Here is a 72,089-nt window from a genome sequence, read left to right as displayed (position 1 = left end):
ATTTATGTACGCATGCATGGGCAAAGCTAATGAAATGCAGAGACAACTTGGTTTATTGTATGACCAATAACAGTATATGCAAAAGAAACAGATTTTTAAAAGACCGTTAATTCAATCCTCTGAGAACCTGTTCCTTCCTGGCACCAAAAGACATACCAGCTACCCAGAGATAGCGGTCCAGTAAAAAATTCAAGCCTATGCTTAATTTCAGGCTTATGCCAATGTGCTGCAAGTCCAGTTACAATCAGAAGCTAAAAATTCAGAAGGTGCTTAAGAATGTTTTCCTTACTTAGGGTCTCAGTTTGTCAAACACGTTTCCATTGTCTCTTGCTGAGGTCAAATATCAGTATAAAAATGCTACAAAGGTGGATTTGGGTTTTTTTCTGGAGAAGAAAAACAAACATTTTTTCTTTCTTCTTGAAAAATTGCTAAACTTCCAGAGAGAAAGAAAAAAACCTTGTTGATGTACCAAGAACAAGTGGGACAAGTATGAGCCAAAGAAGGAAATGCTGGATTAGACTATCTGAAGAGCATGAAATGATGCTTAGCAACCAGCTGAGGACTTGCATCCTCCCAGATGCCAAAACAAACTGGCCCAGAGCAGAATATTCACTTCCCGCATTTCAGCAAATAACACTTTTACCATTCCTAGTTTTCAAATGGAAACTCTACATTCCCCCCCCCCCCGCATATTTTTAAACAAATAAGTAATAGCAAAGAGCAAAACCATTGCAAATAATCTGTGTTAAACCCAGAGAAAATGTAATTTAACATACACTGCATAGGACTAAGGACCTAGAGGAATTTGATCTTGTAGTATAGTTCTAGCACTCTGCAGCACTTAAGTACTGGGCAGGTCTGCAAGTCAGAAAGAGCTCTGTAGAGAAGCAGAAGACTTGCATATTTTGAGGACATGCTTGTCACTTCAGAGGCTGGAATTTAATATTGTGTGCCTCAGTTTTTACCGCTAAGTTCTAAACCAACTTTCTTTCCAGAAAACCTATTACCTGGAGCGGGATCCCCAAACTGTGCTATGTGTAGTACTAAAGGGACACAAGCCCCTTCAAAGTGGCAAACAGTCCGACAGTAGAGGCACCATCGCTGTTCTGCTAACACTGATGGTGTATTTACACCCGTACCTCCCCTGGTAGCTGCTTGCTGTTTACTCCGGAATTGTTTCTTACCCAGACAGGTTGTTACAGGTTCAGCACAAATAAGCAAAAAGGGCCTGTCGGGAAATGAAGCCCCAAATACTCAAAACTACCTTATGTTGCACCCCCTTGCAACTGTACTTAAAACATCAACATGGGCAGGAAATTAAGCTGAGAGAGAACAGGAGCAAAGCTGCAGCAGCTCCTAATCTTTTTGGGTCCCTCCAGGCTTTGCTATCTGTAGAGGCAAGTGTGTCTCACTCCCAAAAGCTTTGGATCAGAAAGCCTGAGCTTGAAACTCAACTACTTTAAATCCCACTGTTCCGGGGTGATAAGTCATACTGCATTTCAGGTCAGGAATTAAACTGGTTGCTGCATGCTACTTAAAAATTCTTTTTAAGATCAGGAGAAGATGCAGTGAAGTGCTATTCATATAACTTTCTATTTCAGTTAACCAAAAGCGAGAGTTGGGAAAACCGAAGACAGTTAAGACCAGATTGCTGTTGCCCTATGCTGCAGAGTCTTCTCCTGCACTGTTTTGCCTTGGTAGAACACTACCTGCTTACAGGATGACAGATGCAGGTCAGCAAGGTCTCAGAGTTGCATCTACCCCAGCTTTCTGTCCATCACCGTACTTTTCCCAGTGCATCAGCACCAGAGCAAATGCCTCATATATATGTGGTGGGAAAATTGGTCTACTCTGATGCAGCCTATCCTGCTGCCATGACCTGATGATGTCGAAGCTTGGCATTCTGCTTCACTGACTTTGAGGACAGAGTTTGGAAGCAGGGCTGCCAGAGTGACTGTAAACACCAAGGATTATAGTTTTGCTAATGCGAACTTACAAAAGCTAACAAGAACTTCCAAGATATGCCTTCCATTTGGCCTGCACAACCACAGTGGATGCTCTCAAACTACTGCAGCTGGTTAGGTGAGTTATGGTGTGCCGGGAATAGCCCTCCAAGGAGAAACTCAGAAGAGCAATTATAATGAGGTTACTGAACATTATGAATGAACCATCAGGGGCCTTTCAGAGAGGTGGCTGTATCATGTCTGCCGCCAGCTTGCATTATCCATTTCTTAGGCTAATGAGAATGACAGAGTTCCTCCAACCAGAGTAATTCAGGACTACATCATACCTCTTAAGAAAGTATGCACTTCCAAATGCTGCAAGAATAGCTCAAACATCTGGACAAATCTACCTTGAAAGTCAGTAAACTGGAGTGGCCTCCTGAACTTTCTTTAGGGGTCCTTTCCATTTCCAGGTGAGCCGGTCAGGTTTTTTCATCATGTCAGATCAGCACAAGCTCTGGCAGTTCTTTTTAAAAAACTTTTCCTGCTACTAGTTTTAAATCCTGTATCTTCTTTTGCTTGATGCAGTAAAATTTCTCATCTTCTCATCCTCACATAAAACTCCCCTCTCCATTCCAGGTAGCTAGTTATTCCTGCTCTGTACTTCACATTTTCAGAGTGAACCTGTTTTTAAGTCCCTCCATCAGTAAGAAGGGAGGGAGTAAGTTTGGTGATAAGAGGACTTACTAGGCTGCCAGCTGGAAATCAGATTTTAGAGACTCAATAAAGAGATCTGCAACTTGTATAGTTATTTGAATTACTAAAACTCACTTGGATATCAAAACACCCCTCTCCTTAGGAGGGTTAAGTTCCCAAGCTCATTCCCCCATAAATCAGTGCTATCTGGGGGCAAGGGGCTGGTTGGTTGGTTTTTCATGTCAGGAAGGAAGCAAATTCAACATTGTACATTTAGACATTTTCAGTTGTCTATAAGTAAACTGTGAATTAAAGCCATATTTGTGATGCAGGCCAAATCACATAATAGCTATCAAAACTAAATTCTGTTTGCCAGGCCTTAGTAAATGTAGCATGACAACCACATTGACCCACTGGTAAGATTCAGGTGAAGGTCTGGAGCTTTCCAATACTAAAGCCCTTTCCTCAATAAGTGTATAAAGTTGTAATATTTTCTACAAAGCCCATCTGACGTAATCAGAATTTGTCTTTTTAAAGTGTAAATATGTCCCTCACTCTCTGGAATTGTGCTTGTTCATCTCCTGTGATAGGCATGCAAAACAGTTCAGTGGTGCTAATCTGATCAGCAGTACCACAGATGCCAAACCATAGTGGATGCTCCATACCAAACTATTTCAAAATCACTTTCCATTGGCTCTCACAAGAGACACTGTAACAGCAAATAGAAGACTTGAAGGGTAAGACCAGAATTCATTCCCCCAAAAGGCTGTCTCCTTAAGAGATGCACAGTAGAAATTCTAGAAAAGATTCTTTTTAAAAGATAGCAGAGATGACAGTTTTGGAACAGTGAGAGGAGCTCATAATCTTGCTACCGCTTATCTTAAATGTTATTAGGTGGTGTGCTTTCCTATGAAATATTTGGACATGCAGAGGATGATCTGTTGGAGTTCATCTGGAAAAAGTTCACTTTTCTTCTCTGCTTTTACTGGATGTTATTGGAGAATGCTCACCACATCGCGAGATCAGGCCCTGTGATCATTTACTGTATTACACTAACTGCTGAGCCTCATTTTCCATTCTTTTGCATTCATGTCATTAAAAATGGGTTTAAGTGTCCCAGATGTGTTGCAGAGCAACAGAGCCTCAAGGTTTCTGCATTTGCCTACCAGAACCAGCTGTTCCACCCCAGCTCTTCCCAGTAGTGTTGACTGCAGCAGTTTTTCTGGTGGTACTTTGCTTCACTAGTTCTCATCCCCATTTCAGATCACACATACAGAAACTTCTTTCTCTTACCCTTTGGCTCTAGAGGTTTTTTCCTTCTCTTCTGATATTATTCTCTCCAATATCTTAATTTGGCAACATATTCAGGGAGATGCCTTAAGAAGTCAGTGTGAAGGGGCAGAATTAATAAAACTTGCCCATGCAATAAGAGATATTAAAAATTCAAAGGTTGCTTTATTACATGTTTCAGTAGAAGCCTGTTTCAAATTCTACTAGTAAATAGCTACAGGCATCAGATACATGCCCTAGCTGAATAGTAAGAATCATTACGAGCCATCTAATAAGGATTTATGCTGCATTGACTGGAATGTAACAAATCCCAGACACATGGAATCCATACTTGGAGGGGAGGGATGTGAATCCTTCCAGGCACACATAAACCAGAGATTAATGCAAGTGCTAGTGTACACATAAGAAGAAATTTGTCCCACTTTCCCCATTCTGCCATTGTTATCAGTACCTAGATTGTCCAAAACCACAACAAATTACAGAGCAGAAGAGTTGTAACTAAGAATCTCTGTGCTGGAAGCATTACTGCAAATCATGTTGCTAAAATAAAGCAAATAGCTAGAAGTTAGATTTTCTTTTTTTCCTCTAAGAGAGCAGCTTGCTTATTTAATATTATTATTAGCCCTGTTTATTATTCATTTCTGGAACCCTATTTATTTTTAACTAGGCAAAAGATCACCAGTGCTTTTTCCAGACCAGGAGAAAGGCTTCATAAATAAGGAAGGGGAGGTAGAAAAGCACCTTGTTAGATGTGAAGCATCTGCTGTTCCTAGGGAGGTACATGGTTTTGGGACTGGAGTCACAGATGGGCTCCAAAAACACTGGGAGTTAGGTTGCAGGGTAAACATCTATATCCAGATGAGATGCTGTATTGCTTCTCCTTCCATGACTCAAAACCAAGGACCGTGTTATGCTTTTAAATCCCTGAAAAACATTTCTACTTCCCTTGGTATTATACATCATGTATTTTAGTAACTCTTGACAACAATCACCACAGAAAAAAACTCCCAGAAACCTACTAGTTTATGAGTAAAACACATTTTTTTCTTCCATGTTGTGCTTGCAAGGGGGCATTGTAATTACTGCTTCACAAATGCCATGACACACAGGCTGGTTTTGGCAGCTTTAACCTGTCTTCCACAGTTTGCTGAAAAAACTCAGATACCCCATTTGCCTAAAGCCTGCTAATTATTAACTGCTGTGATTAAGGCAGGTCTTAAAAGATATGTATCTGATCTATACTAATAGGACCTTTTGCTGGAGTAACTATTTTGGCATATGCAGCCAGCAGAGCATCCCTAACCTGGATATAACTTAACAGCAGCAGAACCACTGTATTTGGCAACCCTTCTGAAAGCCACCCTATAACTATATAATAGTTACATTGGTGTAGCTGCATTTGTATTAGATTTTCCTAGCCTGGCTCCACTAGCCAGAGATCACACCTTTCCATATCCCTGGCTGATATTGCTGTGCCAACAGAAGTCTGCAACACAGATCTGGCTACAGATCTCCCTGCTGGAGAGGGAGGGATTTATAAATAACCATCCTAACCTGACACCATCCGTTATTAGAGAGGGAATCATGATTCTGTAGAAGAGGCCCAGACACTCCAGTGGAGACCATCAGTCTCTTCACTTACACCAGTGCAGAAACAGTGCAACCCCACTAATTTCTTTGGATATGCCCCAAATTTACACCAGTGCAAGAGCAGAAGACAACTTGGCTTTAAATCCAATGCTGCTGCAGTGGTTGGTGCTAGTGATGTTGAATTCTGACTACTTTCTGTTAAGGTGATGGGGTTGGGTGGTTTGCACCTGGACCCAGATTATATCTTCATCTGAAGATGCATTGGGTTTTTTTACTGAAATTATCCAAGTGTTTAGGGTTTTTGCCTCATGCTAATGAAGACAAATTGCTTTGCAGTTGCCATATGATTTAGAAGAATGAATTAAAGATTACGAGGGAAATTTGCATCAACATTTCTTTTCACTGTCATGATTTATACCAGCTGCAGACCCGACCTCAAAAACCCATACTGATGTACACAGTGCAAGTCAAACTTCACAACACAATGCCATTTCTCGCAGTCCCAAGCCTCCTTCTAGCAGCACTGTAATTCTCATACTCTCTGGGGACACTCATCAGTGACAAAGTTTGTGGTGTAAGTTAGTTTCTTCTGATTCTGTGGGCTTCCTACTACTTCTGCTGCGCACACACACAGTGCTAGAAAGAAACTGGTCCCTTACATTTGCTGTCAGTACTGAGGAAACCACTAAGCCACAAGCCCCTCACGCTTCCCAGACTCGCTTAGTAGTTCCCAATTTTTTTCAATTGTGACTGCATGGAGAGGTGTTTAAATTGTTCTCTCCTTTCCTGGATGGCAGCCAGCACAACACACAATTTCAGGCAGGGTTGATGCAGAGCCAACTCTCTGCCTAACAGTGTGAAAGCATTTCATGAAAAGAAAATTAAAAAAAGAAGGAAATGACTTACTGCTAATGGCTTAATCCCTTCTGCTTTTTAGCAAATGACATCATAACCAAACCCAGGAGTGCATGTCAGAAGGCAAAGCCAAAGCAAACCTGTGAGATTTACCTTCTATCTGACATGCACATGCACTTCATTCTGCTACCCAGTATGCAGAGCACAGCACCAGAGTTAATAGTATCATGACCTGAAACAAGCAGAGAAAGATCCCTAGGGTGAAAGACGGAGTGTGGGGATAGAGGGGTGGGGGCGGGTGATGAAGGGTGTAGAGCTACACTTCTCACAGTCTGAGCAATTTGCTTCAGCAGATGACTGCGTTGTCATTGTCTCACCCACGCCTGAGGCACAGCAGGGCTTATTTGTTTTTATCCCTGTTCTGATTTAGAGTGCCACATGAAAGACAGTGGGATTTGTGAAAAGGGTGAGATTATACAACTATCCTCCTATGGAGATTTACCAATTCAGGTGTGTACAGTTATTTGTTAAGGTCATGGAAATTGTAAAGCTGGAATGATATGCCTCTAAAAGATTTGGAGGCTTTTTCTTGATGAGGAGAAAAACCAGCCTTGCAGCAAATCTACCCGAGGATGATTTGGCTCACTCACCACTTTGCACGCTGGAATAACTGCTGTTTCTACCACACACCTCTAGAGCATCACCAGCTAGGTCTTCAACCAGCACTTTTACTCAAACTCCACTCATCATCTCAAACTCCTCTCCCAGCCCCAAAGCAACTGGGTATTTCTCTCAAAAATCTCAAATGCTGTTAATGGCACCCCCAAGTAGCCAACAGTGAAGTACAGAAATGAAGCTCTCAGATGAGAGCAAGACATTTGCTATTCACTGAGGACTTCTCTACAGTAAGAAGAAATGTTGAAGAAATATCAGCCTTAGTCAACACGCTGAAGAATCCCTTGCCTAGAGAAGATATAGGGAACATGTTTTTCACCTTGATTTCTGCCAGTGCACATTACCTCACCTCACCCTCCTTACGCCATCTAGACAAGACCTGAGATACTCATACCCCAGGTCGAACACATAATTGTGGAATTAGATTTTAAGTGACTTAAATTGGAAAAAAGAGTAAAATGCAGTTTTAAGGGTAGGCTAAAATTAAGCTCCTGTTAGTTTCAATATTAACATTCAAGCAAAACAACAGGAGCCGGTTTCCACCTTCTAGAGCAAGTTTTCAATGTCCAGCAACACAGTCAGACAGTGTTTCACCTGGGCACAGTCTGGGACACAGACAACACACCTTACAGCCAGAATTTCCTCAATAAATTACACTGCACTGAAACAGCTGACTCAACAGTTATATTCATATTTCTGACACTGCATCCCTATCCCTTTACTACCAGCAATGTTTTAGCACAGACTTTATAAAAGTGACAAATCAGCTGCCACTTCCTGACATCTAAACTTACATAGGGTTACAAGTAGCTGTCTTAGGCCTGGTGCCTGTGTTTTTACTCAGCCAAGAGTCCCACAAAAGCCCACAGGCTGTCACAATATGTCCTCAGTGATGAATCTGTCATTTCTTCTTCGCTGAAGATCTGTTGCAGATCCACAACTTTTGACTTGACCATTCTCATTATTATTTTCCCTCACCATTACAGTGATAATCTAAAAAAATACTTTGAGAACCCTAGAGGGAAACCACATGGTTCCAATCCAGAGTAATGTGTTTAAAGTTAATGTAAACATGTTCTTAAGACCGAGCTTTTCTTGAACTTACCATCATTTTTAAGGTGTTAAGCACAGTTCATAAAGGAAGTCTCGCCCAAAACACTGGTTTGTCAGACATCAGAGAAGTGTTCCTCTTGCTTCTGGTTGCTTACAAGCTCTGCAGAAGAGAGCACACTCCCTAGAAAAGCATTTTCAAAAGAAGCACCAGGGAGAGAAATAAGAGTTCTCAGAGCAAATGTAAACAGACATCAAAATATAGAAAATAGGTCTAGAATTTTTTGTAAGAATTTGAAAATTACTTTAAGATAGGAGAGAATCGGAGCTCTGGAGCGGCTTTCCAATAGGGCAGGAAAACAACAACCCTCAAAATGGAATTTGATAAAATAATCAGAATTCATTTAATTCTTAGGAGAAGAGGGATGAGACTCAATGACCTAAGAGATCCTTTGCAGTCCTGTATTTCAGGAGTGATAGTTTTGTGGTGATTTTAGCTGACCATTTTAGAACTTAGATGCATATATACTTGAAATATACTAATGCTGTCTGCTCCTTTACATCAGGCATGTTTTCCTAGTACATCTTGCTCTAGCATGAGGCAGGCAGGAACAGACACTGGCTTCACTCCTAAATGACTTTTAAAGGCTAGAGGAAGAGTACGTTTCTTCTGTGTAGGACTCCTGCCAGCAGCTCTGCAAGCTGGAGCAGTTGTCCTTATGCTTAGCAATACAGATACACAACACCACTTCATTTTACCGTAAGGAACATATGGTCTGTCTAGCATGCACTTGAACCACTGCCATTTCATTCTAGCCTGGCTGTTTTCTAACAACAAAAGAATCTGATTTTCAACCCATCCATTTTGTCAGTAGCGTCGTCTTAAACCCATACAACTCATCACCCAGCTAGAGGCACAGTTGCAGCCAGCTAAGTTTAACTTTGCTCTGCAGCAGCACAGGAAAAAATGACCTGCCAGCACTTAATCACTGAATGTATAAGGTTAAAATGTCTCTAAAAGAAGGACACTAGTACCCCCTGCATAATTAATGTTTAGCCATAAGGTGAAATGGTTAACTTGAATCTATTGATCATCCTCACAGGCTAAGGATTAAGCATACCACTGTGTCTGCGTGGAACAGCTGCTGTTCCCATGAGCAAGAGGGTTCAGCAGGCAATGAGATGACGCTCTCATATATCAGACGGGCAAGCAAAACTAGTGAAAGTATTTACCCAAGAAAAACACAACAGGATGACCATTCTGGATGAAACTGAGACAAACTGTAAACTTAACAACATTTGTTTATTATTGTAATTAAAAAATAAATAAATTACTTCTTCAGAGGGCATTTTGTAAAGAGCAAAATCTGGTCAAACACATGCTCTTTCTGCTTACAGTTTTAAGTCTTTTGTGATGCTAGTTTGCCAGACAAGTTAAGATAACGGAACAGCCCTGATGTTTTCCCTGTGCAGGGCAAGGAGTTGAATCAATCAGGATTGCTAAACACATGAGAAAAAATACGCAACAGAAAGAAACAGCTGGCAATATTAAATTTAAATTGATCTTCATAGAGAGAAAAATGGAAACGTTATGATAGGCCAACATCTTCATGAATGCATACCCTGCTTGGCTTTGAGCAGGGCATTTGAGGATCTTAAAGGAACAGCATGGTTCAACAAATGCCTGCTAATGAATGCAAGAGTTGTAAAAGGAAAACTAAATATAAATATTATAAAAATGCGACTTCATAAATTAGCTGGTTTTACAGCTTGTACTGAACTAGCATTCACAACTGCATTGGAAAAGAAGAAAAAAACCAAAACCCAGTTGATGTTGCTACCCTTACGTTATCACGTTTTTATTGTGCAAAGCAGAATCTGACAAGTAATTTCTAAACTGCTTTATGACCACACTGATTGCAATTACAGAGTGAAGAGAAAAGCCAGAGTAATATGAAGGCTAGAGAAAATGCCCTACCATAGGGACCTAAAGCGTTCAATATGCTTCATTTATCAAAAACAAAATCAAGCACAATCCAATTACGGCACACACACACACACCTTCATGGTGAAAAATAGCTGGTCTCAGAGGGTTGTCTGACCTAGCAGAGAAATGCATTGCAAGAATCAATAGTAAAAAATAAAAGCTAAAAATAACAACACAAATTTAGAAATAAAATAAGCAACATTTTAACTGTGACACATTGCTGAGATAGATTATGGACAGAACCAGTACATTTCTTTTTCGGTTTTAAATGGTATAGTATTTTCCTAAAACACAAGCCACCTCTTGTCTAGCAGGAGCTGGCACACACAAGTTCTGTGGAATGGACTACAGAGAACAGCAGAGGTAAGAGATCTGGCAGAGGCACTTTTCTGTGCTTTTTTGGGCCAACCACACTTTGAAATCAGTCATTTCTCAATACTCTTAACACATCACCACAGCCCTCACTCTAAATTTGTTGCCAAGTTTCCTATGAAAATAAGACACGTGTCTTTGTGCTCTACATAGACATGGGTCTGTCCACTGCCTCTTAGTCATTCTGGAATGGTAAATGTTAACCAGTGGTAAATGTTAACCAACTTTAACAGAAAGGTAGGGGGTTTCTAAAATACTAAATCCTTAAATAATTTGTGAAAATAGACAAAAGAGAGAGGATCTCATATTCCCCACAGGGGAACTGACCACAGCATTAGACACCAGAGAATCCACATGGGAGAAGGCAAGACATGCATATACACACTTCAGACACAAGGCTTCGTTAGTTTTGCTGTTCACGGTATTGCTTAAGTGAGAATACTACAAAAGCAATTTTGTGCTGTGGCTACTCATAGTTTACCTTGAGATAAACATGGTCTGTATGGTAGCTGGGAGATGTTGATCTGATGATCTCTTTTGGCCTTAAAATCTATACTAGTGTGTTACTTTTTCTTCAAATCTGTCATATAGTAGGGGTCTTCCATCAGTCTTAGTCTGAGGAGCTCTCTAAAACACAGTAGAGAAAAACATGATGGACAACACTGCTTTTCTTACTCATCTGAATTCTACATTCAGCACAAGACTGCAGGGACTGGTTTTGTTTTGTTTTTGGTTTTTTTTTTAAATACATTGCAATTTTCAGACATATCCCCAGAAGGAGTTTTAATAACCAGTTTGACAATTGACAGCGTTTCATTTTACTGAAAATCTAACTAGAAAAAGATCCCTTAGCAAATCCTGTCTCAATGTCAGGTTTGCAGAGAGCAGAGGTGCTGGCTGTTAGAACGCTTCCTGCTGTAGATACATCTAGGAAACAACCACCTTGCTACTCCACCACCCCCAATCAGGGTGGGATTAATTCCTCCCAGGAAATAAATACATTGGCTCTAGAAAGAATCCAAGTGCCTAATTTTAGATGGAATGCATGACTTCTTAGGCTACTGAAGTTTGAAAAGATCAATCACACATCTGGCTGCAGAAGAGTTCGACGTTAATACAAGATGAGATTGGGAAGATTCAGTAGCAGCCAGCGTGACCCCTTTTAGCAGGGTGGGGAGTAAAGACATTGCCTGCAGACATGGCACATGAAATCCTGGCTTCACTCTCAATAACATGACCGGTACCAGCATTTAACCATATGTCTCATCTACAGGAAGGAAAGTACAATAGAAGGAAGGCCATGCAAAGTCCATCCTTAGGAAACATTTCCCCAAATCTTTAACAGGACATGTTTGTCTCAGTTTTATTAGAGACAGTTTCTATTAAATTACCTGTTTCTGCCTGTTCCTCCAGCAGTGACTAAGGCAGGTTTAATTGCATCCTGTGAAAGGTATGCTGCATTGCTCACTTTCTGTTAAGGAAACAGAAATTAAAGCTGCCACACGAGAATGGAACTGCTGCACCTCCACGCAGCAGCTGGCAAGTGAAGAAAAGGCATTCCAGTCACCAAGACATCATTTCCGAAATTCAGACAACAATCAAACGCCTTGAGCCAGTCACACCAACTAATGCTGTGGAAATGATGCTTTCGTAGTACGTAAAAAGATTCTATTAGTTTGTTGTTCCCTTCTATTTGCGTATGAACAAAGAATAACAACAATAAACATAATGTGGTTATTTACCATTGCATGGCATTTTCTGATCCTGTAACACTAACACACCCACCCCTAAAAACCAGGTGCCAAAGACAGCTGCTGTCTCACAGCAAGCATGTCAGTAGCAAAAATCTGGGAACAACCCCCTGAGCAATCTCATTCTAGACGAGAGCTGCTAGTGCACGTAACCCCAATGGCAGGGCCAATGGAGAGACAGACAGGACAAGGAGCCATGATTTCTTGCCAACCCGTACTGGCAAGAAGAATAAAATTCTGGCCAAAGTATTCCTCATGACACAAAAGAGGAGTGCTACAGATTCCTTTCCCCAGGGATAAGAATTACTAATAATTATAGCAGCACACTGTTCTCCAGCAAGACTTGAATCGACAAGGCTCTGAGCCCCACCTATAAAGAGGAAAATTCCTCTGCGCCTGCTAACAGCTATTAATCAGTACAATTCAGACCAGAATAAATTAACACCAATTAAATGCAGTCAGCACAGCTTATGGGCATTCCTTTGAATATGCCTAGTTAGGAACACAAAAAGAGCTTCCTTCTCCCTGGGCTACAGCAGCTTGTCACTGCCACTGACCGTATTACTCACTGGGTGTGGAGTTATCAAGGCAATGACCCAAAGAACGCTGAATATCAGTTTACAGCATGGAACTTTCACCTACCCCATGTCTGTTGGTTCATATTCACATGCCATCTCTTGGCACATGTTTTCTGTATCCAAGAGTCCACAGGCAGCTGCTTATTGTGAAAATAATCAATACACTGTAGATGAGGAAACATAATCCATAAATGCTTTTGAGATATTTTCTGCCGACACTGCTGCTGTGTTTGTAGCCAATTTATTTCTGTTGGCCTTTTACATTTCCTGTTATATGCGGAATGACCTTTGAAGAGAGGAATGTCAAGTTAAAAACATTGATTTAGATTTTCAATGAACTTGAAAAATTATTTAAGATCTTTCAAGCAATGCAATCCAAGAATGTACATCATGCATATCACCAAGTCCTGTTTAGTTATGATCAAGAGTAATGTACTAATACAATGCACTACCTTTCCAAACATAAAGTTAATGCTTTAACTATTGGTCCTCCAACAAAAATCAGGTTTAGAACAATTCCACCCAAGTCAGACTTCTCCTTCCTACCCTTTTAGTTTTATTAGCTATCCTGAATTTGTTTTCAAGAAGAATCTTTAAGGGGAAGAAGGGAGGGAAGTTACCTTTCTTCTCTATTTTTACTACTGTCCTAAAAAGGACAGGTATATTTGAAAAAAGTAATGCATGAGAAAGAACTATTTTTCCCTGCCTAACTTCTGCTCCTGACTTGCTTTGTAACCTCAGTGAAGGAAAAATTCAAAAAACCTCTTCTGCCTGATGATAGCCCCACCAACCCTAAAGAAAGGGCTCTGTCCATAAAGCTAGTAGAACATCTGAAACCACTGCTATGCACACAGACTAATTCAGCAATTATTAGCCGACATAAAAAGAAGAGAATGTCTATGCAACATAGCATTTAAGACATGCTACATGGAGTGATGAGACCTAATCCCCGTTTCATTTAACACAGAAGATTTAAATATTCTCTGGAACAGATGTTAGAAGCCTGGTCTCCTCATGCATAAATAACACTTTCATAGGAGCCCTTGATAAACCCCATTTCCAAAAGGTTTTTCTCTCATGCAATCTCTTGGAAAACAGAATGTGAAACCCTGTCCTCCTGTGCAAAGGTGTGATCTGATCCGCCATGCGACACCTACACACAGGCAAATAAATTAAGGCGGGGGCCCCAGGACTTTGCCTGGTTGTGTTTTGTCAAAGCAAACTCCAGCCATCAAACAAGGAGGTAAGAGTTCACGAGTGAATCATGACCAGCCGGAGGTACCCAAGTCTGAAGATTAGGGGTAAAACAACCCTACATTCAGCCTTGCCTCTTAACTTGAAGGCTCCCTGCTCAATGTCAGCATCTTCTGGATTGGACTCTGAGGCACCAGCTCACCTGTAGCTCAATACATACCCATGCTGGGACACTGGGTTGCTCTAGGCACTCAAAGCTTGGGGTCTGGTGTTCCTACAGCATTTTCTGAAATCACTCTTCAGTCGCTTCTGGAAGGATTCCACATCACTTAGGAGTTCTACACATTTAAATTCTATTTTAATCCTAAATACTTCTTAGAAGCATTCTAGGTACATGTTGCTCAGGCTTGCCCACAAACAGCAGGAGATTAAGGTGCCCAAACTGCATAGCAATAAAATAACATTGGGCCACCCTAATCTGTTTCCCCTTTTTTCTATAGTTCTGCAAGGGGGGGGGGGGGGACGGGACACATGACTCATTTACTATTTTAATATCTATAAACTACTAAACTAAAAACAAATGTGCAAATTTACCTTGACACTGTTAAATGAGTTTAAAACAAGATTGGTGAATGCATACAAATAGAAATGATCCAAATTAAAGCAAAAATCAATCTAGTCCAAAGCAAACTAATAGCCTGCATACAGATTTATATTCACACATTTACACACCGAGGTAACTGTCACACCACTGAGACACATTTACTGAAGTTGGTAGCATGTTATGTTTAGAAGAAGCCTTAAGGTGCAGTTTTAAACCAATTTAATTAAAAGGGTACAAAAAGTTGTGCTCATCCTCTTAGATGTGATTAGTGTTCCAGCTTCATGAATTAGCCAGGTATCAGCTTAGCCACAGTAACTGTGCATGCAAGCCTAAACCTGCAGCCAACATCAGGCGCAGTGTGATTAATCACAGGGAAATCTGGCAAGAAATTAGTATGTTTATTATCTCCTTTTAAACTCATCCTCTACTAACAGTTAAATTTACTTTCAGTGGGTATGGTGCACAATCCTATTAATACTGACCAAGGGAAGTGGAATCTAGAACTCTTAACATCAGTGGATACCCAGTCTTGTAATAGTGTTTTAGGCAACTTTCATAATATATGGTGATGGAAATTCCGAGATGATTAGCTAGATATGACATTTGTCTTAATTTATAGGAAGGAACTCACTAGCACAGGTAGTACTAATAAAAACAACCAATCACAACCTTGGGGAACGTGTAGTGTGTTCAGCACATAAGCAGAATCTGTCCCTATAAGATTATACTGAAAACAACAAGCCTGTAGAGACTGATATTTCCATTTGCAGTTTCCAATTAAAACATGCATTATTTATAGCAGTAGAAACTTTGCCTGAATATAACAAGACAAAGAGTCCTTTGTCCACTCTGTTAACAGCCCCTAACCTATGCTGAGGCTGCACTTTGTGGAACTACTGCTCTATGAAAGGTCTTTCCTGACAGCAAAGGGAAGTAAGAAGGAAAGGGAATGCAAGGGACAGTTTGTTCAAAGGGAAGCACGGTTTGTTTAACAGTTTTATAACAGTCACAGAGAAAACATACCTCAGTTTCCCCTCAGACTCTCATAAGCTGACACTCAAAAAACCACACACATCACTGTTTACTGACTTACACAGAAAGAAAACAAAGCACACTAACTCAGATATTCCTAGAAAAATTGTGCTTGGAGCCGGAAGCAGACTTGGAAGATCTGTAATATATGTGACAGTTAAATTAGAAACTAATTATCTACTGATCTAACTATATTTAAAATGTTTTACATTAATAAATGATAGTTTTACGATAGCCTCTTCAGTCTTCCATTAATAGCTACTCCTGAATGACCAGGGTGTGTGGACTTTTGATAAAAGGCTAGTATTCCAAGATGTCTTACACAACAAACAAGAAACATGTCAAGATTATTACTTTCTGTATGTAAATCTTGTTCCTTTTCTGAAGAGCAAGGAAGTATTTCTGATAGACCGTGTCATACTCATACTGTAAGATCACTTACAAGGACATACCAAAATCCTTCACTTTACTGCAGAATAACTACTGCCTGAGGCTAGTATAAAGAACAGATTAGAATTTGGCTCTATAAATCATACCTTATACATACAGAAACTGCTGTCAGTAGTCAGTCTTTTCAGTAAACTAGCTAATGCTGAGTATTTCTGCCCACTTACAATAGGCTAATAAATACATAAAAAAGAAATAAAGCACATTTTATATTCAAGATCCCATTCCTAATTAACATATCAAGGCTATTATACACCCTGCACTAACAACAGTGGGGAAAAAAATGGGGGAAAAAAAATCTCAGCACATTAAAAATTCTAGTGGGCATGCAACTGCACCATGCTATGCCTGCAGCTCTGCTGTTCCACGCTGTACTCCTGCCTGTTCTCAAATGCTAAGGTTGAGCTTGGTGCTTATATGAAAGACATGAAAACAGGATAGAATTCTGCCAGAAGTAATCTCTTGTAATTACTAGTAATTTAATAAGTGGTATAGACCATCCTTCACATTACTGAATAAATTCCCTAGAAAAGTAGGTACTAGATTGCTTACACCACAATTGTCAAGGTGACATCAAAATGAAAGCTCAGTTCACTTACCAACTATTAGAAGTCCCCTTGTGCTTTTTGCACAATTGAAACTGTTGATCTGACTTTTGGCTGAATTCCAGTTTCATTAATTAAATTCCACATATCTACATCCCTTCTGCAGTTCGCATCTTTTGCTACTGCTAAATGCTTTCAAACAACCAACATGTTAAGTCAATGTCCTCTGGGCCTAACATCAACAAGGATCAAAATATTTCCCCAATGCAAAGCTAGTGAAAAGCTGCTGGAATCCTTCAGAGTAAAGTACTGCTGTTGTCATAAATAAGTACTTACCAGTCAAGCAATTTCAAGTTAAAGAACCATCAGACTACTGTACAAACAAGTTGAAATGCTGCAATGTAAACTGTATTAAGGAAAGAAAATATTTCCCATTAGTAATTATGTATGTGCTTAGTTGCAATTGTCCAAGCATTACACTCCCAGATGAAAAGGAACCAAGTGTTTATGCTTGGTATACATTTCCAACCTTTTCTGTTCCAAATGTACAACAGGAAGATGAGTTCTGTGATGCTCAAAAGTTTCTTTCTTCTCTGAAAAAAGTTTCTCTTTAATAAGGATTCTACCTACAATTTGCCAGTAGCTATTCTCCACATAACTCTTTTACTAACACATTCCTGTAAATCAAGAAATCTAAAACTCACCTGAAGGGAAACTTCTATTGTGTTAAAGTAGTATATTCTTTACAATTGTGTTTAAGAGAACAGTGTAGACACACTTCAGTCACTGTTTGCTTCTGTCTGGTAGGAAGTTGTGATGTTAGGTTTTTTATTTTTAGCAAGAGTTACATTTCTTGAGTAACATTCATAGCTAATAACAGACTCCACAAAACCACCATAGTCAAAGAAAAAATGTGGAGCCTTAGGGTAAAACCAGTCCTCTAGCAGGCTAAAATTAGAAAGTATTCCATTCTTCTAATTTAATCTTTTTTTAAAGTGAGTGATTTCTATTTGGCTAAATAAGGTACAGATGTATTTAATCACTGAATTTTCAAGTCAAGTTTATTTGATGTCATATTTCAATAGTTTATATTTTTACTTCAACACTAGATTAGCTTACAATAATAGACACATTTTGTTATAAAAATAACCATGAAGAAATTTAATGAAATATATTTACCATATTATGAGTACTACAGCATCAGTAGATTTTCTTGAATCATCCACTGTTTTATATAGAGACCTGTACTAAAAATGAGATATGTAGTACAGAAACCACCTGTAGGGTTCACTGTCAGCTTTGGTACATTTCAACAGACTCTGCCTTGAAATGCCAAACTCTTCATTTGTAAGTAAGTGGAATGTATCAGCAAGAGGTAACCAGAACAAAAGTCAACATGTCCACCCTTTGTGCAGCACCAATCTCCATGTTCCTCTCAGCAGATTGGAGTTACCACCTGTACAATAATGTACACAAAGCTTTTTGAGAAGACCATCCTAAGTGCTTCTAATTGCCACCTAAGGACTGTTTCTCTTCTTCTTCCAGATAACCTCTGGCTTTCAGCACAAAAGTCTGACAATGCCAACAGCTTCTTTATTTGTTGTGATGCTCTGGTGGAAGTTTAAACATGAAGAACCTAATGTTCCACAGGAATTGATTTGAGGGTAAAGGCGGGCTGGGATCTGGCTAATGAGGCTCCTGAACCCAGGTGTTATTTCTTATGTGTTTTCAAAGAAGTTGCTTGTCAGGGGTAGAATAGCAGCAAAAACTACAGTCAAATGCCTCTCCAGTGTGATGTCAGCGTATGTGAAGGTCCAAGCTCTTCTTCTGAATGCTGTAAAAAAATTAAAAATGTATCAGTCATTAGTACCATCAATAGCAGTGAGCCCTGCACAAACACAGGCAGTCTTTAGCTGGAGTGTTCACAAATCCAAAGTAGTCAGGGGCTAAGTCATCCATAGCAAGATCTCATGGCTCTTTCTAGTGGCAGAGCTAGACCAGAATGCAGCTCTCCTGATTCGTAGCCCAGTGATTTCACTTACAGCTAGCTGTATTCCTATGTGAGGATTTCTAGACCTAAAATGTCTCATTTTACACAAGACAGACAACGCCTTTCGCTATTTTTTTTCCCTACCACTGGCATAAGTTTGTGGAGTTTGCACCATGTTTTCAGCAATATTTCTATTTTAGTGTCAATTGTGCACCTGTGGATACCTGTTCTTTGAAAATAAAACCTCTGTACAGGCATTAAGAATCTAAACTCCTCCAAGCTCGTGTACCAATTTACTTTTTATGCATTTACATCCTCAGGATACAACTGCACCAGCATGCAGCCACACACACCACAGATGCATACATTTGCATGTGCATGTGAATCTGCATATAATTCCAGCTCAACAGAGTGAAAGCTGCAAATCAGTCTGAATATAGTGAAAAGTTTTGATCTTGCATTTGTCGTTTCATTCTACCTATTTTGCATTATGACAAAGGGATATACCTCAAAATAAAAAAAACTTAACCATAACACAAATACTGTCAAGGATTCATTCTATATTAAAATGTGAGGTATGCTACGTGCTTACTATGGGTTTAAATCCTGCTCTGAGACAGTGGAATTATCATCTGGTCCTAAGCAAACCTCAGTTCTTCCAGATTCAGGGAATACCAAATCTGGGATCTAAACCTTTGGGTCTTGGTGCTTCCCCTGAATAAGGCCAACCTAGAATACAACTGTGTATAGGCTGTAAGAGAATCCAGACTGAGACTTGTGGGTTATCAGCACTTGTTACCTAATGTCAATCAGATTCCAGAACTTATCAATTTGTAATGTAAGCTTCTCTGAATTTAAGGTTTCCCTTAAACAGATATTGAGGATTGGTTTATTTTGGCAACAACTATTTGCAGCCCTATGAACTAGGAAAATTAAAACAATCATCTACAGTAGGATTCATCCCACATAATGTTAGCCAATAAGCATATTATCTCCTAGATTTCCTCTGTAAAGTTAGCTGTAGGCAGGCAGCAAGTAACCCTAATGGGGGCGAATTAACCCACACATTTAAGTAATGTCTCATATGAAATTAAGATGTCTTGTAGGCATGCCCATCATTCTCCATTGAGTACAGAAGGGGTCTACGGAGACATCAGATTAAACAACCGACTAAGTTGGCTAAAATTAATTCTTAGACTCAGTAATGTATACACCATACCAGTTTAAAAACCTCTTGATTGGTGCTGCAAATATTTACAGGGTTTCTATATTCAGGGTTGGGGTACTTAGGCGGTGGTGTTATTTATATGAATGCAAGCAAAAGACAGGACTTTATTAAAGTATGTTTAATCAGATAAGTATACCTTAACCCTCCTTTTCCCTCACACCTAACAAAAAAAATGTAATTGGTTGATGTGGCATGTGAGAAAGTATTTTACTACACAGGCATAGAAAAACTTGGGATTTCAAGCTAAGACTTGCATAAAAAATGAAATATTTTCCCATACATTCTTATCAAAGCAGCACAGAACTCTTTAAATCCCTACCTGTATCATCATCAGGAACACACAACTTTCAGGAAATCCTCTTGCAGTCTTTGACAGCAAAACTACCGAAAATGTGAACCTGTCAGATTCTGTGCCTTCAGAAGCAGTCATCTCACTCTCCACAGTCACTAAGCAAGGCAGGTATCTCAAGCAAATTTACATCTCTTTCTATATAGCTCTGAGCTCTTAATATGACAAAAGCCTTAAAGTAAAGGCACTCTGAGTGTTGTAAACAGCCCAGTACATATACATTTTAAGTCTTGAGTACATTATGTATCTATATATTTATGTGTGTATGTATATCAATACACACAGAGATGCACTTTAAAATTAAATTCCACTGTAATCCTGAATTTTGATGAGCAGTTGCCACTGCAGATTTTACTACTGTTTTTCATTCAATGTCTCTGGTAAACTCAAAGCACAAATAATCTCAACGGGTGAGAGCTTGAATAAAGAAACTCTTTTCTAAGTGAACATCAGTAAACAATGTATATTAATTCACAAACTAAATCAGAATAGTGGAAAAGTTTAGAGGTGACACTTTTCTCTGTATTTCATCACTGCAGTTATGCAACCCTTAGTCTTGCTTCCACTCAATCTGTGTGCTCACGTGTGATTTCTACCCTTTTACATATCACTTTTGAATACAGCCCACTCACTCGTTCTATGTGGGTGTAAAGTATATGCTTGGGGACTGGAAAAGGGTTGGGTTTGCTTGAGGGGGGGGGGGTGTGTCCTTTTTTTCTTCTTTTGTATTCCTACATTTTGTTGTATTTTTTATATAATTACAGAAATAGAGGGTGTTATATTCTATTGCACTTAAAAATCTTAAGACTATTACAGACCTGAAATAGACTACTTAAGAAGAAAAACCCCAAACCTTTAACTGTATTTACCCAATTCAGGCACTTGTTTCACAAGTGGCAATTTCAAACATCCAAACTATTTAGGTCTGGAACACTAGGCAGGCATTTGCAGTTACCACTATGTAGACAAGAACTAAATATTTTGTAAGTACAGATTTTACATACAAGAAAAGAGTACTTTCAGATGGTGTTATTGTTTACTCTTGCAGATATCAGTTAAAACATTCACTTCCTGATGTCATAGACTCTCATTATTAAATAAAAGTTTTTAACTTATTAAAGAGCAATTCTATTAACTTCAATGGAACTAGTTCCACAGCAAAAGTTTAGCCATCATAATACCAACACATGCTTACATGCACCTAACAGGGCAAAGTAGGCTGGTGGAAAGAGGCACGTTGTTGATTTGGGAGCAACAAAATCTTTGATCCCTGTAAGTAGGGGTAACTTATTACAAATAAGTTTTCTTGTAAAGTAATACCGCAAAAAGAGACAAAATAGTATGACAGGTATTACAGAATGGTTTATTAAAAAAATAGATTTTTAGTAGTAGAGGACTTAATGACAGTCCCCTGTCATGCTTAGCTGTATCCTATAATTAAAGTTTATCTGACAGTATAGGAAACTGGATTTCTTGTGCTTACTACAGTAAGGCGTAAAGAGAAATAGGTTACCAGTGTTCCACTCTATGGTCTGTAGAGTTCACCACTACCACTCCCCTCAAATTTTCCAACCACTATTTTCTCCTGTATTGGACATACACGATACTTCCTAGAACGTATCTGCAAATAAACATCTGTTTTTGTAACAAGGCCTGTAAGTGAACATTCCATTATACAAATTTCCTTCATTTTTTCTTACAACATTTGGATAATGTTTACACTTCCTAATTTTTGTGGCAGCTGTGTAAAAATGCAGAAAAAGCCTTTTTCCCTGTTATTCCATTACCAGATACTGAAAAGCTCTTTGTGAAGAAGGAATTTAGTTTAAGCTTGAGGTATCTTACCACTTTTGATAGATATATTTCCAGATTTTAGTTCTGGCATCAAAAGACTCTCCAAAAGGAGCACTAGTTTTGTAATCAGAATTCCCTTTATTATGACAGATAAAGTAACAGTAAATTAAGCTTTCCGCCACATAACTAACAAACAAAACTAATCAAGCTGCCTCTCTACCAACCACTACTTACCTCAACAAGTGACTTGTGGCCATTAGCTTATCTTAGTTTAAACGTTTCAAGTTTAAAAGAAAAACAAAGCAAACAGTACATCATTTAGTGTACAGATTTTAAACACACAAGAATTTAACATTTAAACAGCCTGTAAGGCTAAGTACATACTTTCAACACAGCTTTACTAAGACTAGCTAATGCTCCCACTTGTCACATGACACACTCTGCCAACACTGCAAAATGAAATGTGTTAGCACTGTCAGAAATGTCATCATTTCCTCAAGCAGCAGGGGTGGGAGGGTAGAATCAAAACACTACAAGCAAAGCTGCAGACAAAATCAGTGTGAGAAAGCAGCATGGAACACCTAATACAGCAAATTAAGACATACAGATAGCGAATGAACACATTTTTGGTGTTATACAAATCACTGCCATTTGTCCAGTACCCCTTCAGACACAGATACTATCACCTTCCTCTACCAGATATTTTTGTATTTATCACATTAGCATTCCATACATCTTCCAGCACAATCTATGCAGTAGTTATACACAGAAAGAGCTGTAAAGAAGGGATAGAAAATGATCCCTTTAAACAAAAAAAAGCCTTCACAGAGCCAAGCTCCAAACAGGATTATATTTAAATGTTTGACTTGGCTTTTATTAATGGGTAGGAGTTCATACCTTAAAGGGGGGGGGGGGGGGGGGGGGGGGCGGTTTCTGGTTTTGGGGTTTTTGTGGTTCTTTGGATTTTTTTAAAGCCAACAGATTTACATAATTTGTCTGACAGAGGGATTATTTACACTTACCAACCATATGAACAGTCAACATTTGTAGCACCTCTCACAACTGGGTGTCTGAAATGCCACTGCAGAGAGTTTGCATCAATGGAGGCATAAGAGCAGATCTCACATTTGAAAGGTTTCTTGCCTACCAAGAAATGGAAAGCAAGTATGAAGGATGTAGTATCTTCTACGGGAACACAAAGTCTGTGTGGGATATTCAAAAGAAAATCAGTGGATTAGCATTTACAGCACATCCTCAAAGCCACAGCTCATCTTTCACATGATCTTGTTTCTAATGAAGCATGATCTTAGAAAATGGTCTAAGCAGTTAAAGGTTACAGTCTGTTTTACCAGGAGACCTACTGCATCTAAATTTGGCTTCCACCGTAGGTCTAATCAAGAAAAACTGGCCAGAACCACTTCGAAATTTAGTTTTGATCTTTTTTTTCTGAATCAAAAGTTCAGAGGGCCAACTTTCAGCATACTCTATGTCACCAATTAAAAACAAGCAAGCACACAAAATCCCTCAGAAAGGGGAAATGTAGAAGAATTGGAAATTTTCAAGAAGCAAAAGGAAATTACAATAAGGCAAAGTCATTTTAACTTAATGAAGAAAACACGCAAAGAATTTTCTGTAAAGACAGCAAGGACATTTACCTCACAAATACAAAGGAAAACAATAACTTTCAATAACAAAAACATTGAGAGGTACATTCCTAAAGGACTAGCCTCCCCTTTCATCTACATTCCCACTGACAATTTCTAATTTACAATATTTATCTTCATATTTTTCTGATGTACTAAAATTCTGAAATATTAGCCTTACAGTGGAGAATCTGAAACAAACCTAACCAGAAAGAAGCCATGGACTAAAAAAAAATTAAGCAGAATCACAGAATGATTGAGTTTGAATGGAATCTCTGGAGGTCATTTGGTCCAACCCTCAAATAGGCAAACCTATTTTCACTTTTGCAGCCAAAAATGAAAACACAAACCAAACAAATACATTTGAGTTAAAAAATAATGAAAAGTGAGCATATTTTAAGAATCTAAGTCCTAAGAACACCAACCCTGGTATAGTAATAATTGTCCTCAAGACAGCATTTCACACCAATGTTATTACAAGTAACTCTCCAGCTCCAGTTTTATTAGCGTTATCTTTTAAGAATTAATGCAGGGGATATCACATTGAGAGATCACTGCATAGTCAGCATGATGTGGAAATCAAAGCATTTTTTTATGTTTACCCCCAGTTGTCAATGGTGAAGTAAACAGGAAGAGGCTGATGACATTTTCAGGAGCAGTTGTCAATGGCTTGACATCTAGATAATAAATTACATTTTCATAGGTAATAAGCAGCTTCTTAAAACTCATTAAGTATGTTTGCTGTAGGTTACATAGCAGGTCAGTTGCAGAACATGGAATAGGAGACAGTTCTGGATTTGCAATCTTTCATCTAGATAGTGACTTATTTTGTTAATTTTTTGCAAAAGTTTAATTTATTTCGCATGTTTCCGGTCTCCTGTGTACTTATGCACCTGAACATCATTAATAGTGCCTGGCCACACTGCCTAGCCAGCCTCCTAGAAGTTGCTTAGCCCTTCTTTGGGTATCACTCTTCTTTTCCTGTACCTTCTGAAACACTGTCGGTTGCCTTCTACATTAGCTAAGAATGTTTAATAGAGAAAACGTCTGCCTTTGAAGACATGGTATACTTCCTACCACAGAGATTGAGAGCCATCTGTCCCAATAGCATGAGACGTCTATCGGCCCCCTTCACACTTCTGTTTCCTGCCAGACATCTGCCTACTCTCCTCTGCTGCCTCGTGTGATGCTATGGCTCCAAGGCTGCGGGATGGAACACCACCCACGCCGCTCAACTGCCGGAGCACCGCACTCCTGCTCAGCCACTGCAAGAGTATTTAATTTCTTCAACTCACTGAAAAGTTAATTTTGCCAGTGTGGACAAAGGCGGATATTCGCTATTCACTATGCTGCCGGGTCCTATAGGACGAGTTCTCGGCAAGCTGATTTATTTAAATATTATCACAAGCATCTAATTGGGTCCCCACTGTCCTGTCCACCCACTCACTGCACACATCAAGTATCATGTTTCAGAAGGCCATTAATGCAACATAGCACGTTCCCATCCTATTCATTCAGTTAAACTTATTTTCTAATCCTGTAAAATGCTCAGTTCAGAAAAAAGGAGAAAGGCTTCACTTTTTAAATATCAACAAGATGGAGCAGATCCAACAGTTCCAAGCAGACAGTGCTATAAAGTACGTTCTTCTGTGTAAACTCAGAATTTCTAATGCAAGTGCCTTTTTGGCAGAATGATGGACTTAATATAACCATGGCAACACAAATTCTATGTAAACAAATCACTTGACTGAGACAGAAAGGACCCCAGAGCATCAGTCACAGAGAGGCTGGGCCTTTGATAGAGGTTCAACATTAAACTTTGAAACAGAAAACTGAAGCAGGAAGCTTTCCAGAAAATGAAAGGGAATGTAGCCAAAGTGGACAAACAATCTATTATATTAAAAATCTTGAAATAGGCCAATATGTGCAAGTTGATTTAAAAAGTTTTGAGAAGACACTCCCACTCTTTCCTGGCAATGGAGCACCAGTACAGAACAAAAAATTATGAACTGGTTGAAGTCTACATCCCTCTGAACTAGCAAAGATATCCTTTTCAGTTAACAAGTCAGGGATATAAGCTGTCCTTGTCTTTGCAGTATCTATACCTTTACACAGATGTCTCCTGAATATGGATCTTAAACCAGGATCAACTATAGCCTTAATGATCAATATCCTTAAATGCCAAAAAAAAACATTTCAGTTAAAAATTTGCCTGTTTTGTTAAATCAGGACCACAGTGTTTGGTTTTTGCATATTCAACGTAAGAGGGAGAACTACCAATAGGTAAAACACACCCCTTTTCTGTAGAAATCCTTTTCATGTCACAAAAGCAGCACTCCTACACAGCATTCAATATTTAACTGTACAGTACTTTTTTTTTTTTTCTCCCTAAGCAGTTTAGCTAAGTGGTAACATGAAGAAGACATACATGTAATCCATGTATACATTTGCATCTGCTCTATCAGAGAGGCCTCGAGCCTTGTTTCGTACTGGCAGTGAAAGGCTTTGATGCCAGCATGCATTCCCATGTGTTTCTGCAGAGCTAAGTATAGGAACACTTCCTGTCAGAAAGGAAATTAACCTTGTCACAGCTGGAAAACAAGCATCTATTTTTCCTGTATAAGTGGTCTGAAGGGATGACATTTCTCAGTTACTGTGTTAATTTAGGCTTTTAATGCCTTTTATCACGAGTATTTTGAGCCTATTAGTTAGGAAAGATTGATATCACTATGGGAAAGATGAGAGCATAAAGATTCCTATCAGACCTGCCTACAATCAAATACTGCAGTTATTATTTCATTATGTTTCAATTATTTATTTATATTATCCATACTTTGCTGAGTTGAAACAATTTACTAGCAGGCAATACTGCATAACGCAACATGATCACATTGGATCGTTGTATTTTGATGTTTGAATGGTCCACCTAAGTTTTCTAGAATTTTTTTGTCTGGGTGAAAAAGACATTCTACCTTCTCCACTGCATGACCTGCTACTCTTTCAGGCCTGCAAGTAGAATTTATTTAAAAGGAAAAATAATACATATGAAAATTATATGTGCGCTTATATACAAAGAGAGGATTCCTAGGCAATAAAACTGTAAAACATCTGAAAAGGCCTACACAGATCACAGATCTGCTGTTCCAAATTCCCTGATTTTCCAGATTCTTCCCCACACCATGCTTAGAATACCTCAAACCATTTAACTCTACGTCTCAAGCACTTAAAAGTTCCTCAAAACTCAGAAACAACAGAGGAAGAACTGGCTGTTCACAAATTCAAACACAGGTCTACCTTTTAGACATTTTTAACACACAATAATTTCAAAGGGATAAATATAAGCATAGAAGAACTTTTAAATCCTTGTCCTGTGGAAGTAAACTATAGCAGGTTTAAAAAGTGCTTACATCTGTATCCAGATTATTGATGAGCACTCAGCAAAAGGAAACAACGTCCTTTTGACTCATACCTGTAAATAATTAATTACTAAGTAAATACTATTTCCAAATACATGCACTACGTTCACATATTGGATGTAATAAACAGGATTACTCATTCTTTAAACACTCTATAATGAAAACACAGATATTTTCATGACACATTCGTGAAGGTAATTAAAGTCCTGCTATTTTAAAAACACAGTATTTCAGAAAACAATGAAATTAGTTTATATTATACTCAATACTTCTACTGGTAAAAGTATTCCTGCTAATTCTAAATTAAGAGTGACTCATATAGCTGTTATTTTATGCAACAGTATTCAAAACAAGAAAGATGCAAAAGATTTAATCCTCAGTTATTTGTGTGGATTAACACTTTCTTGCACCAGATAAATAAAGCTTACATTGCCCTTAACTTGCATGATGGAACTTAAGTACTCAGGAGAGTTGTTGAAGTGTTTGATGCATAGAAGGTGTGAAACCTAAAACAGTGATCTTGGTAGAATCAAGGGCCTATATGGAAAAATTTGGGATTTAAACAGTGGGCTTCAAGATGAAAGCCAACTCTGAAAGGCAAGCTGTGCCATTCTGAATAACTCTTTGAAAATTTTTTGAAATTTTTCCTCTCTTCCCTAAAAATCTGTGATCTCTCAAGAGGAAAAAACATCACCAAAAAAAAAAATAAAAATTGTCAAAGATCTAGATTCTAAACTCCTGCAGGACAGACAGAACTTTTTTAGAGCTATGAAGCAGAGACCAAAAATGCAGAGGCTAATTTCTGTAATATCTTTGTGAATCCAATGCAAGTATAGTAGTTCAAAAAGTACAACATGTCGATTCACAGATTAGGAAAATGTTAATTGTTATCATTTCTACTCACTGAAATCAGAATTAAAACTGTACTTTTTATGCATTTAAAGGATGTCTTTCATAATGATGTAACAGAACCCTCCTTTGTTAGGGAATTAAATGCTTTGTAGAAAAGTAGAGCTATTTGGATTTTCTAGCTATTTGAATTACTTCTTAAAAAAAGGGTAAGCATAGCTGCCTTTTTCCAGCATATTTAATAGCTTTAAATGCAGATTTCAGCATTCTGGTAATGTTGCAGGCAGCGCTTGTAGTACAAACTCCCCACAAATACTGATGTGTTCCTTTTCCTTTACGGAGAAGACACTGTTACTAGGAGGGTTGGTTCATCTTCTAAGGTTAAGGAGCGAAAGTCCAAAGGAACCTGGAATTGTAATATGGATGATTTACCCTTTCATCCTTCAGATGTAAATAAGGTATATTTGAGACAGTGGGAAATTCCAACCCATTAAGACCAAAGGGTCTTGAGTACTCTTGATTAAGTTTTAGGCTCCATAAAGGTCCCACATGCATTGTAACACTTATGATTTTAATGAAATAGCCAGGCAAGACCATCAATAAATCAGTCTTATTAGGAATCATTCTTCCCAGTTAGCTTTTGAACACTGATTATAGGCAGCTGATCCTCACAGCTGCCACTATGATTTTCCCTTCTTTATATGAACTATTGGATAAAACTCAGTAACCAAAAAGGTTAGACTGCCCTCTCTCTGTGGCTTCTTGCTAACTACCTGATCTGTAACGGAAGAACAGAATTACAGCCACACACTTTCAAGAAATTCAGTGATAGGTATTAATCAGCATTTTCCCACATAGTCATTAAAAAAAAACAATACTCCATAAAGTTTTAGATGATAAAACTACTTCGTTGCTGAAATGAGACAATAAAATTTGGTTATATTGTTTAGTATCACTAGTGAAATGCCTGTGAATTGAGGCCTTTAACTCGCATGCACTGTCATCAGAATACACAAGCCATCCTTGTACAAGAATGCATTAATTAGTACATGAATTAAAAGCATTGCTACATTTAGTGTATTCTCAGTTTTATCTTCTGATGGGAGAAAAATGGCCATGACAACATTATTTTGAATTGTAACATTACATTAATTTAACTTTAAATATAGAAAATAAATATTTGAAAGATGTAAGCAAGACTTAGGTGACATTAACTCATAATGTCGTGGGGTTCAGTTATTTTAACCTATAAAATATACACACACCTAATGCCACAGTCATAAAAATCTTCAACCTTCACATAGAACTGCCTTCTTTATAAACTTGAAATAGATTTTACTAAATAAATTCTACTGCCTAATACTGAAAAGAATGAAGACTTCTAATTCACACATTCCACCTATTATTGTAGCAAACAAATTAGGTAGAAATCACAATTTTAACATCAGTATGTAGTCTGCACTGAGGTTTACAGGCAAAGAGGAACACTGAAAAAGCATTTGAGAAGTAAAAGCCAGTGTGATGTTGTTCATTTGCTGCCCCCTCCTGGGGAAAAAAGCAACCAGACAAAAAAAGCACCGTAAGAACCGCTGTTCCCTGTGTACCATTACCTACATCTCTCCAGTAACTCAACCGTGTGAGCAGATCTTCTTCAGTTTAAAGGCTTTTTTTTTTAAGCTTTAATTTTAAAGTATCAATAGACTCTATATCTCCCAAATGAATCTGTTAATCTAGGCATAACGAGAGGCAATTCTGGGAAGAAGAGAAAATGAGGCCACTTTCTTTGGCATTCCGGAGTTGTGCGTAGCAGCACAGACTGCGCACTCAGAGTCGCAGTCAGCATAGCAGCATTATCTTTATGCCATTCTGCCACCAGCTATTCAACACAAGTTGCAGGACACAACACTGAACCGGCTGCCATTCCCAACAGATTCTGTTCTGCCATGGGCTGAGGGCCTTTAGTGGAAAGAAACAAGACACAGCCACATGCTGGTATTACGGCCAATTGCTAGTTTCATTAGTTCGCCCTTCAAAGAGGCTGTAAGAAAGAAACAGTCTTAACATGAAGTTTGCTTTGCTGTACAGATAGCACAGCAAAACTCAAGTCAGAACTAGGTATGAAAAGTTCAAGTAAGTTCTTAATCTTTGCAGTAATTACAAGCATCATTCCAGGGAGAGCTCCAGAGACCTAGTCTGTAAGTGCTCTTTTCACTTCCGAAACAGACAGGTAATGCGTTCATCAGATAATGACACATTTCATATGAAACCTCAAACTAAATTTGGATTGCCATACCCCACTGGTTCAAAAACAACTGCTGTAATGATATAATGATGTAAAGCGCTTAACCTTATACTTTTCCAACTTCTCTAAAACTGACAAGTTATTTCAAAATACCTCACTGTGAACATGGAAGCAATTTGCCTACCTGCTTTGTGAATCTGTAATGACTGAACTGTGCATTGACTATGGCAAGGCTTGTGAACTGACTACTTAAAAAAAAAAAAAAAAAAAAAAAAGACACACCTATGTGAAAGGTACATCATCAGCACGTTGGTCTACTCCCTACCTACTAGCAAAGCTGCTAGTTCACTACAATTAATCAAGCCTTTGACTATCCAAACCCAAATTCCTTTTTTTCTTTCGTTTTATTACACCAATTTCAGCAAGCTACTGAAACATGTATTTATTTCTTTCTTTCCAGATGTGCAATAACAACACCAAACTAGAAAATCCAGATTTGGTATAGATGATTACTTCAGTCCCAGAAAACAGTGGGGTAAAGAAGCTAATTGGGGGAAAAACTTTGACAATATGAATTAATTATAATACATAACTTCAAGGGTCAGAAAATGATTTCTCTAGTTAAACTGAAGGTGTCTATTGTGAAAATGTTTTCTAATAATGTAACAGACATATGTATGGCCATAAACAACAACAACAAAGAACATCCCCAAAACAAAACTCACATACTTAGAAGAAACCTAGAGAAACAGAATGTACACTAACTTCTCCACCTAAATACTAGAAAAACTATCATTAGAATATTGTGTGATGTCAACTCACGGACAGGTGGCTACTAGAGATTACCATCTTCTTTATCAAAGAAAAAAAGATATTTTCTGAGTAACAGGAAAGCCTCAAATGCCTTCTCAAGTTCTCTTTGGAAGAGATGATGCACTTGATATCAGACAAAGTCTTAGTGTTAACTCTTACAACTGCAGGTAAGTAGAATTTTGCATTAACTGATAAAATTGGTGCTTCAATAAATAGGCCTCTTAGAAACATAGCCATGACTGCAAAGGAAGTTGTACATTGTCACAGTTTCTTCATCTAGTTTACACACAGAATTCCAAGAAGTCTCACAGCACATCTCTTGGCTCCTCATAGAGCATATCTCAGTGGCTCTCCTTTGCTATTGTTTGTAACAAAATATAAGAGAAAACCTTTAGAAGTACCTTTTGATCAGCACCTGCTTACTTCATTCAAAAGACTGGTACTATCACAAGCCAAGTAGAAGACAGCTATTTGAACAGGGTACCTTATATTTGTTCAGGTTATCTGTGGGCAACTCTCTTGTAAAAATAAATTAGTAAATAAATAAATGTGCCACATTATCAATTGTTCTGCAATCAAGATCTACAGAAGTACTTGGAGCATAACAAACAAAATGGCAAGTTTTGCTATAATACAGGTCATACCTACTACTTCCTTCTTTCTCATTGCTTTTGTGTTAGAGCACACAGGATTAGCTTCAGCCTTCTTTCTTCCCTTGCTCTCTTTCATTTTGTTTTGTTTTTTCCTAATGGATTTGTTTGTGATGTCCATTCATCTGATGACTGGTTTTGAATACTTGATTCCAAAAATTAAGACAGAAGGGCTGTAGAAGTTTTGTGATTTTCCATATGCTCTTTCAACTCTTCTCTGCATTGCCAATTATGAAATAAGTTAATTCAAAAAGAAACCCAAAACACAGTATCAACCAATATTTTACATTACCATCAGTGACTGAAAGGCTTAAGAATTTGAGGTAAGATATTTTCAGGTAGAAGAAAAACTTGCAGAGGGACTTCTGAAATAGTGTAACCCTCATAATTTGGTCCACTAACAGAGAAAAAAAACCCCTTGCTGATCATTCTGTGTTATGTTTGTGAAACATACAAGCACAAAGGGAAAAAAAAGTTTCTCAAAAAAGCTAGACAAGCCATTTGTTTGGGTTGGGGTTTTTGGTTGGTTTTGTTTGGTTGGTTTGTGTTGTCTGGGTTATTTTTAAACTGTAGGGCAGAATTAGATCCAAGTTGTTAAATATAAGTAATGTTGAGGAAAGAACTGCTCTATTTTACTTTTGCGCATATTGTAAATACAATGAATAAGCAGATGACTTACAGCAGTGTTTAACTGCCATTCACACACACGCTAGAAGTACAGATTATCATTCCTGGATGCACACTTTCATTATAAAATTGCCACAGTGCTGCTCAGCACAAAGAAAGAGAAAAACAAAATCAGATAGGCACAAACTATAATGATAAAAATTATAGTATTTGGAAAGTCACTACTGTGTTTGACATGCTTGCCACCACAATAAATAAGCCTGTTTTTTAAAAGCAACAAAGCAGGAAGGAGAAACACGATTTCCAGTTATCTCATTTGACCTGAATCCACTGGGTTTACCAGATTACTATGTATTTATTATACAAAAGCTTTATCTAACAATGCACATTTTAAATAGTTGTCTTTTCTAAGTTTGCTCAGCTAAACTTCCAACAATCACTATGCATGTAGATAAAGAACAAGCAACATATTTACGTAATATAGCTGTTACATTGCAAGGAATTGATTTATTTTAATTATGTTAGGAATATCCAAATATTAAGTTTCCTTTCATACACTGTTGTTAAAATAGCGTAAAATTCTAATTACATTAAGACCAGTATCAAGACCAGTGAAATGACAGCCATTTCCAACCTAAAATATAAGCTTAAAAAAACAGTGCTGCATGCACTTTTAAATACATAGCATATTTTATAAGACTAGGAAAAAATTAAATAAGCCCATTAGATGACTGAGAAGATAGCCGGTATTTGTTTCAGAGTAAGTGGAATACTTTCATCCATAGAAAATAACATTTGGCACAGAATCACTTTATTGGACTCAATCTTTGCAGCCCTGATATAGTTTGCATATTACTGCTTTTGTATGAATTAATTATTTTAGCAACAAAGTACCAAAAATTCTCTTTTCACCCTCCGTCTCCCCAAAAACAACAAACAAGACATAAAAACTGATGTTAATTGTTATAGAAATGAATCAATCTCAAAACAATTGCACCAACTCTGAAGGTGACTTGCAAAATCCATCAACTTAAGCAGTATGTATTAAATGCTCCCTGCAAGAACTTGGTAATGTAAGACATTTCAGTACGCTACTGTTTACAGGAAGAAAAAAATAAAAATTTTTCCCTACCCAGTGTCATCAAGCCTTATTTATTAAATTGCCAATTCCTTTTAATGTGATGGCACAACAAGTACCAGATTACAAATGCTGCTGGATTATGGAGCCTCTAGTGAATGGGGGAGAAGGGAGGATAAATTGCCAATTTTATGACCATTTACAGATTAAAAAAAAATAATAATTTTAAGTGCCTTATGTTTTTTTGAGATAGTATATTCAAGACAGCATTATGAATAAACAACCACTTACCTGACCCTCCATTCAGCGTACACCAGCTTCTCCAGCGTGGTTCAGTGGTCAATACATCACCACAAACACAGTATATGTTAGGATGTCATGATGGAGCTGAAGCCAGTGACCCTAAAGGATCTAGATGTCACAGGACCTATAGCAACGTACTGTACAGTCTCACAGCCTAGTAACTAAGAACATGCAGGACATACTGCTAAAGATGATGGCATTTTTGGTAATTTATTTTAGTATGTTAAGGTAGATTCTCAACATATTTCCCACAACACAAAATAAATACTATATTAAAAAACCAAACAAAATGCCAGCTCATTAAGGTTGCTAAGTCAAGAAATAAAAATCAGGAATTGCCAAAATTAAAGTTGCCTTGGTAACCTTAATTTCGTTGCTTTTTGTGCATATACTCTATGCTCATGAAACAATAAACCGAGGCTAATGAAGCACCACCCATTCTACACACTGAATTTTGGAAGGATCATGTGGGGGAAAAGAAATTCGTATACAGTCCAGTCAGACAATTGAAGACTTTGCAAGCATACCCACCCACACAGATGATGAATGTTTCACTTTGCAACCTTTACTGCGAGTTTTCTTGAATTTTCTGTGTTTTTTTTAAAATGCATTTAACATGTTTTAGGCTTTATTTTTTGAAACAAAATACCTAAGAAGTTAAAACATAAATTCCAGATTTCACAATGGGGAATTATATTTGGGCCAACCAGCATTGCTGAAACCCCTAGATACACCAGAAACCTCTGATACTTGAACTAACTGCCATTTGAGTAACGACAGCAATAGCAAATAGAACCGACAGCGTACCCTGTTATTTTAATGCTGGTTCACATGTCTGAGACTCTAAATCCTTTCTGTCCACTTGAGGCCACCCTGTTGCCCAAGTTATTTTCTTTCTCTAGACTCCTCACAATTTTATTCTCTGCCCACTATGCCCTATCCCAGTAGCAGTTTTCCTAACATGCCAAATTCTGCTCAAGTTCATCTCATCATGACCTCTAGCAACTTCTCACAGGTTTTCCAGCCTGTGCTAGTTTGGGCTGAGATAGAGATAATTTTCTTCATAGTAGCTAGTATGAGGCTGTGTTTTGGATTTGTGCTGGCAATAGCGTTGATAATACAGAGATGTTTTTGTTACTGCTGAGCAGTGCTTACACAGAGTCAAGGCCTTTTCTGCTTCTCACCCCACCCCACCAGTGAGCAGACTAGGGGGGTACAAGCAGTTGGGAGGGGACACAGCTAGGACAGCTGACCCCAATTGACCCAAGGGATATTCCAGGCCATATGACATCATGCCCAACAGTAAAAGCTGTGGGAAGAAGAAGGAAGGGGGGCACGTTCGGAGTTACAGTGTTTGTCTTCCCAAGTAACCGTATGGGCGATGGAGCCCTCCTTTCCTAGAGATGGCTGAACACCTGCCTGCTGATGGGAAGTAGTGAAGGAATTCCTTGTTTTGCTTGCGCGCACGGCTTTTGCTTTACCTATTAAACTCTCTTTATCTTAACCCATGAGTTTTCTCACTTTTACTCTTCCGACTGTCTTCCCCATCCCACCAGAGGGGAGCGAGCGAGCAGCTGTGTGGGGCTTGGTCACCAGCTGAGGTAAACCATGACACAGCCCCACTGGTCTTTAGTATCCAACTTTTTTTATATGGTCTCTATGAAAGAATAAAAAAACCCCTTTCAGCCAGGTATCAAAGAAAACTGGCAAGTTTTCTTAGTTCCTGTCCCTGCCTCCCTAAAATGGTCTGTCACAATTAGCTTCCTGCAGTAAGGTATCTTCACTGTTCACTGCATTTTTCAGAGGTTGTGAAGCGGTGAAATCTCGACAGACTTCTGCATCAGGAGTGTGCCTTTCATCTATTCTAACAGAAGACACCATCTGAAAACCGCTTAGATCTTTCCTACAAGCCATGGACTATTAGGGCTTTTTAAATAAAAGGTATCCACAGTCTTACTGGTTCCACTTGAAAACATTATCAGCAGAAATTTTTCCCCCATATGCATTCTAGAAAATTGGTTGAATCATTTTGGTTGATCTGTTTTTAAAGGAAAACTATCAGGTGGAAGCAAAGGCCAACATGAGAAATTTCAGCCAAAATGGTTTAAACAAACAAACAAAAAAGCAAGACAGGAGAGCAAGTGAAAACAGTATCTTTTAAACAAACAACAACATTGGTAACAAAACAGAGCATCTACAGTAGTAAAAAAAAAAAAACGCAGTGCAGTTTTATAACACTAAATATGAAGTAAGCAGTTAAAATACAGAAGACGTGTGAGAGGCAGGCATATGTCATTAATTCATTTAATTTCTGTTTTCAGAGAAAGGCGCCCTTTAATATTGGGGAAAGCATAGATCAGCATGAAGAGGAACTGCTGTTAGAGATGTATAGTCTCTACCACTATTAAAAGATAAATCACAAAATCAAATTTGATGGTGTAAGAATGCACAGCTCCCCCTCCCTTTTGTTCATCCTGCATGAGACAAAGCTGGATAGTCCTTTGAAAGTTGCTTTAAGAATTAAGTGTTGGAAGTTAGCCATCAGTACTGCTCATTTGATGAAACTAAAGTAAATCTATAAATTTCCCCATCAGATTCACCCTGCTTCAGTTAAGGAGATTAACCAAAGGCAGCAGTCAGAAATCAGAGACACAGGGACAAGCCTCTCCACATAGCTCTGTTCTAGCCACAAGTCTAGGACTTTGTAGGTCAAGGTCTGAGGAATTGGAACTGCTAATAGTATGAACTGCAACATGCATTTTTGACATCATTAAATGTCCAAAAAGGAATCCGAAAGAGACCAAACTTTTAGTCAAAAAAGATCTAAACTGTAGATTGAATCTGGCTGGCCATCATTCAGAGCATTACAATTCTGGTGTTATTCCAGTCTTATTGACACAAAGCCAAAGTCAGAAAAGCTTCGGACATGAAGCATCCTTCAGCCTTGATGTTTTAAGCAGTACAGTATCCCACACCCCTAGTCCTCCAAGTGAAGGGATGTTTGATAACAAAACCCAACAAAACTGTGAGGTAGTACAGAGTCTTCCTTGCATGAAGCAAGAATCTCTACCTATCACATATGGAAATAAAGCTCTTGCCGAGTAAGACAGAGCAAAATTGATGAAGGAAGAGAAACCTGCTGCTACTAACTGAATAATTTCCTTTTAAACTAACAGACCACTGGTTACCCAACCAAGCAATTATCAATTGCCAAAATAAGCCCATTAGAAACTCAAATCAACATAAGAAGTATCCAAAACCCAAGTATCTCGTCATGTCCTGCATCCAGATCCTCTGCACCAGGAGTCATCATCTTTTCTCCTCTACCTAACAGCTGCTCAGCTGCGAGCTCAATGCAGCTGCTACACCCCACCACCACCAATAGCCTTTGAAGATGGAGATCCTTGCTTAGTGCCTTCAAGCAAACTGTAAGTCACCCCTAATCCTCTTCCCCCCTTCAAACCAGTTTTAGCCTAGCTTAATGAATTGTAAAGCCTTCTTGCTCTAATTAAAACAAATTTACTTGTACATACACTTGCATTAAGCAAATACTTAGCATTGGGAAACTCACCTCCGCTCTAAAAGCAGGCAGAAGTAAAACATTTCATCAGAAATCCAGTATGTTTGCAGTATTTACAAAGTATTTGTTGCACTTTATAAACTAAACAGTTTTAAAAAAAAGTAAAAGAAAGAGACCTATTGAAGGGAGGGAGGGTGGAATAAAAAAAAATAACGAAAAAATCCACCTACATTTGGAAAAAAGTCTCTGTCATCTCTCACATTCAGTACATGGATGCCGCTTGAAATTGTAATCATGGTTGTGCAGATGCTTGTAGACCTTGATCCATTCCTTAGCTGTGTTAAAAGCCAAAAGCCACAGTTTGTTATAATAGGTTAAAATCAGATTAAATATATTAATTTAAAATAGCAGACAGACATTTCTCCATGTTAAACAACTATTAACATAAAAGTTCAAACTTAACTCCTACATAGTTTTAAAGTGTTTTGTGCTTATTTAAGCAACATGAGGCTGAATTTAGCTGAGATGCACGGTATTTCAGAAGAAAGAGCAATTATTAATTATAAAGACACAATGTGAGCTTGGGGCCTCTGGCAGGAAAAGCAAGGTTAGCTCAGCTCTAAGGATGGTCAATGCACTCCTCTCACCCAATGTCAAAACAGAACAAAGAAATACCAGGGTAACAATCAGTTCTCAAAGATTTCAAACCACAATTTCAAATGAGTTAGCAAAATACATACTTGCAGTAGAGTTATTCTGATGTGAATTATGGAGCATATGAAAAATATTGAAGGATCATATACTTGGGAAACATCAATATACCTAAGCTTCAAACGATCGTTTTTAGTGGCGAGATACAATACACTTTACTGTCCATTTTCTTCTAAGCACATCTGCTGACAGTCTAAATTTGGTCTGGAGAAAGTACTGACTGGAGGTTGCAGGTTTTGCATAGAGGATTTCTGTTTAATGGGAAATGCAATCAAGACCACTAACCCTTTCTTGTAAAGATTTCAATGTAAAATCACTCAACTTTGTAGCAACTTCTGGACTCATTTTTTAAGTCTTAAGATTCAAAGACCAAAAATGACGACAAGCAGTGTGATTAGTCTTTCAGGTCTTTTGCCTCTTTTTCCCTGATGCAGATGGTAAACTGTCACTACACAGCCCATACAAATATCAACAACTGTTTTAATTCAGACAAGTAAACAACAAATAATATCGCATAATTACATAAAAGAATCTCTCAGCATGACAAATTGATAGCTTTGTCCTAAATAAGAAATTAAGAAGAAACTTCAGTATACTCTACCGAGGCATTTCAGCAGTTTGTACATTTTTTTTCCACTAACCTGTTTGGCTTTCACGTAGGTTAAAAGTTATAACAAGCATACTGTAGCAAATAACGTCAGCAATTACAGCTAAAACTTGACACTAAGTTAAGCACAAGCTTAGTGCTAAGAATCGTAAAACTTATTTCAAAAACCATCCCCACAGCAAGCAGGAAGGCTCGCATACCTCTTGTATCAGCTCCACAAGCATAATAAATTGGCAGACAACAGTTCTTTGTAATGTTAAACTCCCTTTAATGGAATGAAACATCTGAAAAATACTATCAAGTTGAAGACTTCTCAATTTCTATAATGTTTCTTCTCCACCTCAAAAATGTACGGAAATCAGCATGGTGTTAAACAGATATTTAGAAAGCCTTCCTTTGCTCACATTTATCACAAAAAAATGCAAACAATATTCAAAACAAATATAAAATATTTACAATTCTATAATACTACCAAGAGCTGGAAAAGTCATTAAGTATTTAACCTACTAAATTTTTCAACAGGAAGCCAAAATTAAGTAAACTTTCTGCATATGTTAACGTAACAGTGAATGGTAAGTTATAATCTTCAAAATTCATTGCCCCCAGATGTGATGGAAATTACCAAAAAAGTATCCCAGAAAACCTAGTACCAGGTTGTTTTCTCACCACAATTGTAAGGGAGATATATTTATTTTTCTCTCCCACCCCCCCCATTACTCATTCAAGAGACAACTTATAATTTGTCAAAACAAAACAGTTCTTCTTTCACTTAAGAAAACATTGTTCCTATAAGCACTCATAAATCTTTTCACTGTTGTAGTCATCTCTGTTTTGAAGAAATACTGTGAATTTGAGCTGTCTTTCTATGTGCTCTCCTTCCCAACCTCTTGGAGAAAAAGTTAGACTGGACTGCAACCTTGTTATTGGCTTACAGTCGCATACAATTAAGTGGAGACACTGTATGTCCTTGGGAAGCAAATAAGATACTAATTTTGCTTTTAGTGCCAAAAATAACCCTTTTAGTTACTTTTCCTGCACAAATTCTGCAATAACCTTCTATGAAAGTTCTACCTCCTGCCCTTTTAAACAGTAAAAACTCAGAACCACCCCACCTATCCCAAAGACAAAGACGACTTCAAAATTAGACTGCATAACACATAATCTAGTCTAAACCCTTCAAAACCGAAACCGCCACACAGATGCAACGCCCAGCCTCGCTACAATCGCAGGAAGCCCTGTTATTCCATATTCCCCACTGCTCCTAACATTGCCTGTTTTCTTATCTGACCGCTGCCACAAACTCCAGAACACCCCTGTGAGCCATCACCTTATTTCACATAAATTACCTGGTTTTGCACTGGCCTTACTAAGCAGTCAAGAACCAAATCAGTAATTCAACCCAGACAGCAAGAATTTGGTCTATATTAGCAGCAGCAGCCATGGAAACCTTGCTGAAATCAATCATTGCAATCACCTGCAACACTGAGTGGTTAAACAGAAAAACACCCAGACTACCTTTGTACACAAATCTTTCAAGATTTTACCTACAGACTTGAAGGTAAGGACTAAATGGTTTATTGAGGGCAAAACACCTGCAGTTAGTAACAGAAATATTTTTACATTTTTCCCTCCTTGCTTAAATAAAGTACAATTGGTACAAAAGCAACATTTGTAGTCAATGCAAAGGAGAACAGCACTAGAATACTGGAATTACGTCCTTTTGTGATTTAAGAGACACAGGTTATGTTACTCTGCCAAGGTCCTCCACTTATAAATGGAGATAATATTTAGCTATTAGCAGCGTCACAAAACTTAAGAGATAAAAAGCATTAACCTTGATAGAAGTACCTTTACAGTGATGTTAGAGCGCCATTAAAAAGCTAGTAATTTTGAAGTTATTGGAATATGATGGTCAACTACTCCTAGAAATATTCAGAATCCACAATATGAAATGAGACAGGATTTTGCAGAATGAAGGAACATCAACAAAAAGGGAACATTTACAACACCTTTTAGCATTTTTGCAATTCTTATATCTTCTTTGTTTAAACCAGTATGAAGGCATTTTACTGTATCTTCTCATGACAGCATTTACAGCTTATGCTGAAACTCTCTAATGAATTTTGCATTGACCAAGTAAAGTTATGTGTACAGAGAAGTTTATAGCTGAGGCAACTGTATGAGAATAAAAAATAAAATTTGACTTACTGGTAAAATCACTGTGCGGACATTTAAATGGATCCTGATAACGGCAAGCTACATGAAGATTTCTTATCTGCTCAGTTTCGAAAGATGATGAATATATTGTGCAATGAAAGAGAGGAGGTTTCCTTTGATGGCTGTTTCTGTGCACTTTCCAGGCACTTAGTGACATAAAAACACTTTCACAGATGAGGCACTGGTAGGTTTCCTTTATCTGCTTGTGTGATTTTAGTGGGATCTTAAGTCCCACTCAGGCATGCAACAATAAAGGCATTTAAAGCCACAATCCACATCAGGACCCTTTTCATGGATTTTATGAGCATCTTTCAACTTCAGTGCTATGTTGCATGTGTTGCAGAAACACTGCATTCTCTCAGAACTCAGCTTTAAGGCGCAAGCACCTTTCACAGGATGAGCTAACCCCTTACTGTCACATCTAGCTTTCTTCTGATTTTTGTAATTTTTACACCTTGGTTCAGCTTTAGGGGTTTTTATCTAAGCTAAGGTCCGAGTTCTAACACTGGCAATACAACGGAGGCCAAGATGCACACACTGGGCTTATTCTTCATCTTTGCTCTTGGAATATGAAAGAGAAGTCTGGAATACAACAGGACTTCTCCAGTTGCAATGAGCTGCTGCTTCTCCAAACAAGCTGTTAACGTCACAAGAGTGGGAGACACGAGGATTATTGCTCTGACTCCTTGGGCTCACGTCGCAACAGTGAGTACTCATATTTTGAAGCATATGATACAGAGGTAATAAGACGGACTTTTTTTGCAATATTTTCTTTGTTTTCTTTCTTTTCTTGGTTAGCTTCATTTCCCATGCTATATGACTCATTTTCATCTTGGTCCATTTTAGGACAGCCTGAAATTTGACACGCTGTAACCGTCTCATGCACCTGAGCCAGGTGTGTCCTGATCTTACTTTTGATGCTGCTTGTGAACTGACAGAGCTTCCACCTGTATACCTCCACCAGAAACATTTCCACCAGTCCAGCAATCTGGGCTTCAGTACCCTCAAGCGCAGCAGCATACAACTGGAATGTTGCAATTTCCTCGGGGTGATGCACGTTCATTGACAGAACACATTGGTATTTGTATTTAAATTCATTAATTTTCTGTAGTTACTGGTAGGAAAACCTACAGAAGACAATAAACAAAACAGTTAAGATCCACTTCATGATTTCAAATCAAAACTCTACGCCACAATGAAATCTAGATTCAGATTCTGGTCCTAGGGATGTCTGCAGATTTTAAGACTGTCTGAAAGAAGCGAGGGTTTTGCCAGGAGAAAAATGATGTCATAAACGATTACTCAAATCACTTGTTGAGATTAAAAATGAACTACAGGTCAGTAACGTTACGGCATTTTTGTGTTAAGTTTCTAACAGGTCCTGTTAAGAGACAGGCTATTAAATCTGAAAGCAAAGAAGGCTGGTGAGAAATCTGCACGCTAACACACGGAGGCCTCCAGCCCAACAACCCTTCACAAGCGCACCCTTCATACAGCCCAGCACCCCGTCGCTAAAGGCTCACCACCGTGAAACTCGGCGCAATCAGAGGACGGAGCCTGGAAAAGCAAATTAAGCGGACCGACGCCTTACAAGATGCGCCAGCTGCCTCTGGAGAGCCCGTACCGAAACGCCTGGCAGCCCCCTCCCGAGCTGCGGCCTCCCCCGCCGTCAGGCCCTCTCCGAACTCGACCGGCTGGAAGCGGTACCCTTGTCCCGGCGACGTTCCCTGAGGAGACGCCCGCAGCCGGGCCACCCCGGGTGGGGGGGGAGGAGGAGGAGGGGGAGGTGCTGCTGCGAATGCGGGTGCCGGAGCCGAGCACCCACCGAAGCCCTCCCGACCCCCGCTCCGCCTTCCCCCCCCTCACCCGGCGGCGGGGCCGGTCCCGTCCCGCTCCCACCGCCCCCGCGGCCGGAAGAGGCGGAGCTTCCGCCCCGCCGCCTGCCCAGGACTCGGAATTCACTTCCGGCGGCCGGCTGCCCCCGCCTCAACCGGCCCTCCCTCCCTCCCCCCCCCCCCCCAGCGGCGCCTCCGTGCGCGTGCGCCGCGGCCCCGCGTCTCCCCAGCGGCAGCGAAGGAGTTTGGAAGTTCAAAATGGCCGCCGCGGCGGAGCCCGAGCTGCGAGCGCCCGAGTAAGAGACCGGCTGGGAGGCTCCTCGCGATGGCGCCTCGGGGAGGAGGGAGGCTGAGGGAGAAGCGCGGGCTTGAGGGGTGGCGGGGGACGCGGAGGGGGGGGGAGGACGACGAGAAGCGGCCTGGGTGGAGGTGGTGAGGGAGGAGGAGGAGGGAGATGGGGGAAGGCGGCCGCTCCGGCGAAGAGGGGTTGCTATAGGAGCCGCTCGCCGGCCGCCCCGCGGTGAGGCGGCCCAGCGGGGCCGGGGTGCGGGAGCCGCCTCCCGCCGGGCTGGGGACCGGGGAAGGGAAGCGGGGGGGGGGGGCGGGCGGAGAGGCCGCGAGCCGGGCGCGCGCCAGCCGGCCCGCTGGGGGCGGGGGGGAGGGGAAGCGGAGCCGGGACCGGCGGGCGCGTGTCCTCAGTTCCGCGTGCGCCTTCCCGCCTCGGCGGGGTGTGTGTGTGTGTGTGTGAGGGGGGGGTGGGGGGGCTCCGGCGGTGCCGTCCCCGCTCCCGCTTCTCCTGCCCCTCCACGGGGAAACGGGTTTGCCCCTTGGCGGGCGGGGGATCCTCGTCCTCCGCGTGTTTGCGCGGGCGCTGCCCTCCCGGGCCGGGCGAGTGTCCGGTGGCGCCCAGAGCTCGGGCATCCCTGAGGCGACGGCGGTCCGGCGCTGCCCGGGATCCCCGCGGCTCTCCGTCCGAGCGAGGCCGCCCCGGACGAGCGGGACAGGGGCGGACTGGGGGGGAGAGCCGGACCACCGGGTGCCTCGGGGCTGCCCTGCCGCCGAGCCGCTGCCCGCCCTGCGGCGAGCCCACCTCCCCCCGAGTCCCGGGCGCTCTCGCGTTATAAAAAGTGCCTGTGCTGGTGGAAGCAAAAAGCGATTTGTTGCCGCCAGCCCCTCCTTCCAGCCCTCGAAATGACTGGCAACTCCCGGCTCCCGTTGGGAAGCGAAGATCGAGCCGCCGCCGCCGCCTCCCCGCCGGACCGGGGCTCCGGGGGTGCGCTTTCCTGGCACCCCGCTTAGCGTCCTGAGATTTGGGTTTGCCGGCGCTCACGAGCTCGTGAACGCTTTCTTCTCTGGAACTTTTGCCCAGAGTTGACATCCTAAGGCTTACTTTATTGCTCCTCTTTGCTATATAAATGTTTTGGCCATATAAACCGCTTTCTATATTTTTTCTGCCTTAAAAATTTGCGGTTTGAGACTTGGGTTTTTTGCTTGTTAATCGTAGGAGTAGAAAACAGGTGAGGAGAAGCAGTGGATGTACATGTGAACCACGTAAAACACAGGAGCAGATGAAGAAGAGAGTTTAGTATTGCATAGAGAAACATAACTAAGCATAATAAGGTAAAAACTGATGCTAGGAAGCCTGAATGTAGGAAAAGATGGGTGAAATCTCTTTGCAAATCTTCGTGAACTTCTTATCATTCTGCTTGAATTCAAAAGTAAGAAAAAGTGGGGCTATAACAAGATCACAGCACAGTTCCTCTCCAATTAAAGCCATTATCACCTAAACATATAGATACTCATCTGCCTCGTCACCTTCTGAAATCTTCTTAAAAGGTTTCTCATCCATGTCATTACACCTCTGAAGCATTTAAATGAAGTAAAAGTTTATCCACAGAATTACTTGAAATAAGCAGATTCCTGTACATGAAGAAACTCTGAAATACTTAATGCATATTAGTGAAGTTAATAGTAATTTTGTAGTTGAGGTACAAAAGCAAAGAAAGCTGGTAGTTGTGCTAGCAGTCTGTTGTGGCCTGAGATACTGCTGTGGTGAGGTATCTTATCTGGCACCTCTGCTACCAGTTTGCTTTTACAGAATGGAAGGTGAGGTCATTACATAACATTAAAACACTTAACAATAACAAAATAACTTCCTTATAGATTTCAGTGTCATTTACTGCTATTAAGAGAAGGAAGACTTATCTGAAGCAACTTGAATGGGTGTGATTTTTGTTGTCCTGTAACATTTTTATAATGTATTGAAGTACCGTTAATGCGTTAATCGGGGACTTATACAGCATCCTATATCTGACTGAAAGAAATCTTGAAAGATGCATAGTTCCCTTAAAATTCTCCTTGTGACATTTCTCTGCCCTTTAGCCAACTTATGTCACTGATGTACTTGCTCTGCATTGCAAACCTAAGTTGAAAAAGTTAAAAAGTTTTACACTTAATACTTTTTCCTTCTTTTCATGTCTTTTGTGCCAAATGGAACATAGAGCAAACTAATTTTAAGGCATTTTGGCCTCTTTCTTTCTGATATTCTGTTGTCTTAATGGTGTGGAGTGTCAGGAAGAAGCAATTAAGAAAACCACCTTTCTTTCTATATGCTTTGAGTAAGCAGAAGTAGCGGTAAGGATGTTGTCATGGTTTAACACCAGCCAGCAACTAAGCACAACGCAGCTGCTCACTCACTTCCCTCCCCCCACCCAGTGGGATGGGGGAGAGAATCGGGGGGGGGGGGGGGGGAGGTAAAACTTGTGGGTTGAGATAAGAACAGTTTAATAGAATATAAAAAGAAGAAACTAATGATAATAACAACAATAATAAAATGACAATAATAAAAAAAGAATTGGAATATACAAAACAGTTGATGCACAGTGCAATTGCTCACCACTCGCTGACCGATGCCCAGTTAGTTCCTGAGCAGTGATCCCCCCCAGGCCAAATCCGCCCAGTTTATATACTGGGCATGACATCCCATGGTATGGAATATCCCTTTGGCCAGTATGGGTCAGCTGTCCTGGCTGTGTCCTCTCCTGAATTGTTTTGCCCCTCCAACCTTCTTGCTAGCTGGGCATGAGAAGCTGAACAATCCTTGACTTGGTCTAAACGCTACTTAGCAACAACTGAAAACATCAGTGTGTTATCAACATTCTTCTCATACTGAATCCAAGACATAACACCATACCAGCTGAAACCAGGACAGATGTAAAAGAAAAAGCATAAAGCATTCTGACTTAAGTCTGTGAATATTGCATATTTTTAACCCAAACAGTCTGTTCCCTTAGGAAGTTTCTCATTTCAGAGCACTAAAGTGTTAATGGTTTTAGCAAATAATTTTACTGTATGTTGCAGAAAAGTCTGGACTATTTACTAGTACTAGAATTTGCATTAACTCAAGCAGGAGAGAATTAGTAACTGTGTGCTGTTTGAAGATCCTTTCCTTAATTAGGAAGATGCTAATTGATTTATAGTGAAGTGCCACCCTTTAGGCCTGGCTTAGAATACCTCTGATATATTTATTCTGTTGGATCATTGATTATATTCTTCAGAAACAACCTTCATATGAAACTAGTAGAGTTCAGAAGATATTTCTATATTTCTGTGTACATCCCCCCACCACTCCTGACCATCATGTTTAGGGAATTTCTTTTCAATGAATGAGGCTTGGGGCACAGAAAGAGCTATGTTTAAGTTATTAAAGCATTAGCTAGTAAATTCTGAAACTGTAGTTTAGATGGGGTGAGTTTGTAGAATGGTGAACTCTGGCACCTATAATATTTGGCAACAGATTTCAAAAGGCAAATATCCGTCTTACCACAGACAGTAACTTAATTGATGTTCTGAAAGAGATGAGGAGGTATTTGCTAAACACTAAAAAACCAATTGGTAAGCCAGTTTCAGCATCTAAGTATGGTAATATAAGTGAGTGCATAACATTATAATTTTTGAAGTTATTAAGTACACTGTTTAAATAGCTTATTGCTGTGACTAGCTAACTGAAATGATTATGGTTTTTTAGAAGAAACAGTGATTATTATTATTATTTTAATAACTTGCTGTAGACTTATGTTCTGCTTTTTCGGCCCATGCCATTTTACAGGCCTAAAGATTACTGCTTTTTTCTTGGGAAGCTGATAGTCTGCTGTATACTCTCAGCTTTTCTGAAATTAGACTTTCTGAATTTGTCCTGTTCCTCAGTAGTGTTCCCTGTATTGCAGAAATACTATAAATGCATGGTAAGAACAGTTCTTGATTTTTCTAACAGGTGCGTACACTTACAGAAAGAAATTGCAGTTCAGAGAATCGGTCGACTGTGTGAGATGTGGCAAGATGGTCTCATTAGGTGGTCAGCATCATCCCTTGAAATAAGTTTTGATCTTTGGAGCACAACTGTGTTCTGCCATTTGAAAATACTTTTAAAAGTCATAGCTTGGATTAGGTATAGGACTGGAGTAGCAAATAAGAGAGATGGTGGACTGACAGGATGCATAAATATGCAGCACTATTGAATACTGTCAACAGATATTGTCAATATTGAACGTAAAAGCATAAGCATTGATTCTACCCACACGTTTTGTTTTGTTAGTGCAGTTGCTGTATCTTCCTTCCATAGTATTTCTTTTTCAACTCGTAGCTGTCTGTTCATGAAGTGTATCTGCAGTTATAACTTAGTTACATTAGTTGTACATTTTTAATTCTCCCAAAGGTAGGTAATTAAATGCTAGTTAGTTTCTATCATAAAAAAGACTGTCAACACAAGATTGCGGACTGCAGTGAGTTAATAGTACTGATGTCTAGTTTTAATTTTTGCAGGGTTGAGGATGCTGATGCATCCGAGAAAAGTGTAAATGAAGAAAATGGGGAAGTATCAGAAGCAGACCAACCTCAGAACAAGCACAGCCGACACAAAAAAAAGAAACACAAACACCGAAGTAAACACAAGAAACATAAACATTCTTCAGAAGAAGATAAGGACAAAAAACATAAACACAGGCACAAACATAAGAAACATAAACGGAAAGAGGTAGCTGATACCTCTGACAAAGAAGATGGACCAGCTAAAAGAACTAAAATTGATTTTTTAGCTCCTCTGGAAGACTTGGAGAAACAAAGAGCATTATTGAAAGCTGAACTTGAAAATGAATTAATGGAAGGAAAAGTCCAGTCTGGGATGGGATTAATATTACAAGGTTATGAGTCAGGATCTGAAGAAGAGGGGGAGATTAATGAAAAAGTGCGAAATGGAACGAGACCTACAGCTAAGTCAAACACTAAGGGGAAATTAGAACCTGTGGACAATAAAACTAGTTCCAAGAAAGGAAGTAAGAGTGAATCAAAAGAAAGGACTAGGCACAGATCTGACAAAAAGAAAGGCAAGGTAGGAGTTGACGGAGTCAAAGAGAAGACAACTAGAAGCAAGTCAAAAGAGAGGAGGAAATCCAAAAGCCCTTATAAGAGAAGTAAGTCTCAAGATCAGACAAGGAAATCTAGGTCTCCAATGCTTAAAAGGCGATCTCAGGAGAAAAACAGAAAGTCTAAATCTCCCCCAGAGGATAGAAATAAGGCTGATGATAAAAGTAAATCAAGAGATCGCAGAAAGTCTCCAGTTGTAAATGAAAACAAAAGCAGAGATCGTGGCAGAAAATCTAAATCTCCAACAGAACTAAGAAGCAAATCCAAAGATAGAAGATCACGGTCCAAAGATAGAAAACCTAGGAGATCAGAGACTGACAAAGAAAAAAAGCCAATTAAATCTCCTTCTAAAGATGCTTCTTCAGGGAAAGAAAACAGATCCCCTAGACGACCTGGCCGTAGCCCAAAAGGAAGAAGCTTATCTCCTAAACAACGTGAAAAGTCAAGAAGAAGCAGATCCCCTCTCTTCAATGATCGTAGATCTAAACAGAGTAAATCCCCCTCTCGAACCAGGTCTCCGGTTAGAAGAGTGAGGAGTAGATCTGCAGAAAGGAAAAGAAGAGAATCAGAAAGAAGGCGTCTGTCTTCTCCCAGGTAACTTAAAGATGTCATAAACCATTGCAAAAATGCATTACAGGATTAACTATCTTCTAGTTCGGTGTTTATCTCTCAGCTTTATTCTGACAATAGCTATTAAAAAAGATAATCAGATCGTACGTTATATTATGAGCTTACTTTGTATGTATTCAGTTTTTTAAAAATACTTCCCCCAGCTGTCAGACATGCAAATTCAGTTTTGGTTGTTAAAGTGCCAAGTTATTTGCTGCTCACACCACTACAGGGAGCAAGTTTTGTAGCTCAGGTTCTCTTTTTTGTTGCTTGGTTGGATTCAGAATTTGGCTTCTATCTTGTTTCTTAGTTAATAGTCCTGTTGCTTTCAGGAGTTTCTGTGGAGTGAGAGTTCCCTCTGCTCTTATATATCAGTGTTGGCTAAAAGTGGGTAATTAACCCCTTTCCCCCCCCTCAAAAAAACCTCTAATGTTAGAGTCAGCATATGTGAATGTAAGCAAATCTTTTATATCAAGATGTCCTTCTCACAGTCTTTTTTTTTCTTAAAAAAATTTTGTATTCATTTGCTAAAGATATGGTAGTGTTGCTTCGTTATTGGTCTGCTGTATATCATTACCATATTTTGCATACAGTTAAAGGAGAAAGACCGAAATATTTTTAATGTATTTTTAGTCTTGGCAATTTTTTTTAAAAGACAATTTAGCTTATGAAAGCAGTTACCTTGAAATTTAATATAAACCATGAGACAGTAATTACTAGCATCTCCTTCTCTGAAGCTGATATGGCCTGGATGGTAAGTTCCCAAGCAGAGAACAATATAAGTGTGTACATTTTTGGAAGTTAATTCATTAAAGGTATTAAGTTAAACAGGCAGAAGAGTTCAGCATTCCTTTTGGATAATGAATAATTTCAAACTTTTTATCATGGCATTTAGCTTCACCCACTCCAAGAATTAAGAACAAAGAAGTATGAATTTAAAACCATGTATTGGAACCACAAAGATCAAGCTCAGTAAATAAGCACCTGATAGATGTGAAAGTCTTTCTGCCTGTATCACTGAAGGTTGCTCTGGTTTCGAGTACAGGGTATCTTCTACAGGCACATTATCAGTTTATTTGTCTGTACTACTGCATAGCAATACTGCAGCTACTTTGGAGGATGGCCCCAGTGGTGTTACCCAGATTAAGCAAGTATTGTAAATGCTAGCAGTTTATCTGACTGCTTTCTGGTGAATCAGGAACTTATCGGCACAACCCCACCTGGAATACTGTGTTCAGCTCTGGGGCCCCCAACATAAGAAGGACATGGACCTGTTGGAGTGAGTTCAGAGGAGGGCCATGAAGACAATCACCTCTCCTTTGAAGACAGGCTGAGAGAGTTGGGGTTGTTCAGCTCGGAGAAGAGAAGGCTCTGGGAATATCTTATAGCAGTCTTCCAGTACCTCAGAGGGGGCTTACAGGAAAGCCAGAGGCGCTATTTACAAGTGGATGTAGTGGTAGCACAAGTGGTAATGGTTTTAGACTGAGAGAGGGTAGATTTAGATTAGAGGTAAGGAAGAAATTCTTCACTGCGAAGGTGGTGAGGCACTGAAACACGTTGCCCAGAGATGTTGTGGATGCCCCATCCCTGGAAGTGTTCAAGGCCAGGTTGGATGGGGCTTGGAGCAACCTGGTCTGGTGGAAGGTGTCACTGCCCACGGCAGAGGGGTTGGGACTAGATGACCTTGTAAGGTCCCTTCCAACCCAAACTATTCTATGATCATATGATGGTATTTGACTTTTCTGCTGTAGCATTTTGCATCTTTCAGTTTTCATTTCTCATGACAGCTTGCATCACAGCCAGTTTGAATTAGTTGTCTAGACACTGTTTCAGGTGATGCGTGTGTCCAGAATTTTGCTATCAAATTCATACTTCTGTAACACTGTGGTGAGCAGCATGTGAGTGAGCGACTACTAAGAAATATCTTCTGCTGGAAGTGTTTATAAATCAGCAGAAATAATCTTTCTTTGCGGGACATCCTGAGCGAACTCCAACTATGTTGGAGTTTTAACTACCTGTAATTACTCAGACTGCCAGACAATTTCAGAGGAGCAACATGTTCTTTGAACAATGGTGTGGAAGTATTTTTCAAGAATTTCTGTTGCAGACTTATTAGAATAGTTGTTAAATATTTTTAACTTGTATCCTTTCCAATTTTTGATTGAAGTCTTGCTGTCATGGAATAAAATTAAGCTTTTTAATGTAGTTGTCCCATGGAGGATTTTTTTTCTTGAATAATTGTGAATCTGTATAGACAAGAATGAGCAAATTTTGAATAGCATATAGTGTCAAACTTGATTTATTTTTTAATTTGCAAAGGGGTAGTTTATATGTTAATTAAGAATTTTAGTCTTCAGCTGCTGTATTAGAATGTGTGAAATGTTGAAGCCATCCGGTTCTAGTGCCCAAATTGAAATAGACAGTAAAATCATTGCTGTGGAATAGCATGGTCCTAAATTTCAGTACTCTGTTGTAAAGTTGCTGAGAAAATTCTCAAGAATTAGTTTTTGGGTTTTATTTATGGTTTAAATACTGTTTCTGATAAACATAAAACAGGCCACTATTTATGTAAGACCTAAACACAAGCTTTTTTTTAAAACCTCTCTTAGCTTTGTGGTAGTAATTAACAAGCTCTGTTTCCAGAGTTGTCCTGAACTAGACCTATGTACGGGGTCATATTTCCCGGGTTGGGGAGACACACACAGGAAGGGCAGCCAGCTCTGCAAACATACTTATCCATCCCTCCTTCAGAAGCCCATCTGGTGGTCCCTCACCTGCAGTAAGATTTTAAAGTGAGCTTTTAGACGGAAGTGTGATTTTTGGTTTTTGTTTGCTCCTGATTTTACAATCATTCTCTTCCTCTGTTTTAAGAACACGGACCAGAGATGATATTTTGTCTAGACGTGAAAGATCAAAAGATGTTAGCCCACCCAGTAGATGGTCCCCATCCAGAAGAAGGTCTCGATCCCCCATTAGAAGGAGGTCTCGTTCACCCCTTCGACGTAGCCGATCTCCAAGAAGGCGGAGTAGGTCTCCTCGGAGGAGGTAAACACACACTGCATTTTTTATTATATTTTGTAAAATATTACTAAAAGAATAAAGGTTGCTATCTTATCTGTAAGAAGATGATGCATTTTTTTTGTCCACTTTGATATGTGCTAGCATAGTTGAATTCATTTTGTCCTCCATGAATTAATTTGTTTTATTACTTGTAGTCATTATGTACCTTTATGTTTTATGAATAGGTTTTCCTCCTTTTTTTCAAAAATCCAAACCAAACCAACCCCTCCCAAACCCCTCTTACTGTTACCAGGGATAGAGGCCGAAGAAGTAGATCTCGCCTTCGAAGGAGGTCCAGGTCACGTGGTGGCCATAGACGTAGGAGCAGAAGCAAAGTTAAAGAAGACAAATTTAAAGGTAGTCTCTCTGAGGGTATGAAAGCTGAACAGGAGTCTTCATCAGATGAAAAGTAAGAATTAATTTCTAACTTGTGCTGATTATCTAAAAAGACAGATCCACTGATACTGAGAGTGAATGGACATTTACCTTCATGGTGTAGTTTTTGGGTTGTCACCTAAAACCTTAATCATGTTTTAGTACTTGTGATCTTGTCAAATTACTGTTGGAATGATCTGAAAAACTTTGGAGTATGCAAGAAATATCAAGACCTGTTGGCTAGTGGGCAGACCTGAGGGAATGATGTGTTGTTAGTTTTCTAAATTCAACTTGATCGGTATCTTGTGAAAATATTTGGGCTGTTTCCTCAAGCAATAAGCTTGAGGAAAAACTGTAATAGCTGAAAGGATTAATTGCTATCTGCAAATTGTTTTTATATTTGCTAAATATCTACTTAATCCAACTGCACCAAAGTATGCATTCTTAATCAAATTATTAAAGAAGAATGATGCTGGAAGGAAAATGAACAAGGGTTTTTTTGTTGTTATTCTCTTTTAAAAAAGTTACTATTAATTGTTTGCAGTTAAAAATGAGATATGCAAAGTCTCAATGAGATACCAAAAGATAAATTTTCTCTGTAAGGAGATGTAAATATACACACTGGGATTTAATACAACTTTGCTTTCCAAGTCAGTTGAACAGCTGTTTAATATCTTGTGTTCTTTCTGCGCCAAAGAACTGCATTTGGTAAAATTCAGTAGATAATCTCATGTTTATGATGTTTTATAAAAAATAATTGTATTTTTATAGTCTTGAAGACTTTGATTTGGAAGAAGAGGATGAAGAAGCAGAGATAAGGCAAAGAAGATTACAGCGGCTAGCAATTGTTCAGGTACGTGGTTATATTATCATGTGGGTTACAGAAACTAACTTTCTGGTTTTAGTGTAAAATGTTGTAATAAAGGAGGGCTCTTAGCCTATTACTGCATTATGATAGTAATTAATATTATTATATTTTTTGCCAGTTAATTTATTGTAAATGTTGGTCTCAGTTAAACTTTACACTTCTATCACAAGAGCATTGCTTTTAAGACTGAAGCAACTCTTCTGCAAGTCATTTTTGTGCTACATTTAAACGTTCTGACAGCCCTATGACATGTTAAAAATGTTCTTCAGTTATCTTAATCTGTAGGTTTTCTTTGTAGCTGTTTCATTTATATCATAATGTCAATATAGCATTAAGTTACATATCAATTAACCTAACTGATCAGTTTGTTTCAAGTAGAAGTTCTTCTTGTCTTTTTCCAAAACTTCATAAAGCCACTGAGATGGGTTCCCCCTTCATGAACATAGATAATGTATTCAGTTACACATATGAGTTCCCATGAACTTCTTACTCCTGGTAAGAAGGTAACAGTAGTGACAGGTAATATGTGATTGAGACCCCTGAAAGGGAGCTGTAGCCAAAGGGTATGTAATTCTACAGTCAGTTATCTTTTTTAAAGTTGGGATTTGGCACACAGTTAGAACATAATAAGCAAAATACTGCAGCATATTTGCTCAGTATTTCGTTGTAAAAACACCAGTTATAATGTGCTGCTTATTTTAAACAGCACTAAAAATGCCATTCATCATTTGACTTTTGTGCAAAGCCCATTGTAAAATCCTTCAGAACTATGACTGAGCAAAATGATTTAAAGTCAATTATTTTTAAAGGCCAGTTGCTGGTCCATACAGGAAGCAAATTCCAGAGCTTCATTCCCTAAATAGGAAACCTCTGCTTGTATTATTGAATAGTTTGACCTTGATAACTGAGTGGTATCAGCATTTATTCATTTTGGTTTTTAACTTTTGGGAGAGGAAATGACATTTTCATAACTACACACAAGTTAAAAAAAAAATTGTAAAGGTGTTGTCTTGAACTTTTTTAATGCATCTGAAATTTTTCAACAAGAATGAATAAATAAAGAGGGTTTCCAATTCAAATAAAAAACTTGAATCTAAAAACTACTTTTCTGTACCATAACACTAATAAAAATGTGAAAGATTCTAAGATGTTAAGATATAAAATCATTAATTTTTCCTTAAAGGCTTGATTTCAAGACTTGTGCGCCAGAATGGTTTAGTAATAAGTCTATCGCTATTGACATTTTGTCATGCACAACAACAGAGTTAATCTTCAATAAAAATTGTTTTTTACAGAAATGGAAAAGCCTAAAGGACACACATGAATTTTTCAGTCCTATTTTTATGGTCTGGGCTGTGGTGCATTGTGGCAAAATGAGTTTTCAAAAGCTATATCCCATTCTGCAAATAATCTGTTGCCTTTAGAGATGTAGGTGATTACGAAAGCAAAGGTTAAGGTTTGAAAGGGTGAGTATAAAAATGTTTAAATTGTGATAAGCTGTGATGGTAAGATTAATAATTAAATTTCTTTTTAGAAATACAAAGGCCAGACAGAAGACAGTAATATGTCTGTACCATCTGAACCAAGCAGTCCTCAAAGTAGTACGCGTAGTCGCTCAAATTCACCAGATGACATCCTAGAAAGAGTAGCTGCTGATGTTAAGGAGTACGAACGGGAAAATGTGGACACATTTGAGGCATCAGTAAAAGCCAAGCACAACCTCATGACAGTTGAACAGAACAACGGTAAGAATCTGAAATCTCGCTTTATAATGCAATTTATGAAAGCTCAGGCATTTTCCTTAGTTTCCTTGTATACTTCCAGACTTGGAAGTAGATTGACTTTTTGGACAGAATTTGAGAATGTTTCCATGAATATTATGCTACTTAAAACATAACATTAAAATAAAGCTTGCTCATTAAGCAGGATGATATGAATGGAACATGCTCTCTATATTTCTAGTAACTCTTAACACAATTCATGCTATACATTTGGAAGAGCAAATAACAATGTCTATAATTAAGAATCACCCTTTTTAACTTCCAAATTTTTCTTTTCACTTATGCATGTTGTTTTCTTAGAAGTTTAATATAGTCCTAGTCTTTATTTTGGGGTAGGTTGGAAACCGTGCGCCTTTTGTCCATTTCTTTGTCAAAGCCACTGGGTCAGAAGAACACAGGTGGGTCTGTAGTCATTTAGAATGATTAAGGCTTTTGAGAGTCATTGCTAGTAAGTCTATTTTGGTGGCATAACTTCTTGCGGAAGAAATGGCTATTTCCTCCTCTTCCTCCCTGCACATAATCTGTTGTACAGCAATATTGAAATGAAACACATACTGATATAAAACCTGCCTTGTGCCTGCTGCAGCAAAAGGAACGTAGACCATGTCCCAGTGCACCCTGTAATATTGAAAATCTGCTTCTTTTTTTTGCTTTTTTTTTTTGTCTTTCGAAAGTGGATTACTGTACATTTTCCAAGTAGTCAAAGGAGTGCCTAGTTGCTGAGTGGTCATACTTGAAGTAGTTTTAACTACTTCAGTTTCCCTTTACAGTTTAATTGCAACAGCACACCGTTTTAACAAGGGCTGTGAGACCTGCCCAAACCCTCAGGAAATAGTTGGACAGTTAGCTTGTATTTCATGTCATGTGCTAGATGTATCCTTGGGGGCTAAATATGCTATCTTCTAGTGGATGCTTCTCTTTGAAGTAATAAAACTGCATCTCTTTGGGACTAGTGTACTGCTCTGTAGTTTGTTCTGGTGTTCCCTTGAGCAGTATGTTTTCAGATTGTTCTCCTGCGATGTAGGTGGAAAGAACTCTCATATGCACTTTTCCTTTATTTGCATACCACAAGTTTAGACCTAGTCTTCTTATGTTTAACAGACAATATCTTTTTCCATTTTTGTTGAGGCACGTACTGCTTTCTAATTTTGTCCACTAAAGTATATGAAAATATACCCGTTAACTACATAGACATTTTTAAGGTATGAAAAAGGTTTGTTTTTAAAAACAGACCAGTTACACTCAAATCTGGGAATATTCATATATTGGTAAGATTCTGAGTTGGAGGTGGCTATAACAACAGATGGAAGCAATGAATCATCTTTTCTTTGTAAGAGCCATTTTTTATTTATATCCTGACCTCATATAGGGCCAAGATAGTAATTTGCAAGGATCTAGTTTAATAACTCATGGTAGCCCAGTGCAAGTGTGAGTAACTGGAACTAAAAAGAAAATTTGAGGAAGTTGCTGGAAGGGTCTATATCTTGAAACAACAGTGTAACCTGCCTCACCATAGTGTCAGGTCTGTACCTTGAAACAGCTGTGTCAGCATGATGGATGGGAGTTTTTGATGCTGCCAGAAGATTTCAGTCTAGTTATTTTGTATGGAAGTGGTTGGCTATATGCATCATGAGACCTGAAGCATCTGAGATTAACTGTTTATTTTTTTCCATTGCTTCATACCCTGAAGGGAGTGTTTGTGATTTACTGTGGTCATGAAGGGATGCTACCATAATGTGTATTATGAAGTAGTTTGAAGTTTACTTGCTTTCACTAACGTGTACTTAATTTATATTTCTTTGCTTTTATCTTATCAAACAAGTAAAATGTCTTTGGGACTTTAAAGATAATTAAAAGGTGAGAAGGGGATAATCTTGCCCACATTAAAAATGTTTCTTTTAAACATAATAGTTAACATTATCTTGGACTAAAAGTTATGCACAAGGTCCTTTTTGACAGGGTTGAAGAAAACATTTTCAAAAGAAACAGCAACTGGGCTTTATAGCTTTGGTTTTTAGTAAAATACCTTGTGATTAGCAGAAAAGCCTGAACTTGTATATTGAAAATATGTCTATTTTTTATATATACAGTCATTTTGTACTTCTTTTTATACATATATAAAGAGTGAGTCATTGTCTGTAGGGATCACAGAAGTGTGTACTTTTTTCTTTCTGCTGTGTGAATTATTTGAAACCTATTATACTTAATTTTTCAAGGAGGTATAAATTTTTGAGTGCTTTGAAGAACTTAACCAATATGAGTTTTGTATTTCTAGAATGTAAAATGTATTTGCTAGAAACATTAGTAGAGCTACCTGTTTGCCAACATACTGATCTTAGATTATATTGTAAAGATACCAAGTCATGAATTATATTGGTAACAGAGTTAGTTTGTTGTCTTTTTCATGTTGAGTAATCTAAATTTCATTTTAAGGTTCAGCTCAGAAGAAACTGCTAGCTCCTGATATGTTCACAGAATCAGATGATATGTTTGCTGCATACTTTGATGTAGGTAATTCTTGGAGATGAAATGTATGATTTTTTTGCTTGATTTTTGTTAACTGTCACTTGAGGTTTGTGGGAACTTTGATTTGTAAAAGCATGTGTAACTGAGTGAATAGTATGTTCTGAATCTTTTGATCAGCCAAGGCAGACAAAGTAGTTCTTAATTAGTATTTCAGTGAAAGAAAGCCTGCTGAAACTAGTGGTAGTTTTACCAGAGTAAAGCAATTGGGGAATTCACCTCCTGTTTGAATAGGACCTATAATGGCACGCGGTAACAAACCTGTTTATAAGTTAAGCTTTATGTTAATGTTAGCATGCTGCACTCTTCTAAATATGTGCTTTTTTCAGCAGTTTGTGTATGGTTAATTAAAAAGTGTCTGTGCAAGATATTTTAATTTACTAATGATGCTGTGTTGGAGTAATATGGTGGTTTGTTTGGTGGGTGGTTTGGGGGTTTTTTTGGACAAGAGATACATTTCCTGGTTTTACTTTTGCACTATTCCAGCAGCTTTTCTCTAAATGTGCTGAAGTGGCCTGCAAATATTGCAGTCCAGTGACTAGTTTTGAGACTTTACTTGCCATTCTCTGTGAATCTACCTTGTTGCTGATGCACAACACTGAGAAATAAGTCAAGACAACAACTTTCTTCTTAGCTTAGAAATTCTCTAGTTAATTTTGGTTTATGGGAAATACAATCTATTAGTTATGACAGAAGCATTGGTGACAAAAGGCTGTTGTGGTGCCACTTTAGTAACACTGGTAGTAATAATAAAATTTAAAAAAAGAAATCAAGACCCTTTTGACCTGGAAAAAGATAAATACTTGAAGGATAGTGGGGGGGAGTCTGTTTATAAAAATTTGAAAGTTACAGGTGGGGATTTACATGGCTTGTAAGTGAGCTGTTCCCCCTTCCAGTAACTGTTGTTCAATTGAAGATATTCTTTACTACTCATAGATTTGAATTTGTGACATTATGTTACCAAATCTGTTAAGAGATGTCAACAGCAATTGTGATTTTGTGATTTTAAGTATAATAGTATGAAATCTGTGAAGTGGCATTGAATGAACAGAAATTCAAGGCTTAAACAGTTATATTTTCCTCACAAATTGCTAAACTTTTTTAATACAACATATTGTAAGTAAAAAGTCTTGTTCAGACGTTTTCCTCTGCATTCTGTGCATTCTAACATAACTTATACAAAAGTTCCTTGTGGGTATTAATTGAAACTTTGCCCATTTATGTTTAATAATAGTTCTATTGCTTGATCTCATCCTCTTTCCTCGCATCAGTCTTTAGATACTGGTGGGTAAATAGCATTTTGAGTCAAAAGTTTCTCTTGTCTACAAAATAAGTGTGTTTGTATTGCGGAGAGGAACAGTGTTTCAGTAGGAAAAAAGGGGTTTTGGTAAGTAAACATCAAGGAAGAACATAGACCACACAAGCAAAGCTGTTGCTTTTTATTTCAGAGTGCTCGTCTAAGGGCTGCTGGTTTTGGAAAAGACTTCAAAGAAAACCCCAATCTCAGGGATAACTGGACTGATGCAGAAGGCTATTACCGTAAGTTGTATTTGTTGATTCGCAAGAACAGCTAGAATGAGGGTGCTGAATGGAAAAGATCCTCGTGTGAAAGTACTGAAATGTTACTCTAATGTAAATGTACCACAGTGCGCTCACTTGAGTGTAATATAATGGATGAAATGAGCACACAGGTTTTAACCTCAGTTACAAAAAGACTCCGGACTTGCAGAGTCACAGTTTGTTCCCCATAATATCCACAAAGCTAGGTGGCATAAAACATTGTACACTATGAAATTAAGTGATTAGACCATTTATCTTGCTTTTCTGAATTATACAGAATGGTTTATTTTTCATAAAAAGTTTCATTATATATGTCACTCATAACTTTAAATTGCTTGATTTTATCCTTCAGGTGTTAATATAGGTGAAGTTCTAGATAAACGTTACAATGTCTATGGTTACACTGGTCAGGGAGTCTTCAGTAACGTAGTGCGAGCCAGGGACATGGCAAGAGCAAACCAAGAAGTAGCGGTTAAAATCATCAGGAACAATGAACTTATGTAAGTAATGTTTTTGTTTAATAATAATAAAGCATATGTAACAGTTGGAAGTTTTTCATGATGTGATTTGAATCTCCCTTTGTTTCAAGTGAAGTAACAGATTACAGCTGTGATTCCTGCCTTTTCTGCTAATAAGAGCCAGATAATGGGAAGCGCTTGAGGACTATGTATCCACGCTTCTTTTCAGCTATCACAGGAGAAGGGTACTTGCATTTTCATCAGGCACTTTCTCATTTTCAAAACTGCAGGGAACAGTGGTAGCAAGAAACAAGGTTACAGTTAATTATGAGTCCTGCCCAGCCATCAAATTTTTGAGATGTAAAAATCTTGTTTTGATGGACCAAATCGATTGGGCAGGCTATGGGTTGGATCCTAACTGATCATCTGTGACTTACAAAAAGACCTCCATACATGAATTATTTTTGTATATTCTCTATATGTTTGCATGTCTATAAGATATATAAAAGGGGATGGGACTCTCCCTGTTGAAATAAAAAAAATTTTGAGGTCTTTCAGAATGAGGGACCATTAACAAGTATGATCTATTAAACTACATTATGTGAGGACTTGTCTATAATATTCATTTTCAGTATCTGTTGCAGTATTTCTACAGTCATGTATTATGTCCTCTTCCATTAAAGACAACTTAAATGAAAATCTTTTCTGTGCGTTTTACGTTGGAAGCTTTAAAAGTTGTCTTGCTGTGTGTGTAACTGGGTTATTTTGAGTTATATGAATAGGTATCTAGAAAAGTTTAAAAAAAAAAAAAGAGGGGGTGATAAGCTATTTCAGTTTGGTATGTTGTATAGATAATCCGTTTGGGTGCGTACTTGACCCTGTAGTCAGTTTAGCTTAAAACTCTTTTTAATAATGTACATGTTTAAGTACTTTTCTTAAAAAAAACCCTAAATTTCTCAAGTGAATGCTGTTTGAAACTAAAGTGTTATATTACAGGAGGAAATCTAGTTTTAACTTTACATGCAGCCGGGAGGGAGGAGGAAAGGATAAGTAGGTTACAAAGGCACATTGAAGATCAAAGAATTAAATAAACTTATCCCATGTGTAGACACTAACAGCAAACCACTGTTGTGATTTTATTTTTTTTTTAAGCCGTGGTACATTAAGTAATGACAAGACACTTCTCATTTCCAGATAATTGTAACTGCTCAAGTGAATGTCTAGATTTTAAGAAAGTATTAGAATTTCACTGGTTTTGTTTTATAATCATATTTTTTTTGTTTTCAGGCAAAAAACTGGCCTAAAAGAACTGGAATTTTTGAAGAAGCTCAATGATGCAGATCCTGATGACAAGTTTCATTGTCTACGGTTGTTCAGGCATTTCTACCACAAACAACATCTCTGTCTGGTATTTGAGCCACTCAGGTAAGATGACAAATGTTTGGGGTTCTCTTTAAAAAGTAAAATACCATTGAGTGTTCTTCACATTTCTGTTTTTGGCTTTTGTTTTGATACCCTGTTCTATTGCCAAGATTCAAGAATGCAAGGAACTTAAAAAAAAAAAGTCTGGAGGCACAAATCCACAGGCTACTGAACTATTTCTAATTTATTTAAAGCATCATTGTCAACTTTCTGCCTGGACAGTATTTGAAAGAAAATAATTTATTATTAAAAATGGTTTATCTCACCAGTGCTGCTCTTAATGGATTTTGTGTGTGTGTGTGTGTCACAATATTTTTATTAGTTTTCATAATTCTTTATTTTAGAATTCTTGGATTAAGAATGCATTCCCAGGGAGGTTCAGCAAATGCTCTATATTCCGTGAAGAGTACATATATAACAACAGTCTAAGGAAGAAAATTGTTGCAGTGTTTTCTTTGCATGCTCACTTATTCTTTAAATAATTAAGCTCTTTTGACAGGTTAATTGTAGACACTGTATTATGATAGATCTGGATATATTAATTGCCTTAGTTCCCATTCCTGCTTAGAGACATCAGTTGTAGCCTAGGTTTTCTGTGTATGTCCTATATTAATTTTTGCTGTATTTGAGGTGAAGATAAGTTATATGCTGAAGCAGTGCAAATATTATTAAATTACTGTTATATTTTCACTAATAAGCCATATAAGAAATTATTTTCTTTTGCTACACTATCTCTTTGTAACACACTTGTACATTATTTATATCCAACGATGTTTTTGTCCTGGAATTGTGGTCTTTTTATCTGCTGTTTAAGTCACCAAAAAATTGCTGCCACAACTTGTATCTTTTGCGTACTTCCTTTTTTATTGATTTCTGAAGAAAATGAGTACAAAGGTTTACAGTTGTTAAGGAATGCTGTTTGTGTGCAAATAAATCCTCTCAAATTAATCTTGATTAAAAATGTGTTCTGAACTAATCCAGTCCAGTAAGTAATTATACACTATAAGGATAGATCAGCATTTTCGTTTCATTGCTGTAGATAACAGAGCAGTATGTATGTTAAGTTGAATGCTGCATTTCTCCAAAAATGTCTAAAGCTAAATGAATTGTTCAAGTTTGTCTTACAGTTTAGGAGGCCACTATATTTTTCTTTGTTAAGCTCTTTTCTATTCTTTCTCTCTTTCACTTTCTTTCTTTTAATAGTATGAATTTACGAGAGGTGTTGAAAAAGTATGGGAAAGATGTTGGACTCCATATTAAAGCTGTGCGTTCCTACAGCCAGCAGTTGTTCCTGGCTTTAAAGCTTCTTAAAAGATGCAATATCCTACATGCAGATATTAAACCAGATAATATTTTGGTAAGTAAGAAATAATTAAAACTTGTTTTGCACAGTCTGTAGTGTAAAATTAAGTATTTGAAATAAATACCATTCTGTTAATTTATGTGAAGTCAAAATTTACTTTAACTGAAAAGGGTTCATGTTTTGATATAAAATGCTACCGTGGTGTAAATAGTAAGTAAGAAATAAATATAATACAGCATCTAAATAAAATCTTTTCTTTAGTACAGTCTTCTTCAAACAAACCTGCATCTACTTGTATCTTTATAGAAAGCAGATCTTCCAAAGACAGTATCCTTTCTTAGGAGAAATCTTGGGACTTTTTCCATCAGTAGTTGAAAAATGTTCTTCTTTTCTGCCAAATGGAAGTAGGTTGTTTGAGTCTGGGTGAAGATTTTGTTTACGTGAATGGGATAATGGGGAAAAGCCCTTAATGTGTCTTTTCTGTTTCCCTTAAACATCCTGGTTAGCAGGGCATGAGAGCTACATCAGAGGAATCAAACGTGTTTCCTTCTGTTTTCTTGGTGGTCATCCCTGTGAGAAACTCAGTTTTTTATTTTATTTAAAATGTTCTCTTCTTGCCATCACAACAGTAAAATTTACTATGTATGCCTGAGATACGTGAATAATATGCTGTTTTATGAGTGGTAGTCTGGATACTAGAGTTGGAAGTCTAAACTGGTACAGTTACAGTATCTGGAATGAAACCCGGGTCCACCAAGGATATTTTGGTAAGGGAAAAGTATGGGAAACTGACCTTTTTTTTGTATTTTGTAGGATCTGAAGGCATTAAGTGTCACTTTAAATTTAAGAAAGTTTTAGAATTTCCTTAGAATACAGAGAGGAAGGATTGAAATATGGGAAGAACTTCCAATTTAAAGGCTGAATGTTTTTCTTATCTCTGACTTAAATGTATCGTCACTTTCACAGTGCTGTTGGCAATTCTGTCTACAAATAGTGCTAACAGATATTTATGCTTAACTTTCAGGTGAATGAGTCTAAAACAATATTAAAGCTTTGTGATTTTGGATCAGCTTCGCATGTTGCAGATAATGACATCACACCGTATCTAGTTAGTAGATTTTATCGAGCTCCGGAAATCAGTAAGTACGTTTGGATTGGCTACATGTCACATAAGCAGTAGTAGGATACGGTACCATAGTACCATATAGTACTAGCAGGATACCAGTACTAGCAAATGAGAATTTGACTTGAATTTACTCTGTGCTTGGTCTTAGCAAAACATCACTCTGGAAATATGGCAGTCAAAAATTCAGACTTTGAAAGCATGCTTGGGTGACTCTTCATGTATGTTGGTGGTCAGCTCAGTGAGGACAGGGAGAAGTCATTCTGATTAGTTATAATTATGTTTTAATTTAGAGGTATTGTTCTGATTTCTTTGTTTTTACTAACTTAATTCATGCTGATTAGTTTGGCTGTTAGGTAAAAACCTCCCTTTCTAAAATAGGAATACTGTAAAAGTTAAAAGGTTTGCATCCTTCTTTTATGGTGAATTCTTATTCCTAAGAGGAGGAGCACCAATAGAGTTTACAAATCAGCATTTTTTCATCTGTCTGGTTTTGTGATACTATATCGTTTAAGGATGCCTTTGTGGAATTAACTGGAATTGCTCTGTTTCAGTTATAGGAAAAATCTATGACTATGGTATAGATATGTGGTCTGTAGGCTGCACATTATATGAACTTTATACAGGAAAAATACTCTTTCCTGGCAAAACCAATAACCATATGTTGAAACTAGCTATGGATCTCAAAGGAAAGATGCCAAACAAGGTAAGAAAAATAAGTATATGATTTGTAATTAATATCTGAAACTACTATAATGAACAGTAGAACATACTTTCTTTTTTCTCCCTGAATTCTGTTTCTTATAATATACGTCTTCTCTTAACAGCAAGTAAATATCAGACATCGCTCTGACTGTATAATTTATATTGATTTAAAATCTTATGAAGTGAAAGTATACAGCTTCTTTTTCATAGACTAAGTATAAAGTGAAAGCAGAAACCTTCTAAGCACTGACCTGAAAAAAAATACGTAAGTCAATGGAAGATACTGTGTCCTTTTTCAACTGGCTTGAACTCTATTTTTTACTCAGTCTAGACATTTCTTTCTGTCCTTTTGATATTTTTTCATTAGTATTAAATTATTCATGTTGCAATAAGTTAGTAGACATTGATGCTAATTGTGGAATTTGTAAGACGCAGAGACTTGCCTGAAACTCTTGCCTCTCCCTCATTTTCCAGATGATTCGAAAAGGTGTGTTCAAAGATCAGCACTTTGATCAAAATCTCAACTTTATGTATATAGAAGTAGATAAAGTGACCGAAAGGGTAAGTCCTCAATGTGTCAACTAGCCTATTACTTTTTTCCAAGCTTTCCTACTATGTCTTTCAAACATATCTTGATATCTTAATTAAAAATAAGTTTTTATAAGTTATTAGAATGTCCTTTTGCAGCAATATGGACAAGTTACATAGTTACAAACTGGCAACAGATATTTTTCTTGTGATATAGGAATGTGTTTAAGAGAAATCTTAAGTTTAATCTTGGTAGGTATACAGGTTATGTCCACATAATCTGTCCTTAAATTACTTCATTTTAGAGAAGGATGTCCAACTTCAGTATGATGTGCTTATATTGTAGGAGGTCACTATTACTTTCTGCACCATTTTAACATAGTATATTTATCAAGAATCACAGATTTGGTGGTCAGATACAGGAACTTTCCATGTGGAATTTTGATGTTCTCAGTTAACTGGGATGTTAAGTTCATGTATGCTGTTGGTGAAAGATGCAGCCTGGGCCTACCCCTGACAGCATTGTTTCCACTCTTTTCCTTTGTCTGCATGAGGATTTGTGAGGCCACGTGATGACAAAGGGCATTGCTGATCAGATACAAGAGAACCCTGCAGAAAAGTTGCTGCTGAAGCTCTCTAAAAGGGATAGGGGTTTTGTGCCTTCTGTTCTACAAGGTTGCCATTTTTGTATTTGTAGGAGAAGGTTACTGTTATGAGCACCATTAATCCAACCAAGGACCTGTTAGCAGACTTGATTGGGTGCCAACGACTCCCTGAAGACCAGCGTAAAAAAGTACACCAGCTAAAGGACTTGTTGGACCAGATTCTAATGTTAGACCCAGCTAAACGGATTAGCATCAACCAGGCTCTGCAGCACGCCTTCATCCAGGAAAAAATTTAAACCAGATGAAGAAGTTCAAAGGGTTTGAGTAATTAAGATACAAAGACTGAAGAAATTTCACAGCAGTTATTAATGTATATAAACATAAATATTTCCCCTGCAAAGTTGAGGAAGAAATGATACATTTCAATTAACATCAAGGCTGATATTTCTTTTAGAAATGTTAGAGTAATTCTGTTTTGTGTCTTATGTGAAAATTTTCACTGTAGAACTGTTTTAATTGCCAAGACTGCACAGAAGTACAATGCTAATGTATATGGTTGCAGTTCGTATATATTATAAAAAGAAAAAAGCATCTGTTATAAAAAAAAAAAAAAAAAGGAAAAAAAAAAAGAGCAGTAATACTGGGTGGTTGATTTGTTTTTAGCAGACTTGGCTTCATTTTTGTCTTTAAAAAATGGCCAGCATAAATGCTGTTTATATTCACATTTTCCTAGGTGTGTGTGTGCAGGCCACAGCAGCATGCCCTTGGTGTAGTCAGTGCCGAAGGGGGTCTGTTCCTTCTTGAGCCTGCCCGCAGGGATGGTCTCCTCTTTTAAAGCAGGTTGTGTACAACTTTCAGTACACTGAAGGTAAGCTAACCCATCAACATCACCGGTGTTTAAGCTGTTATTTTTCTGGAACAACTGACAAATGAGAGACAATAGCATTGTGGCAGAATTCCCTGCATGTTTGATAAATGATCTTGTTTTATTTTCTGGCATTGCAACCGTGGCATAGTTACAACTTCCGTTCTGTTCATCACATTTAAAACTTTGAGAGTGCGCACTTGATGGATAGAGCGCCTTCAGTGTACTGTTTCTTATTACTTTAATTTTTTTAATCAACTTGCTATAGACTTTGTATACATTTTGTTAAATACAGTTCACTATGACATAGAACCAATACTTACAGAAGAGTTTTCATTTAGTAATTACGTATGTTGGGATCTCATTCGAAAGACCTTATATCTAAAGGATAGATAGACAACATAATGAAATTTTTAACTATTTGTATGTCATTTTGAAAGTGTACTGCTTTATGCTAAAAGTGTTTCATTTGTTCATTGTTTTCATTATTTGTGATCATGTTGTCTTTCAATACAGGCATAAACCTTCCACTCTTGAACAAAGCAGCTGCTTTTTAAAAGCGGTAATTGCTTCTTTACCTTTTATTTCTTTTGTAAATGAAGCTTTTCTTTAAGAAATGTGACTTTAAAGTGTTGTCTCTTGCATAAAACAGTTGACACTTACTTATTGTAAAGTGAAGATTGTTCTGCTGCATGTAAAGTGGACCATGCAGGTTTCTGTATGTTTTCAGTATGCATCATTAGATAATAAAGTCTTTTGTGAACAAGGCATTTGTAGCCATTTTTAAAAGAATCTGTCTTCAGTGATGGTAAATCAGGTAATTCGTAAGAACCACCCCTGCATTTCCTAATAATCATTTAATTAAAGGGATTATTAAACGTTATGATCTTTGGGAGAGCTATAGGCTATGTTAATTAGATATATAATTATCACTGCTTAAACAAAAACAAAGCAAAAAACCCTACAGATACTGTCTGTCTGCTTTCATTGTAATGAAATTATTCCTGTAGGACATGGGATTAAATTCAGGCTTTAACTAATGTTTGTGCTGTTTTTCTCACTTTTCCTTTTGATGGTGCTGAAAGAGAAAAAGGAAAGCGAGTCACAGGCCACTCAACGCCTACTCCATGGGTCTGATTTGCTGAGACACCAACTTCACCTTCCTAACAAGGTTATTTCTGACAGCATGTGTAGATAAACATTTAGCAACAAGTTAAAAGAGCTTGAAACATTTGAATTGGTTATGCAGGGTGAGGACAACAGAATCAAACTTTTCAGGTTCATACTGCTGCTTTAATATTCTCTTTGACAATGTTAAGAAGTTCGTCTTTTCATTTTTATTAATATATTCTGACAAGTTGTGAAAACCCCACTGGTTTCACGTACTTTATACTACTTCTTTGAACTAAGAAGGGTTTTTGTATCCATCTAGGTACATAATGGCAACAATCATGCACTCTTAGTGCACTCAAGAATGGAAAAATGACACAAAGCAGTCATTCTGCTGGTGGGGAATACCCCACCAAGGAGATGTAATGAACTAACTACGAAAACAAGCAGGAGATGGGTGGTTTTGTATGCCTATTTGGAACCTTCAGCCTGTCTCTTCTCAATTTATATCGTAATATTCTTAATGAAAAATAATCTCTCCTTATTTCCACATATTAAGGTATCTTGTTCATACAGGAAATAAAAAAATTAGCTTTCACGTTTAATGAAATACTAGTTGCTTGCTAGTTAAATACAGAAAGTAACTTGCACTTCTGGCAATTTTTCAGGCAGCACTTCTGAGGGCAGTTTTACACAGATGTAGTAATAGCTTATTCTTTCTGTTGCTTTGTACTTTATTCTTAAAATAGGAATATAAAACAATGAAATGAGTTGGTGATACAGAAACAAAGCAGTAGAAAAGATGCCCCTTAATGCCTACAGAACTGTTTTAAACTATTCTGGAGAAGCATAAAGTTGCTCGTTTACTTGTTCTTTGTGTTGTAGGTGCAGCTCAAAAGAAGATGACGGCTACCAGAAGACATGAACAAAGGTTTCTGTCCTATAAAAGATATGAAAAGTACTCTTTGTGTAGTTCTGTCTTAATCTTTTGGTTTCCAGCATTCCAATTTAGAATTGATTAACACTGCTGCAGTACTGATAATTCCTGAAACATACTTACTGTATTAGAATTTGTTACATAGATGTGTTTGTTTCGTTTCTGGTTGAAGAGATTTTTTAATTGCAATTAAATGTAGGCAAATTACTGTTTAAATCCAGTTTTCTTAAAATGATAGAAAGATCAGTACAAAACCTACAAAATTTAGGAAAAAATCTGCCATTATATTTGTTTAAAATATATGTGTTTTAACTAGTAAATATTTAAGCAGATGATGCACTTTTTTCTTTAACTTCAGCAGGTTCATTATTTTAGTTCTGTCAGACTTTATTGTTGATACAGAGACTAGCTGACGGGTTACTCAAAACAAGTGGATTTCAGTCCTCCATCCAGTATCAGCTTCAGCTGGTACTTCTTGTTAGCAACAACAGAAAATCTTTAGTTCTGGCTTCAAAAGCCTCTGCAGTTGATGACTTTTTGGTGCTGTTAAGAAACCTCTCCAGTTTTAGGCAATACCCGTCCCAGTAGCCTGTGGTCTCTGAGGAGAGCAGAGCAGCTGCTAGTGCCACTGCAGTCAGCTGAATTCCAATGGTTGCAGCTTGGTGCAAACAGAACAGCTGTGCAGCAGAGTTTTTGTGTTGGAACTATTTCTCAGCTGATCTAAGAGGGAGGATAATTTATCTTTTCCTCCTGTACATGAAGATGTAATTTGTGTCTTCACCTGAGGTCCCACATATAGAAAGTTTGGCTAAATCTACCGTGTTTCCTTCTCCCTCATGGTGACAAGGAGCTTCACATTTAACATACTTGTTTTTCTGAATGTGTGGCAAACTAAGATACCAGCCCTGTGCAGTTAGAATGTGATTTTATTACCTTGGTGTATACTACGATAAAAATTAAAAACTGTTTGAGAGTTTTTGATAGAATATAATGATTCCTTTAAAACCTTTTTAATAATACTTTATCTCCATACATAGGGTAAGTGGCATTAAACCTCTGAAGAAACTTTATGTGTATATTGACCCGTACACAGAAGGCAGACCAGTCTGTGATACCGCTGGAGATAGAGCGATCTTCTACAGTATGTGTAAAATTGTAACTCGGGCGGAGGATGTTGGGAAGTGGCAATTGCTTGAAATTAATAAAGTATGCTTAAAACTTATTGCATCCTGTCTTCTGTTGTGTTGACAAATGTCATACTGCAAAGCTGTTAAATATAGCAAAAAATTTTAATACGCTAAAACCAAAGTATAGTTCTTTGAATGGGGTTGTCTCCTTAGGTATTAGAGGTCTTAAAGAATCTGTGAAAAAGGCTTCCTGAATATGTGTAAAATGGAGCTGTTGTCTTTTCTTAAGTTGGCTCTCTCCTGGTTTTGGAAGCTCTGTCAGCGCCAAAGAATTCATGTGAATTTCACTTTGATTTTCCCCATGCTTTTTTTTATCCTTTATAGAGAGGTACTAGCCTGTATGAGTTAGGGGTTGAAAGAATTACATTGTATTACAGTTGAAGGGAAGCCAGATATATTTATAGGTTAATCTTTATAAGAAAAAAATTGATGCTAGTCACATGGGAGAAGCAGCATGGTGAAGTGGGATGGAGTGTGCATTTTCATTTCTTAACTTGTAAACTATGTATCAAATTATTAATCTAAGTATATTTGTTATACTTGTTATGTGGGTACAGAAGCAAAGCTACCAAACATGTCTCCCAGGCTTTCATGTCTTAAGTTTTGTTCATCTAAATACTTAAATAACTAAAACTTAATTTAAACTTGTGACAAATAATTACTTTCTCTAAATGAAAAACTTGGCCCTTCCTTCCATGATACACCTTTTGAGTTCTTCATTGTCTCTATTATTTCCTCATAAACACAGATTTTGATGATTGTGGCCCAGATCTTTCTATAAAGTAGGTATGAGCTAATTATTCGTAAAATAGTGAAAACACATGAAGAATATTTACAAAGATCCAATGTTCAGTTTAAGTTAATGAGAAACAATGTAAAGCTACTTACAGGCAGGTAGAAATAAATAGGTCACAACCCAGAAAGTAGATCTTGATACAGTCACTGTCTACTTACAACTGTTCCTGGTTCAGTCTCAAAAGCGTTCTCAAGTGAGAGAGCAACAAACGTGGCTTTGTGTTCGTGTCAAAAGAAACTAGGAGGGGGTAACTGAGGACAATTAAAGTACACCCTATTAAAATAATGGGACTGATAGCTGCTACCAAGAATAATAAGCAAAGAAAGCCTATATGGCTTTAAGAAGCAGCATGGATTTGGTTATTGGGCACAAGAAGGCATCTGCCTTCTGTCATGCTGTAATGAAGAAAACTTCTGACTCTTCTGCCCTGCCACCAGCTGCACGGGCAAGGAGCCTGTTTTTTCTGGGGGGCTGCTTTCTCTCCAAGGGCTCCTGTTAAGAGCAAGGGCAGACTGCCAGCAGCTGGAGCCTGTAGTACCCCCCACCAAGACTTCTCTGCATTCACAAGGGGCAAACCCATCCTCTTCAGAAGAGAGAGCACTGATTTCCAGTAACATGTCAAAAACCCTAGTCCTGTATTGTTACAGGAAATGGATTTTTCATAGACTGTTAGTTAAACTGTCTCTTTGACATGTTCTACAAGTCTTTGAAAGCCTATTTAGATCTGCAGCTACAATAGACCTGTCCCTTTGGGTAGGTAGATTTATCACAGAATCTGATACACTATCGGGCAGAAGTACAATTTCTTAGAGAGAGGTTGCAGGTGAATTTCTGCATTCATGGAAAGACTAGTAACCACTTTAAGACATCTGCTGTCTAAGCAGAATAAACAGTAATAGTCTGGTTTTGACATTCTGCATATCCACCTTTCTAACAGTTCCATAGCTGCTCTTAACTCTGCCACTTGCAAAACTCCCTGGCTTAATGTGATTTTTTTAGTTAACACAAGCTGGAAATAGAGCCACTTCATTCCTTGCATCCTGACTGGAATGTAAGGGTCTAAAAATGGATTGGTGCAGCTTCTGCAGATAACAACGGAAGGAAAATACTCAGGAAAGTAGCCTGTCTTGTAGGCTGCTGGAAATTGTGGTGAGGTAATGGGAGGTCAGCAGCATGTATGGAACAGGTTACTCAGGCTGTGAAATTTCCATCCTTGGAGGCAGGCAGCACTGAACAAGATGCGATGCCAAGCAACCTGATTTACCTCCATAGTGCGCCCTGCTTTAAGCGTGTGGCAAGACCAGATGACCTATAGCTTAGAGAGGACTGCTACGATTTGGGGTTATTTTCTGTCATTTGTAAAGGCTCATTTACTAGCAGCATTGATTTTTACACTAAGTTCCTTGCATTGAATGGTGTTTTGGTTCTAAAGTAATACAAATGTTTAAGTCTTATCCTTTCATAAGTCCCATACCTCACTGTTGCCATAATTCTCACCCAATGTATAAGAACCCTCAATTAGAATAAATGGGAGAATATTATTCCTGTAATTTATTGAATTTGAGCTGACCTCTAGCAAAGAATAGCACTGAACACATTACAAGCAGAAGCAGCAGAACTAATATTACTGATTTTTGACAAAAACAAGTTTCTCCTGCAAATACTCTTGACTGGCTTTGAGCTGTCACACTTGCCAGTCTGTGAATTTATCTGTATTCTACTCCTAAACCTTCTTCTCAAATGAGGAAGCTGAACTTCACATGCTATCTATAAAAGGAGCTTTACCTTATTGTCATGGTTTAACCCCAGCCAGCAACTAAGCACCACGCAGCTGCTCACTCACTTCCCCCCCACCCAGTGGGATAGGGGAGAGAATTGGAGAAAAAAAGTAAAACTCATGAATTGAGATAAGAACAGTTTAATAGGACAGAAAGGAAGAAAATGATAATAGCAAAAATAATAAAAAAAGAATTGGAATATACAAAACAGTTGATGGACAATGCAATTGCTCACCACTCGCCGACCGATGCCCAGTTAGTTCCTGAACAGCGATCCCCCCCCAGGCCAACTGCCCCCAGTTTATATACTGGCTATGACATCCCATGGTATGGAATATCCCTTTGGCCAGTTTGGGTCAGCTGTCCTGGCTGTGTCCCCTCCCGAATTGTTTTGCCCCTCCAGCCTTCTTGCTGGCTGGGCATGAGAAGGTGAAAAATCCTTGACTTTAGACTAAACATTACTTAGCAACAAGTGAAAACATCAGTGTGTTATCAACATTCTTCTCATACTGAATCCAAGACATAGCAGTGTACCAGCTACCAGAAAGAAAATTAACTCTATCCCAGCTGAAACCAGGACACTTATCTAAATAC

The 72,089-nt window shown here is 38.3% G+C and overlaps 1 protein-coding gene and 2 long non-coding RNA genes across 8 annotated transcripts; 1 reads left to right on the top strand and 2 right to left on the bottom strand.

The window, feature by feature from the left end:
* Positions 1–8,171: 8,171 nt before the first annotated feature.
* On the bottom strand, positions 8,172–13,073 carry LOC142042343 (uncharacterized). Its single transcript, XR_012653712.1, has 4 exons — positions 12,852–13,073; positions 11,850–11,929; positions 10,940–11,085; positions 8,172–8,283 (listed from the first exon to the last, which is right to left on the bottom strand). It is a non-coding gene; the product is annotated as an uncharacterized LOC142042343 (long non-coding RNA).
* Positions 13,074–17,652: 4,579 nt separating this feature from the next.
* Positions 17,653–42,554, bottom strand: LOC142042364 (uncharacterized). 4 transcript variants are annotated; one of them, XR_012653730.1, is made up of 5 exons: positions 42,513–42,554; positions 40,638–41,773; positions 37,342–37,446; positions 22,993–23,172; positions 17,653–18,443 (listed from the first exon to the last, which is right to left on the bottom strand). It is a non-coding gene; the product is annotated as an uncharacterized LOC142042364 (long non-coding RNA). The 4 variants fall into 4 exon arrangements; XR_012653728.1 differs by having other exon boundaries at positions 42,238–42,547; XR_012653727.1 differs by having other exon boundaries at positions 42,271–42,547.
* A 111-nt stretch (positions 42,555–42,665) lies between these two features.
* Positions 42,666–66,455, top strand: PRP4K (pre-mRNA processing factor kinase PRP4K). Of its 3 annotated transcripts, XR_012653782.1 has the most exons (17): positions 42,666–42,777; positions 47,303–48,496; positions 51,383–51,556; positions 51,825–51,980; positions 52,718–52,799; positions 54,349–54,559; positions 57,029–57,102; positions 58,567–58,657; positions 59,031–59,178; positions 60,424–60,561; positions 61,762–61,915; positions 62,886–63,000; positions 63,539–63,690; positions 64,164–64,250; positions 64,915–65,192; positions 65,556–65,690; positions 66,204–66,249. XR_012653782.1 is itself a non-coding variant. In XM_075052430.1 (15 exons), exons 1-15 carry the CDS (start codon positions 42,740–42,742, stop codon positions 65,116–65,118), a joined length of 3,018 nt encoding a protein of 1,005 aa, XP_074908531.1. In that variant the 5' UTR covers positions 42,666–42,739; the 3' UTR covers positions 65,119–66,455. The 3 variants fall into 3 exon arrangements, 1 of the variants encoding a protein (XP_074908531.1); XR_012653783.1 differs by having other exon boundaries at positions 64,915–65,690; positions 66,204–66,455; XM_075052430.1 differs by having other exon boundaries at positions 64,915–66,455.
* The last annotated feature ends 5,634 nt before the right edge of the window (positions 66,456–72,089 follow it).

This window comes from Buteo buteo, chromosome 20 (assembly GCF_964188355.1).
Source record: "Buteo buteo chromosome 20, bButBut1.hap1.1, whole genome shotgun sequence".
NCBI lineage: Eukaryota > Metazoa > Chordata > Aves > Accipitriformes > Accipitridae > Buteo > Buteo buteo.
The sequence above is the reverse complement of the archived record's forward strand: the minus strand, read 5'-3'. Positions and strand labels throughout refer to the sequence as shown.

Excerpts from the sequence above, each read along its gene's own strand:
- PRP4K (XM_075052430.1), top strand. The coding sequence starts at position 42,740 with ATGGCCGCCGCGGCGGAGCCCGAGCTGCGAGCGCCCGA. Across the intron at positions 51,557-51,824 it reads AGTAGGTCTCCTCGGAGGAG|GGATAGAGGCCGAAGAAGTA; the intron begins GTAAACACACAC and ends TACTGTTACCAG. Across the intron at positions 54,560-57,028 it reads GACAGTTGAACAGAACAACG|GTTCAGCTCAGAAGAAACTG; the intron begins GTAAGAATCTGA and ends TTTCATTTTAAG.